General features: G+C 36.4%; 1 protein-coding gene across 1 annotated transcript; it reads right to left on the bottom strand.

Moving 5' to 3' along the window:
* Positions 1 to 30,165: 30,165 nt before the first annotated feature.
* UFL1 (UFM1 specific ligase 1) lies at positions 30,166 to 58,349 on the bottom strand. Its single transcript, XM_063097017.1, has 19 exons — positions 58,230 to 58,349; positions 56,892 to 57,037; positions 55,796 to 55,824; positions 55,003 to 55,100; positions 54,352 to 54,466; positions 52,005 to 52,135; positions 46,729 to 46,787; positions 44,620 to 44,766; positions 43,123 to 43,298; positions 41,845 to 42,024; positions 39,919 to 40,042; positions 37,516 to 37,638; positions 34,351 to 34,468; positions 33,089 to 33,255; positions 32,882 to 33,012; positions 32,568 to 32,648; positions 32,157 to 32,242; positions 31,271 to 31,451; positions 30,166 to 30,613 (listed from the first exon to the last, which is right to left on the bottom strand). The coding sequence occupies exons 1-19, from the start codon at positions 58,304 to 58,306 to the stop codon at positions 30,392 to 30,394; spliced, it is 2,391 nt and encodes a 796-aa protein (XP_062953087.1). The 5' UTR covers positions 58,307 to 58,349; the 3' UTR covers positions 30,166 to 30,391.
* Between the last annotated feature and the right edge of the window lie 13,740 nt (positions 58,350 to 72,089).

The raw sequence follows: 72,089 nt of genomic DNA, 5'->3' as shown, positions 1-72,089 counted from the left end.
GCCTGGCCATGAGGTAAAAAGCGGAGAGCAAGAGAAAAATGCAAGAGTGAAGCAGATAAACTGTTTGCTAAAGACATTATCTTGGCAGTGAGGCAGCTAGATGCTAAGAAGCAGGACAATGGGAAAAAATCCCTAAAGGCACTTGAGAAGTCTGGATGGGTGCCTCACACATCACAGACCCCGAGGCCTAAGAGGACTGAGCTGTCCCGGAGGACAGACCTGGGGCATTGCTGCCCTCGGCAAACTGCTCCCTTTATCCCAGCCACTCTGGCTGGAGCAATCCTGCCTCGGCACCTCTGAAGAGCAAAAGCTAAAAACCTTGGTGGCCTTCACGTTGTGTTAAGTTTGTAGGCTGGCAGTATGTGAGAGCAGCGGAGGCATGACAGCCTCCACCTAGATTTTGGAAGATGTATGAAAAAGCTGGGGGACTCAGGTGGAGACCTACTGCAGGGGTGGAACCGCTGCAGAGGTCATCTATGGAGCAATTTGGAGCAGAAAAGTGGGGTCAGAGCCCCCAGAGAATCCCCACTGAAGAAATGTCTAGTGGAGCCAGGACGGTGGGACTGCCACCAGGAGCCCAGAACTGTGGGGCTGCTGGCAATGTGCAGCGCTAGCTTGGAAAAGCTGTAGGCACCAAGACAGCTCAATAGGCTGCACTTGCCGGAGCTGTAGGAGTGAGGTTGCCCAATGCTTTAGGGGTCCAGGTGCCCCAGTGTGCTTAACATTTGCCCTGTTTGGGTTTTGGATTTGCTCATGGGTCTGTTTTTCCTTTCCATTCCTCCTTTCTGGAATGGGAATGTGTACCCAATGTCTGTCTCACTGTATCTTGGAAATAGATAAACTTGTTTTTGACTCTTTACGGGTTCATGGCTGGAAGTACTTTTGCTTTTGGTCTCAGATGAGACTTTGGACTTTGGACTTTTGAGTTGGTGCTGCAACGAGCTAAAGACTTTGGGGATTGGGATGGAATGTGTAATATGTGAATGTAAGGGTTGTCTATCCTCGCTAAGGGAACATTGCAGAAGAATCTGAATGCGTAGATTGTATGGTGAGGGACCCTGAAAGGGTGTATTGTTGGGAAAATAGTATAATTTAATCAGATCCCCTTGCCTTGGGGCCAGTTGGGGGTGGTTCAGTAAATAAATTGTGTGTGTGTGTGTGGAGTTAGTGCATGTGCTGTGCCGCCACATTGACTGGCATCTGCCTCAGGTGTCTACCACTCTGCGCAGCCATGCTTTCCAACCTACAGCTTCCAAGGACCTGTTTGCCAGTTAGCTACCTCATAGACTTGTGTGAGAGGGGTCTGGTGACCCAGCCTGACATATGAAGGGTTTGTGATCCAGTCTGTGAATGGGCTTGAGGGGTCTGTGAGCTCCAGACCCAGCCCTAGCTCAACAGTAGTCAATGACTGAATTTGACAAAATTTAGGGGAATTAAAGGAGATGTATGAAAAAGATAAATCTTCCAAGTTAATAAACTAGGACAGATGGGATAAATACAAGTTCTAAAATTTATTATTATTATTATTATTTTTCTTTTTGTCTTTTTTGTGACCGGCCGCACCGCAAGCACACCGGCCATCCCTTTATAGGATCCGAACCTGTGGCGTGAGTGCTGCTGCGCTCCCAGCTCCGCACCCTCCCGAGTGCGCCACGGGCTCGGCCCATACATCAGAGAAATTTAAAATCCACATATTTTAAAACTATGAAGGCATTAGAATAACTAGTAAATAGGTTTACTTTTAGGTTTTTCTTTCTTTTTCCCCCCTGGTCCTGAGGTTGAGGTTGAGCAGATCTGTGTGTACTTATTTATTTTTTTGTACCCAAAGGTTATTTTCTTCCCCCACTCAAATGTTACTTTAAAAAAACTCAACAAACAATCTTAAAAATAACTAAAGCCATAACTTGAGGCCATCAATCAAAAATAACCTAAAACAAGCATCATAGAATTGTGGTGGAATGTTTGATATTAGTCTCTAGGGACATATCTGCAAGCCCAGTTTGTTGGAAGCTGAATGTCTTGTGTGGGGAAGTCGAACACAAATTCCCCTGAGAGCTGATGAACTACTCTCCCATGAAGCAAAGAGCTGACTAGAGCTTTCCATCTGTTTCATTTGTTCTGTTGATACTAACAACGAAAAATGTGCTTCATATGATTTTCTTGGACAAATTACATTCAGATCATATAATTTTGGCAACTACTGCTGAAAGCGAGGCACAATATAGTTCATGATCATGCATAAGTATACTCTTTAAAAATACATAGGTTTAATACCATACTTGCTTGTTTGGGTTTTTTTTCTCATTGGGGTATATATAAGAAAAATTTCAAGACAAAAAGTATTGCCTTTAAAGATGAAACTGGGCTATCTAGTTCTCTGTCTATCCAGATCCCAACTTTCTGCTTTTAAACCCATTATTAGGCTTGCCTTTACAATTTTAACCCCAGATGAACCACAATAAGTCAAGTCTGCCCTTGCAAACTTGCTCTGTTCTTCCTGTAAAAGATGTTCTGGAAGCAGTTCCTAGGTTGCCTCAGGGTTTTCTCAAAGGCTTTTTTGAGGATCAGATTTAGTGCCAAAGTTTGGTATAAACAAGGACTGAATTAAAAGATTTTTTCTGAAAACATTTAGCACAGGCTCAGCACATGGTAGGAGCAAGATAAATGTTTCTTGTATATGAATCTGCGAATCAACTCTGTTTCTGATAGCTGAAGTCTACAAGGATACTACAAATTTAATATAAATTGACAAGTATTCCCCTCCATCTCTCTATGCTCCTAGGAATATTCAACAAGTACTCTATAAAATTCCTTAAGGGTATTGATTAATCATGCCAGGTTGTTTTCTTCCCTTCATTCCTCCTTTCTATTTGGACAGTATCTTCTTCATCACGCTCATTAACTACTACCAGTTACTGTTTTCAGCAGTGGGAAGGGAGCTCCATCTACTTAACACTGTTTCTACCTGCTTCCCTTTACATCTAATGACAAAGGCAAGCTTATCTAGCAAGAAATATGATCTGCCAGTGTAGAAACTAAGTCTACTGAGGAAGGACCAAACCTGTCACCCAGGCCACATTTGTAACACACACTAATCTGCTGAGTAACCCCCACAGGGCCAGGTTTGGGGCATAAGACCACATGAAAAATTTGCCATAGTCTGGAGGGGTATCCTTTATCAGACAGGAAGGACAGTACCTTTTGTATCTTTCTTTTTCTATTATTGAATTTAATATAATGTATTATGAAGAGATTGTAAATTGGTCACTATAAAACCAAGATGGCTATTTAATTTTCCTGGATGTTTTGAAATAAACTTTAATTTCCTTCAATAGCAAGTGATGATAAAAATTAATCCTTACTCAGTTAAGTCACCTTAAATGGATGACAAATATATTCAATTTAAACAGTGGCTTGAGAGCAGGTTAGGTTAATAATCCTGGCTCCAGGAATTTAGAAGAACTGTACAGAGTACTCCAATGAGCACAATCCAGTCAATTCATCTTAACTCTACATAATATTGTAAAATTAAAAATACATGATTCTCATAATGTAGGAGAATCAAATAAAAATTATTTTCTATGATCTTCTTTAAGACAAATATGTTCTCAGATATAAGAAATAAACAGTTTCTATTCTGGTAATACATGAATAGTATTGGAAACTGTCCAATAAAATGAAGAGTGTTATTTTATTTGGGAGGTGGCCAATATGAAATGATAGATCAGGTTATATACTCATATTCTTATCTAATAGAGCCTATAAAGCAGTTTTTAAAAATTCATGATTTACCTAAATGACAACTCCAGTTAAACAATTATTCAGGAAGAACTTTCGGTTGTTCAACTAAGAGCAATAAATAAGATTTCACCGTCAATTGCATAATTCTTTCCTGAGATTACACCAAGTTTAACCATATAATATATTGGCTTTCATGTATCCTGGCATTAGTTTGTATTATAGATTCTGTTGGTTTGTAATCTTCTCACAGTTAGTAAAACATAAGGATGAAAGAAAAGCTCATTTCTGGGCCTTTCAAAGTAAGAACAGCCTACCAACATGTTCTGTTTTACCTCTAGCTCAAACCCTTTTCATTTCTAGGATTTATGAGGGCACATTTATAAATGGTATTATTATAATATGTTTAAAGAAAGCCCTTTGCCCTTTTCTAGTTATTTTTCATATTCTATCTTGTATTATAAACGTTTTAGAGCTTGTATCTCTTGTAACCAAAATATAAGCTAACTGAGAGCCAGCATTATGTCTTAATCATTCCTAAACTCTGATTGGAGACAAGCAGTACCCAACATTTATTAAGTGATTTCTAAAAATGTCAAAGATAGGGCTGGCCCGTTAGCTCTTTTGGTTAGAACATGGTGTTATAACACCAAGGTCAAGGGTTCAGATCCCTGAACCTGGTCAGCCACCAAAAAAAGTAAATAAATAAATAAAAAATAAAATAAAAGAGAGAGAGAGAGAGAAAAGCTGAAAATGTCCTGGCTAAAACTGATGGTAATTTTAATATTTAAAGGATTCTTACTTTATTGAAAGTGACAATAGCTCAAGGCCAAGAATATGTGCTGTAGTACCTCCAGTCTTGGAATTTTCTGTTGGGAGGCATCACTGTGATTCCTTGGTGACTAGAAGCCCTCTAGGTTAGAATGTGGTAAGCACTGTTTCCTTGATTTCTGGGGAGAAGTCTCCAGATACGTTATTCCTTTTCCTCTGAACTGGTAAGCCAAGTCAAAGACATAAGTATCCTTCTCTCTGAAAGTACCGGCAGTTTTGCTGATGGGTGTAGGTGCAGAGGAAAGATTTGCTGTCTCTTTAGACCTTTTAATTCTGTTTCCAAAAATAGTGTCCATTGTAGCCTTTAGACTCTCGTGGAGTCTGCAGAGGGCTGGGGAAGGGAGGGCTAGACCTTTGGAAACAGGAGCTCTCCCTGGCCATTCACAGACCTCAGGATGCCCCAACTCCAGGCATTTCTGCAAAGCCCAGCAGCCCACCACAGAGTGCATATGATAAGGGGAACATATGCTGGCCCTAAAGTATATGTGACCCTTATTATATGCATGAAGTTTCAGATCCACCTCCAAACTCTTAACTCTCAGTAAACAATTTTCATGATTTTTTGGAATAGGTCACAGAAACACTTTATAAAACCATTCCATTATCATCATCCTATTAGGCATTTTGACAGTATCTAAATACATATGTGGTAAAACCAAGACATTTATAATCGGCCTTGCAAGGTAGAATATTAGAAATCATATTCATAGACAGTGTTTTAGAGCAAATGAGATAAAACGTATTGAAATACCTTAAAAACTATTATGAGTTATATAAATACAAACATTGCTGAAGAGGAAAGTATAGGAAATGAAGTAATGAGAGATGGAAAATGACAAAAACTTAAAAATACATACTTTTTTTTTTATCCTAATGGCGCTGTAATATTTGGTACTGAGCAAAAGAAAACTTGGCTTCCCACCAACCAACATTTAACTTAGAAATACCTAGAGTCACTCTTGAAGAAACCACAAGAAACAGTGTGATGAAGATACAGGGAAAGTAGCAAGACTTTTATTTCACTGAATAGCCTTTTTTACCTTTGGAATTTTGTTCCAAATGCATGAGTTGCCTATTTCAAAAGTTAAGTAAAACCTTAACGCAAATGAAAGGACAAAGCATTTCATGTGACTCTCTTGTTCTTGACCACAGAGTGCAAGAACTAGAAGAGGTAGGTGAGTCCCAAGTTCTCATTTCACAGATGTGGAAAATGTTTAAGTCCCAAAAAAGGTATTTAAACAGCTAGTCTTTTTAGAAAAAATTTTTAAAAATTGAATAAAAGTTAATAGAAAATTCCCACATTACTAATCCAAATGAATTTTAACAAGCGTCTTTTTAGCCTGGATAACCAAGTTGTTAAACAGAAGTGAAAGAGATTTATGATCAGCCAAAATTAGATGCCAGTTTAGATGACCCACTTAAAAACGATCTTACATTTATCACCACTTAGGTCATTTTGCACAACTTGTTTCTCAGCTGTGTTCTGTATGATCCTGTGCTCTCAAGAAGAAAGAAAGAATTAACTTCTACCCTGCAATAAATTAGTTTTACAACCAACTTGCATTTTCTGTAACAGTTCACTAAAAATTAATTTCAACCATTAGAACAGGAGGAGGAGGAGAAATAAGGAGAAAGAGAAAGGAGGAGAGGAGGAAAAGAGCAGAGAGAAGAACTGTAGGGAAACTCAGGAAAAAGGAGTGTCCCATTAATACGATGTAAGATATTTAGAGATAAAGTCTCTGAGTGCCGCAGTCATTTCGTTAATTTTCCTTCCCTATAATAGCACACTTCTGATCCAAGCCTGTTTTCACAGATGAGCTAAATCTAGGAGCTGGGAGGGAATTTGAAATTCTGTTGTTTGTTCTTCTGTTAACAAGTGAAAAAACTGAATTTAGAGAGGCAAACTGACTTTTTTTTTTTTAAAGCTGAGTAAGTAGTTGGTAAGAATCTTCAACCAGAATGCATGTTTCCAGGCTCCTAAAAGAAGCTATTTGTTTTTTGTTTTGTTTTGTTTTTCCATATAGAAATGGGGAAAATGCTTGTTTGAAATGACTGGTTACTCCTGCGATTTTTCAAACATAGGAAACAATGAAAACCCTCTTCTTATCCGCATCCGTCACTCCAGGTTTTAGTTGCTGAGCAGGTAACAGCTTCATATGCATGGACAAAGAGGCTCATTCCATGCCTGAAGCCAAGCTGCCTCTAGCTGTACAAAATTAAACAATTATCTTCAAAAGGAAGTACACGTCCCCTCCTACATTCAAGGCAACTCAACTTCTTTTTGTTTACAGTTGTTACTGCATTACTATGAAGGTTGGAAAGAAAAGCCCAGAACCACATTTGGCTTTATTTTCTGGATCCTCATCTAAAAAACCAAGGTAGTGATGTGTGTACATGTGTGGCGGGGGTGTTTGTGAATATGTGAATCCTTGTGGGGGGGGGGCGGTGTGCGTGGGGAGGATATTTGGGTTGGGGTTGGGGAGTTGGGGTTGGTGTTAACTAGTTTTTCCAATATTTATGCCTGAAGCAAAATAATCTACCTCCTAGCAGAATATGATTTTAAAAGACACAAGGTAGCACTTTGGTGATAACACTAAGTAATTACAAGCTACTCTTTGACTGTTTAAAATTTGTTGATGATAGTGATGATAGGGGGTGATCATTTGATATTTAAAGCCAGGTTTAATTTAATTTTTAGCTGCTTTTAGTCTCAGAGATTTAGGCTAAGTTGGTTCTCAGCATCTGTCAGAGGAAAGTATTTGTAGCCAAAGTACTTGCAGCCTTCACTCAGCAGTTGTATGTTTACAGCTTTGGAAACACAATATGTCGATCTCAGGTTTTTATGCTAATTCTGTGTATAAGGAAGGGGAGGGGGAATGTGTTTCCATTCCTTTGGAAACCAAATGTTCATGGTATTAGTTGATAAATATTGGTTACAATTGAGTGTTATTTTAGTTTTTATCCTAAACATCACTCCATGTGTGAATTCTTAAGACACGCCAGTGTATCCAACAGAGCAGAGACCTTTCCTGTCCCATTCAGGGCTGTGTCCCCGGCACTTAAAAGAGAGCCTGGTGCAAATATGTGTTGAATGAATGCAAGAAGAAAGAAGTCTCATGTTTGGCCATATAATCTAAAAGTTTTAAAGTTAAAAAGCCATTCCCTTCCCTTTTGATAAATAGAGTCTTTAAATGACTTGTCTTCGAAACACCCCCTTTCAGTGACCTTCGTAATCCAAGCTCCTTAGCATAGCATTGGAGACCTTTCACAGTCTGGCATCTGCCTGTCTGTCTCTTTCACTTTTAAACCCGACAGTATCAAGCAGCTCTCTGAACATATGTACCTCAGTTCTGTAGTTTCTGTGAAAACCTTTTGAGTGCCAACTCTGGGCCATCATGGTGCTTGGCAGTGAAGGTAAGACCATGTCTCTACTGGTGAAAGGCTTATGTACTGGCATGGGAGAAAGAGAAACACGTAATTTCTTTACTTTGTTACTCTTCTACCAGATTAGGACCCTGGCTGCCTGTTTTCATAGCTTTTGATACTTTACTACACACAGTACACTTCATCTCTAGTTAATTGTCTTTCTTGCTCAGTAGAAAATGCAGGGCTGATACTATGTTCTTCACCAGATTCTTGGTGTCTACTGTATTATCAGCACATACTGAGCACTCACTAAATATTTATGGATGGAAGGAAGTGAGAGAAGGAGGGAGAGGGGTCATGTGGAAATACTTGGAAGTGTGCATAGGGTGCTCTTGGAATTTCAGGAAATTTCTAGAAAACTTTAGGTACAGCTTCTTCTGGAGCTGTGCCTTGAAGGTTGAATAAAAGGTAGTCTCGAAGGAAAAGTGGGGTAAGTTCCTAAGCAGAGGGCTGTCCACACAGGTGTGAAGTAGTATTGCAAGGGGTGTGGACTCCAGCCAGGAAGTACTGCTGGAATTGCTTCAGGGGCCACAGCGGAGGGCAGCATTCGTCCACACTTGGATAATAGAGGGTCATATATAAAACTATTTTTATATGTCAGAGCTTTGAAAACTCAACTACACATTGCTGTGAATATATTTATTCCACTGTTTTCTTTTTGGCCAATTGAAGACCACTCTGTGAAGGCAGATTTATGACATATTCATAAAAATCTCTCTTACTTTTTATGACAACAATTTTCATTGATTATTTAAATTTAAAACAGACCAAGAATGAGTTTTTGAATGAACGATCATTTGAGAAAACCTCTCATTCCCACAGGTTTCTGTGGTTGCCTTTTAAAGGGATTTCTCTTTGAAAGTGTTGGGAATAAAATTTCCTTTCCTTGGCTCATTCATTCTATTCCACTTGAGTGACTTAGCTGATAAGTAACAGGGCAAAGAAGCACTGCCAAATGGATCCCATGTTCTCTCCCTTTGCTGGGAATTGCCAATGCACAGGCCAAACTCTCTCTCTCTCTCTCTCCTCTCTCTCTCTCTCTCTCTCTCTCTGTGTGTGTGTGTGTGTGTGTGTGTGTGTGTGTGTGTGTGTGTGTGTGCGTGTGTGCTTGTTAGGTATTTCCTTTCCAGTAAGTTCACAATTCAATCCAGAGGCAGCATTTGCAGAAAAGCTCATCCTTTTATAATCAGTATTTCTCTTTTCTCAAACTAGATCTTAAAGCTTTCTGTTTCCTGTCTCTGTTTCTCATTTTAAAGGTCTTTGGAAATGTGTCTATAAAATGCATTCATTTTTTTACTGATTACCTGCAACCTACAAAGGAGTATGTAGGAGTATGCTAGAAATTCAGTGGTGATTGCCACAGACCCTTGCTCTAATGGAGCATATAGTCTTATAGGAGGTCCAGATAAATACATGAGATTATAATGTGCCCAATTAGGGTGCATTGGTAGTATGAGAATACACATAAGTGGAACCAGATGTAGACGTGGATGGAGGGTGGTCAGTCATTACTTCCCAGGGGATGAGGCACCTGAGCTGAGACCTGAAAGATGAGAGTGGTTGAGGTGTTATGTGGTTGAGGCAGGGTGCTTTGCAGAAGAGTACCTAGGGATGCCTGTCAGAAGAGAGGCATTTGCCTTTTTCTTAATATGCTGAAGGTCATTCAGTGTGGCTGAGCAGTAGAGCATGTGTGTGTCAGTGCATAGTAAAAATTGATTTGGAGGAGAATGTAGAGCTAAATTATTCAGCCTTCACTTGTAATAACAGTAACTAGCACTTAAATAACACCGTCCCAGGCATTGCTGCAAGTAATTTTAATATATCAACACATTTATTTCCCACATCGAACCTACGAAAAAAGTCACCATTATTGATAGAGTTTGGATGTGTTGTCCCAACCAAAACTCATGTGAAAATCTGATCCCCAATGTGGCAGTGTTGGAAACTGATTGAGTCATAGGGGTGGATCCCTCCTGAGTGGATTAATGCTCTCCCTAGGTGGGGGAATTAATGAGTGAAATCTCACTCTATTAGCTCCCGTGAGAGCTGGTTGTTTAAAAAGGCCCTGGTACTTCCCCTCTCTCTCTCTCGCTTGCTTCCTCTCACCATGTGATCTGCTTGTACCCGCCGGCAGCCTGCCACTTTCCACCATGAGTAGAAGCAGAAGGAGGCCCATGCCAGACGCAGCTATCCCAGAATTGTAAGCTAAATAAACCTCTGTTCTTTATACATTACCCAGTCTCAGGTATTTCTGTTATAGCAACATAAAACGGACTAATACAATTATGATCTCCATTTACAGACAAAAGAAATGAGACACCTAGAGACTACGTGACTTCTCTAAGTTCACAGAAGGAGCCAGTGGCATAAGTAGGGTTGATGCTCTAGTCAGCTTGGCACGAAGAAGCACATTCAGATCCTGGCTCCTCAGGGTGGTCCATGGACCAGTAGTATCAGCATCACCTGGGAGCTTGCTAGAAATGCAATAACTCAAGCATCAACCCACACTTACAGAACCAGAATCTTCACTTTAACACAAATCCTGGGGTGGTTCTGAGCACCTTTGAGTTTGAGGAGATTTGCTGTAATCTATACTGCTTCTCTGAGAAGAAATTCCCTGAGAAGGAAGTTGGGCATTATCTTAAGGCAAGTGGAATCAGGGAAAGGTTTGGAGTAAAGAATTGGCAAAGTCAAATTTGTTTTTCAGCTAATTGGTTTAGTTCAATCACTCTTGCTTCAGTGGAAGAGGATGACTCTAGAGGCAGGCGGGCCAGTTAAAGAGCTATTGTTAGCCAAGTGAAAGAAGGTGACGGAGTGAAATAGGTGGTGGTAGTAGTAAAGGAAGGAAGTAGGTGAATCTAAGAGGTACCATTGACAGAACTTGGAGATTCTTTGAGGATATGAACTGAGAGATGGGTAGGAGTTGGTTCATCCCCAGTTTCTGGCACGAGCAACTGGTTGGATCGTGGTGTCATTTATTGGATGACAGCAATGTATGGTGTTTGGATATTGAACTAATCACAACAGGAAGTAAGGTGGAGAGCAGGAGAGGGAAATGGTGAATTTACTTTTAGATCACAATGATAAAGTCTGCGATGGCTGCGGAACAGCCAGCCAGAGCTGTTCAGGCAGGGCCAAAGAGATGGGGGAGGGAATCCGTGTAAATTACTTGGGCATTTTGGAAGGGCTCACAAGGCAAAGCCTATGTCAAAATTTTTAACTGGCTTGCCCTTGATTTCCCATCACTGGTTTGGTTTGTTTCATTTGCTGAAAAAAGGGTCCATTGATCCTATCAGATTCTTAAGGGCTTCTGTGATCACAAAGCAGTCTGATGTAGAGATAGATAAATGCTTAAGTTGATCATTTTGTGGGTATCTGTGGTGTTTTGGCAGAGAGAAGTCCTCCTCCTCTTCTTATAACCCCTTCCAGGGTACCGAAAGGTAACCAAGAAAAACGATGACAGTCAGAGAGGAAATAGACAATTACAAGAACACAGAAATGCAAGTTTGTTTAACTGACATCTGATTCAGAACTTCCTGTGTGAACTCAAGCATTTGGTTTTTGTTTCTAAAGAGATCATGTTTTCTAGATTGAAAAATATTTTTAAAAAATCAAAGCTTCTCTAAAATGTTCTAGATAAACACTTTTCAGTACTGTAGTAGAAAAGCTTCTAGGCTTGCCGTAGAAACCCAAATTAATCCAGTTTTACTCAAAATGTTGTTGGCAAGTATAATAAAAGTAAGAGGTAAGCTTGTCAGTGAGGTGGTGTTACATTAAAACACAAATCTGCTACTCTTGTTTAGGTAGAACAGTCCCAGAATTGGCAACTAATGGTGACATGGGAATAAATAGAACAAGTGTAGAAAACAGACATCAGAGTTTACCTTTTCCATCAAGCAATTTGGATTATAGCTTTAGGCATATATCACAACACATATGTTAAAAAATATCTTCTATGATACATATGTTTGTAATAATTGTGTTAAATTTTAATCCATATACTTTGCTAATAAAAATGCTAGCCTTTACACACGACAGTATTGTGGATGTGAAATGATGGCAACAATGAATTCAGGATTTTCTTACATTTTATGTATAAGAATCACACACTTTGTTAACTATTCTTTTTTAGTTCCCACATTTCTGAAGTCCAAAATGACAGCTGAGGAGGTGTATTTGGTTTTCAAATGGATAACAGACACCAAAGATAGTATGAGAAAAATAGTGAGAGAAAATAGCATTTGCACATATGTAATACATGCTTTTTGCTTCAATAAGTAGCGCTTTAGATTGCTGTAGTATATTATATATCTATGTAGGCTGGACACACAGATATTTTAATTCAATTTTAGGAAACCTAGATTATGAATTATTGTACGGCTGCTTCTGGAAAGTAGCCAGATTTTTTCTGAAAATAGCAGACATCTCATTGACTCCTTTTACTTAAAATCTGTCATAAAATACTCTAAGTGATAACGTAATTCATTCAAATAAATTAAACCAAATAAAATTCCAAAATTCCTTTTTCCATCTTTTTTACAACAATGAAGCTGTGCCCTGTGTCTTAAGACTATTACAAAATCTCAGGAGGCAATTCTAAAGCGTTATCTGGCCATTATGTTGCCTCCACACACGTCATCAAAATGAGAAATCAGAAAAGCTTAAGATATAAAATTCAATAACAGTTAGCTTAAATGGTTTTTAAAACCATCAGCTCAAATGGCTAAGAAATTTCAAGCTATCAACTTACTTGCCAAGCAAAAGTTCTCTTTCAAGCAGTCACTAGAAAGAACCTCTTGTCCTTAAAAAAAAAAATCAAAGGCATCAAAATACCGTAAAACACATATTATAAAACATAAAGGAAACATTAGCAAGGAAAAAACTCACTTTTTCTTAAAGCCTCTTCTTCCTGTGATTTATACAGTATGAAAGAATATGTGATTATTTTTCTTCCAACATATGCGTATGTCAACTCCAAAGAGAATGAAATGGTCCACCAGCACTACCTGAGGATCCCTCCCAACAGCAGCTTTTTCAACTTTGTAGAAGAAAATAGTTGGGTCCCCGTGTTTCCTCTAAGTCTTGTAATGTGCACACAGCTGACTTCTACTGGTCTGAAAAAGCACTCCTTGTCCATTTTTACTTAAAATTATGAATAACAAATTCTCTGCAGGACATCCTTAAAGGGAAATTGTGCTAGGATTAGTATTTGAAATATCTGGATAAGCGCCAAAAAGTTTAAAATACACTGTGTTCATACAGACACATACACACTTCAGAAATTTCCACTGACTAGGCTAAACTAAGGGTGTATTTATGAAAAAAAAATTCTCTGAAAGGATGATGTATTTTCTGTTTCCTTGATCAATCTGTTTTTGGTTTTGTTTTCTTTGTTTTCTGATGGCTGTCAGAAACCCTACTTTTAGATCAGAAATGGATGAACTGCAGAGTGTTTCTGTTGAACTCTCTGGAAGAGATGAGACCCCACATTCTCACCTGCAGAGTTCTTGGTAGTTTGAGAGATGAGCCCTGGGTTGTGGTCTCTATGACTGCCTTCTTGGGAAGTCCGGGAACTTTGAATCTTGGATCTGAATAGAATAACTCAAGATAGTCCCCTGCTTTCTGCACCTTCAATGTTAACTTTTGTGCTTTTGCCTGTTTCCCTATGAGTTGGCAACAATTGTTATGTCACATCCACTGCTATATGACTTCATTTAAACACAGACTCATCTGGTCTTTTGAAAATTTTCCTTCAAATGTGAAAAGTGGCCAGAGATGCCAAGAGTTGAATCTGAAGAAATGTTTGGATATTGAACTAATTCACAACAGGAATTCTCAGTGCGTCACACTGATCCACAAAGCAAGTGACATTGGCTCCTAGAATCTCCATTTGAGGCCATTTCTTCAGTTTGGAAGGTGGGGTGAAAGAAAAAATATTCTGCTTTAACTTCATTTATCCCCACACAAGCCTTAAACTGTCCTTAGAACAAATGCTGATATGTACATAATAATATATTAATAATTTCTGAGGTCAAACAACTCAATAAATAGTCAAGGGACTTAAGTGCCGGAGACCAGCTCCAGTCGAGTTGTGGGTACCCGAAAAGGGAGAGGGAGGGTCGGCGAAAATAACAAACACAGACAGAGACCTCAATGCATCAATATGCACGTTCTCTCTCTGCGGGCTGTCAGCGTGTTGCAGCTGGAGCCCAGTAGAGCATGAGACAATACTTTTTATTTAGATTTTTCTCTGCAGGGGGGTTTTGGGTATGATTTTTATTGTATCAGCAAGCTTAAATCAATAGTCCAAAAAGCAGGGAGGAAACTTTTTTAGAGGTCAGCACGTCTTTTTTTTTTTTTTTTTAATTTTATTTTGTCGATATACATTGTAGCTGATTATTGCTTCCCATCACCAAAACCTCCCTCCCTTCTCCCTCCCCCCCTCCCCCCCGACAATGTCCTTTCTGTTTGCTTGTTGTATCAACTTCAAATAATTGTGGTTGTTATATCTTCTTCCCCCCCCCCCCCGGTTTGTGTGTGTGTGTGTATGTATGTGTGTGAATTTATATATTAATTTTTAGCTCCCTCCAATAAGTGAGAACATGTGGTATTTCTCTTTCTGTGCCTGACTTGTTTCACTTAATATAATTCTCTCAAGGTCCATCCATGTTGTTGCAAATGGCAGTATTTCATTCGTTTTTATAGCTGAGTAGTATTCCATTGTGTAGATGTACCACATTTTCCGTATCCACTCATCTGATGATGGGCATTTGGGCTGGTTCCAACTCTTGGCTATTGTAAAGAGTGCTGCGATGAACATTGGGGAACAGGTATACCTTCGACTTGATGATTTCCATTCCTCTGGGTATATTCCCAACAGTGGGATGGCTGGGTCGTATGGTAGATCTATTTGCAATTGTTTAAGGAACCTCCATACCATTTTCCATAGAGGCTGCACCATTTTGCAGTCCCACCAACAATGTATGAGAGTTCCTTTTTCTCCGCAGCCTCGCCAGCATTTATCGTTCAGAGTCTTTTGGATTTTAGCCATCCTAACTGGGGTTAGATGGTATCTCAATGTGGTTTTGATTTGCATTTCCCGGATGCTGAGTGATGTTGAGCATTTTTTCATATGTCTGTTGGCCATTTGGATATCTTCCTTAGAGAAATGCCTACTTAGCTCTTTTGCCCATTTTTTAATTGGGTTGCTTGTTTTCTTCTTGTAAAGTTGTTTGAGTTCCTTATATATTCTGGATATTAATCCTTTGTCAGATGTATATTTTGCAAATATTTTCTCCCACTCTGTTGGTTGTCTTTTAACTCTTTTAATTGTTTCTTTTGCTGTGCAGAAGCTTTTTAGTTTGATATAATCCCATTTGTTTATTTTTCCTTTGGTTGCCCGTGCTTTTGGGGTCGTATTCATGAAGTCTGTGCCCAGTCCTATTTCCTGAAGTGTTTCTCCTATGTTTTCTTTAAGAAGTTTTATTGTCTCAGGGTGTATATTTAAATCCTTAATCCATTTTGAGTTGATTTTAGTATACGGTGAGAGGTATGGATCTAGTTTCATTCTCCTGCATATCGATATCCAGTTATCCCAGCACCACTTGCTGAAGAGGCAGTCCCTTCGCCACTGAATAGGCTTGGTGCCTTTGTCAAAGATCAGATGGCAGTAAGTGTGTGGGTTGATTTCTGGATTCTCTATTCTATTCCATTGGTCAGTGTGTCTGTTTTTATGCCAGTACCATACTGTTTTGGTTATTATAGCTTTGTAGTATAGCTTAAAGTCAGGTAGTGTTATGCCTCCAGCTTTATTTTTTTTGCTGAGCATTGCTTTGGCTATTCGTGGTCTTTTATTGTTCCATATAAATGTCTGAATAGTTTTTTCCATTTCTGAGAAAAATGTCTTTGGAATTTTGATGGGGATTGCATTGAATTTGTATATCACTTTGGGTAGTATGGACATTTTCACTATGTTGATTCTTCCAATCCAAGAGCATGGAATATCTTTCCATCTTCTTGTATCCTCTCTAATTTCTCTCAGCAGTGGTTTGTAGTTCTCATTATAGAGATTTTTCACATCCTTGGTTAACTCAATTCCTAAGTATTTTATTGTTTTGGTGGCTATTGTAAATGGGCAGGCTTTCTTGATTTCTCCTTCTGCATGTTCACTATTGGAGAAAAGAAATGCTACTGATTTTTGTGTGTTGATTTTGTATCCTGCTACTGTGCTGAAATCATTTATCAATTCCAACAGTTTTTTTGTAGAGGTTTTAGGCTGTCCGATATATAGGATCATGTCATCTGCAAACAGGGACAGTTTGACTTCATCTTTCCCAATCTGGATGCCCTTTATTTCCTTCTCTTCTCTGATTGCTCTGGCTAGTACTTCCAACACTATGTTGAATAGAAGTGGTGAGAGTGGGCATCCTTGTCTAGTGCCTGTTCTTAAAGGAAAAGCTTTCAGCTTTTCCCCATTCAGGATGATATTGGCAGTGGGTTTGTCATATATGGCTTTAATTATGTTGAGATACTTTCCCTCTATACCTAACTTATAGAGGGTCTTTGTCATGAATGAGTGCGAGGTCAGCACGTCTTAGGTGATCAACTCGTGCTTCTATTTCCTGGAATATCAGATCAGCCATCCCTTCATTGTCTTGATGTTATCTTGTGACCTTTTTCTGTTAGCAAGCTGTGGTTAATATCCACCCTGTTAACAGGGGCAGAGCCAAATGTAAAAAGAACAGTGGATATTTGAGCAGCATTATCATGCACATTTTGAGATTATGCATTGGCTGTGGCACTGGAATCTTGATCTAAATGTTAAAGTGTCCTTGTGCACAGCACCATCCCTCACAAAACTAGGTGTACTCTCTTATTCTTCTAAGATCTAACTTTGTAGGTTTAATAATTTTACAGCATATATTTTTATCCCAATATCTAATTCTTAATGATTTATTTAAAACTGGACACCACCAAGTAAAGGGGGTTCTACAGTTTCGTTCCCATATACTTAATTTATCCCAGTCATATAATTTCTCATTAATACCAACCATTCTCTTGCCATTAATATAATCTCCAGCAAACGATGTTTGCCAACTTACATTAGGCTGCAGCTCATATTTAGTCATGAGCGGTGCTTTTGGAACATATGTTGGTGTGGTCAATTTATCATAAGGGGATAATTTTAAATTGTCCAATTTACTCGGATCCTCTGTGGGAATGTTTAGTTCAATGACTGCAAAGTCATTTGTGTTATTTTTATAATCTTTTGGGAATTCAGAGAACTGCCACGCTAACCAAAATATCAAGAAAGAGAGAAGGCAAAAGCCACGAAGCTGAGGCAGGAACCCTTATGGTTGTAGCAAGTGCTCGTAGCTGTGGCCTTGCCAGCAGCTCTCCCTCCAGCGGCCTTGCCAACTCGGAGAGGGCAGCCCCAGCTGACTCCTTTAGGATCCTGCCATGGCGTGGACCACGCCACTTAAGCTATGGAAATGTAGAGCCAATGAACTCTATGCTTCATTACTCACCTGACTTTGGTGATTAAGACATTATGAAAATGAAATCACGGTGACTAGCAACAACCAATTCTGATGCAGTGCAAGGACACAAGTACATTTCATTAATGATAGATTGTAATCCTCATGATACCACTGCTAAACAGGCATCATTTCTCCCCTTTTTTAATAGGCATGGAAGCAGAATCCTGGAGATGTAAAAGTGCCCATATGCCCATCTAGTTATGGTTCCTGAGAGAGTAATCCACATTCACTGATTCAACTTCCAAAACTCCTTGTCCCTCCTCAAGTTATTGTCATCTGTCTTTCACTTGAACTACTCTACCAAAAATGCTTCATTAAGATCATAGAAGATCTTAATTAGTAGCAACCCAAAAAGCACTGTCTTTAATCTCACCAGAAATTTGTCATCTCTGGCAATGTCTGTTTTTGAAATTCTCTTCCCTTGGTTACCCTAAGTTAATTCTCCTGTTTCCTCCTTGCTCTTAGCATCTTTAGTCACCTCCCCCTTTATTCACCTCACTCTTCCCTAGAGCTCCCTCCTCTGTTCTCTGTACTCCCTCCATGGTGTTCCTTATCAACACAATTAAATTATGTGCTATGACTCCTGAATTTGTACTCTCAACTGACATCACTCTTCAAAGTTCCAGACCTGTATCCATTTATCTACTGGATATTTTTGCCTAAGGTCCCCAGGCACCTCAAACCCAACAGACCCAAGTGTAGCTCTTTGTCTCACTCCAAATCCATTGGTTTGCTGTATTTTCTACCTCAGGCCATGACACAATCACCCACTCATCTTAGACTCTTCCCTTTCCTCATTTATTCTCTACCATCCCCCTCATTGTCCAACTTGGTGTTGGCTCTACTTTGTTAAATGATATCTCAGACTGTCATCATCTCTGCATTCCAGTTAGATTATCTCAGATTATTATCAGCCATAAAACAATCAGCATCTGCCTCAGTCTGGTCCCCTTCTATCCTTTCTCTACAGCACTCTACAGTGATAAATAACAATATTATTCTTAAAATATCAGTTTGTCGGGCTGGCCAATTAGTTCAGTTGGTTAGAGAATGGTTCTAATGCTGCCAAAAACCACACACACACAAAAAAAATCAGTTTATTGAATTATAAAATACATGCTTCTTACAGAAAATCTGGAACAAAAATTGAAAAATATATAAAGAAAACTTAGAATGACTTGCAATCCAATGGACAGCCACAGCCTAAATCTTTGTGTACCTGCTTAGAATTTGATGTACGCATGCATACGTTAGCTATATAAGGAAATGTTTACGTAAATGTTTATATATAGTTATATAGTTATACAATATATTAGAAAACCAAGACCACATTGTATACAGTTGTAGCGGATGAAAATATCTTCCTTTCCCATTGCTAGGTTTATGGCTGAAGTCCCTAAAAGATTATTAAGAGAAAAGCATACAAGTTTATAAATTTTACATGACATGGGAGCCTTCAGAAATGGCCTAGAGAAACAAGTAAGCTTGTGTAATTTTATGCTTGGGTTTGATGAAGAGTAGATAGTTGTGAAGAAGTATGATCAAACAAAGTGGGAGTGTAATCTCATGGTACTGGGGGGAACTTAGTAAGGTCTGTTGGTTCAGACTCTTCTCTGTGTCCCTCTGTGTTCACAGGTAAGGATGTTCCTTTCCTCCAGGTATAGGGTGGGCACCTCTTGAGTAAGGGTCTTATGACTCACTTCAGGAAAGAGGGGAAGGAGAGTGTCAGAGAATGACCTTCCTAGGTTTTATGACCTGCTTTAGGGGAGAAGAGCGAGGGCAAGGTGAGAAAGAACTTTTGCTTCTGCAGTTTTCTCAAATGTCAAGGTGCCCTATTTTGGGGTAGCATGTTCTAAACCCCATCAGCAGGTTCTATATCCTTTTTTTCACTTAAAATACTGTAATTTTCCAAATCAATAAAATATAATTTTCAAAGTACCTGTGAATAATGGTTGCAGTATAATGAAATATATAATGGACTAGTCCCATCTTTTTCTCTCTCTCTTTTCCTCAACACCAACAGTTACACTGAGTATTTATGTCATATGAATCACATGAACTGAGATTTAGGTTGGAAAGAGGAAAGGAGAAAAATCTGGAACACTCACTTTAAGTTTATTTACATTTATTAGGTACTATTTAAATGACCATATTTCCTGTACTAACCATGTGTCATGCCTTGAAGCACTTATCCAACATAATAAGTTAAAGAATATGTATTAGGAGAGTGAAGTCAGGCTCAGTGGGAAAACCATCTGACAAAGCGCTTTTACTTCTATACACTGAATAACAAGAAACATAAGAGACAACCTGTGGGATTTTTGTCTTAGCTTGACTAGTCAGATAAAGGGATTTTCTTTGACTGACCAGTATCTGAATAAAAAATATTTCAGTGCCAAGAAGATTGCTTCATTTTTTGTGCAAGACACATTGTCAATGTTCCTCTTCTACTAGAGGCTGGGAAAAAAGATATGTGTACATTTTTTAGTCCACATTTTACTTCTCAGAAAAAACATTAACTTCACAAATAATATGTACATTTTAAAGTATCTGGTAAATTGTCAAATTGCCTTCCAGAGTGGAAGTTATCTTTTCAAAAGACAAATCTAATCACATTATTTCCCTGGTCAATTTAATCTTTTAAAGGTGTTTCATGTTTTCAGGATGATGGTTAAACATTAGCTTAGTGCATAAAGCATCTCACGACCCCTCTGGTCTCTCCACTCATCTTACACTTCTCCAGATTACTTCTCATATTTCCCATACTTTAGGGCCCCCAAATGTCTCATTATTTCACATTAATTCATGTCATAGTACTTCTGCACCTTCTTTTCTGTGCTCAAAAATGCCCTCCTTCCCTTCTCTCATTTTCACCAGCCTAATCCTACTTTTTCTTTCAGGACTCAGTTCAGGTGGTCATGTCCAGCTGTGCAAGACCATCTGAATTTCATTTCTTCTCCCAAAGTGCCCTCTGTCTACTTCTAGTATGTATTGATCTATAATTGTTGATTCTTGCCCTCTTCTTGAAAATAAGGCGTTTTAAAAATTTACATTTGTGTTCTTTGTATTTAGTTGTCATACACGCAAAAAAAAAAAAAAAAAAAAACCAAAAAAAACCACGTTTTTAGTCTCATCTCCCACATACACCAGGGTAAAGGCTTCATTGGCCTTAGCAAAAAAGAAAAAAAAAAAAAAATCTTCCATCCTTCCACTCTCAGCTAACTCCCAGATGTTAGAAAAAAATCCCATTTGGCCCCAGGTTCAGTGGTATTTCTGAGGGAATAAACTCAGTCTACAGGCTGTAGGCTACTCCAGATCACTGCTGCACCTGGACCTTATCCTTGGTGTTTTTGGTCTGACTAAAGCATATTCTCTAAAAAATTAAAGATTGCTCTACATTCGGGTTAAGCAGCTCTATATTCGTTGTTCTAATTTAGCATATTTTCTCAAAATACACTATTATTTTGATACTGTATGCCATTCTTCTCCGGATCTTCCTAATACCCAGAATTCGGTTTCCTTTGACACTTTAAAATACACAGGGTGTCTGAGCATGTTTTCTAATAGTTCTATTATAACTGCAATAATAGGAATAGGCAGATACGAGAATCTTTAGCTAACTGAGAAATGACTTACTAAGGTCAAACGGTTCAAGAGTGTCAAACTTGCAAGGAATAAAAGACATGAGAACTAATGCACCTATTTTTCTGTAAAAAAAATTAAAAATTTAATGATGTTCAGAATGAGAATTCCAAATATAAACACATTACATATAATATATGCATAAGATAATCTCAGTATGATCTAAAATAAAGGAAGCTTCAAAGTACCATAAAATTTAATAAGCAACTATATTTTAAGTAACATTCTTAACCCTGCCCATTAAGATTACAGTAAACATTTAACAATTTTTATTTTATTAATGAAATTAGATCTTTACATACAAAATCAGCTACATAATTGTATTTGCAATAATAATAAAAACTTCTTTATTAAGGAAATATAAGAACTGTTTCAATAAAAATCTAATGCAAATAAAGACAATAGTTTTATTTGCCCCATATCTCTTCTTTTTTTATATTTTTTATTTTAATGTCTCAATATATATTGTAGTTGATTTTCATGACTCTTTACCCTTTCCTCTTTCCCCCCTCCCTCTCTCCCCTTCCATCATCTGTTCACTTGTCTCAACAAGTTCAGGGAATTGTGATTGTTGTATATTCTCCCCCCCACTTTGTGTGTTTACTTATCTTTAGCTCCCACAAATAAGTGAGAACATGTGGTATTTCTCTTTCTGTGCCTGACTTGTTTCACTTAATATAATTTTCTGTAAGTACATCCTTGTTGTTGCGAATGGTAGTATTTCATTCTTTTTTATAGCAGAGTAGAATCCCATTGTGTAGATATATTCTATTTATTTTCTAAGATCTAGTTTGATACAAACATGAATTAGTTTGGTATCTGCTGAAACATACATGATTAGGTTCTTAAACAAAGGTTGAATAAAAGAGGTTGGGTGTTCAATATTTTGGAAGCTAAATATAGCTAAATTGAAGTTTGTGATCACAGAAGATTTGTCATTTGTCTTCCTTTGCCCATATAAAAGTATATTGTTAGAAAAATTTAGAATTAATTCTTTCAATAGCCTATTTTGCCTTTGAAATAGCACCTGCTTATCGCATCAGCCTCACTGTTAATCAACTGCTCACACTCTCGCTTCTTAACAGTGCTTGCTTATGGCATTAGCTACTACACTAGCCACATCAATGCTGAGAAAACGAAACTTAAAAAACCCAGCAGAGTCTGCCTATATAAACTCTGTAAAATCTAAACTCAGGGTTCAGGTCTTAGAGCACTAGCTCATCTGGGCCCACTGGTATAATAAAAATACCTGACTCTCTAACCCTCTGAGTGCTGACTGCTTCTCTTTTGCGTCCATTCCATAACATTTTCTGGTGCATTGGTTGGGAAGCGATTCAGACTGGCCCCTTGAGCCACTGGACTGGGCAGGGTGACCCAGCAGATCGGCTATGCCACAGAGGACTGAGAAGGCACCGCCTGGCCATTTTGTCAGGACCTCGGACAAAGCAACCTCGCTGATCCTAGGGAGTGCCTGTCCAACTGGACTGAATGGAGGGAAGGACCAGCCAGACCCTCGCCACCTGCAGGACAGGTAGTAACCCCCCTGTCAGGTCAGTTCAGGTCTGCCTCCGGGCAGAAGGGGAGCTTGATCACCTCCTGAAAGGGTCTTCCTAAGGGACCGTCTGGTCTAAGGACTTTGTGGCGAGGTCCATCTGGTCAGGACCTTCTAGCAAGGCCCATCTGTGTGGGACCTTGTAGCAAGGCCCATCTGGTCAGGACCTTGTCACAAGGTCCTTCTGTTTAGCTCAGGTCAGGATTGGGGAAGAAAAAAGTATTTTAACCTCAGTGTGAGTGTGGACCAAATGTTTGTGTGTGGAACCGAGGCTAAGCTGCGGTTTCTGAGTGGGTCCTAACCTGCAGTTCTGTGGTCGCATCACACAACATAACAGTGACTTCTGTCTTCATGAAAGATGGGACCAATCCCAGGATTTATATGGGTACAACTTAGCCAAGGCGGACCTTCCAGTCCTGTGAGGGATAAAGCCAGGTGGACGCCAGATTGTTTCCCCTTCCACAGGGAAGAGGGGATCCCCACCGTCTCTTTGCGTCTTTGTTGTAGGGACGGATATGGGAGGGGTCCCACATGCAGCAGAGGGAAAGCCCTTGTCCATGTCCAGGTGCCCCTGGCATCCCCAAAAGAGAGGTGGGCACTTCTTTTCAGACCTAGGTGACGTTTATTTGACTCCTGAGGAGTGACATGTCCTTTCATGTTGTTTACTCCAGGAGATCCATTGCCTATTCTGCCATAGAGTTCCCCTCCCCACACAAGTTCCATACATACCTGGGGTGAAGCCCCCACTCAGCCACTTAGAAGGGAACCCAGATTGGAGCCATATTCTAGTACACCTTTTCTGTCACTGTCCAACTTTCCCCCGTCACCTTTATTCCCCTAGAATTTGGTCATTTGCCTGTGGCAAAGAGGCCCTAGTCTACGGGCTGTTGATCTTTGTGCATACCCTTCAAATTCACCTGGCCTGCCAGGTGATAAAAGATTTAGGCTGCCATTTCCTTTACACCTGGAAATCTTGCCATCTGGCATGTAAAATTGGGACTGTCTCCCCCGCTTGCAGTCCCTAGCCACCTGCAGACTCTACACCAGTGCATGAGAGGGCCATTTGGGAACTCTGGACCTTTGTTGAGTGGCAGCACCGATGCTATTTGGGATATAAACACCTGAGACAGAGATGGGAGGCTAAAAGTAAATATGCGGACAAGTGATTCAAAACCTACCATCCTTAAATGTATGTTAAAGAACTTTCATAAGGGCTACGCCGGGGAGTACAGAATTAAAATGACCCCTGAGAAACTCGAGACTGTGTGTGAATTGGAATGGCCCACCTTTGGTGTTGGATTGCCTTCAGAAGGAACCCTAGACCTCCCAAAGGTTCAAGCAGTTTATGAGGTCATAACAAGGGAACCAGTGCACTAGGACCAATTTCCATACATAGACTCCTAGTTGGCAATAGCTCTGACCCTGCTGCCCTGGGTCTGATTCTGGTTCCATAAGGGAAAGTGTAAGGCTCTCACTGCACAGGCAGTTCAAACGCCAGAATGTAGCCAGAAAGAAACAAAAAGGTGTAGATATCAAGGAGATCCAGATGAAAAACACTTGCCCCCACCATACCTTGCTTTTTCAGAGATGCCTGGCCCCAGGCACCCTCTGCCAGATAGCCCACCAGCTTCAATTCCATCGGCCCCACTGGCATCGTCGCCAGAGAGTCCTGAACCAATGGAAAGGCAACTCCGCTCCGCCCAACAGGTCCCAGTCCTCCAGATGCCTCTATGGGAGACCCGAGGCCCACAGCAGATCAAACCAGATGGCAGCATATAGCCAAGGGCACTTCTACTATCAACCTCCTGAATTGGAAACACCATACTTTGTCATATTCAGAAAAACCTCAGGCTCTCATCAGTCTCGTGGAGTAGATTTTCCTCACCCATCAACCCACCTGGGAAGACTGTCATCAGCTACTCCTTACCCTCTTCAGCACTGAGGAACGGCGATGCATCCTGGCAGGAGCCAGGCAATGGTTGAAAAAGCAGGCGCCTGCAACAACCCTGGATCCCAAGAACTGGGCAAGAGATGCTGCACCAGATGCTGTGCCAAACTGGGACTTCAACAAAAAATAAGGGAGAAATTGGCCCCGCCGATATAGGGAGGCCCTTGTCCAAGGGCTGAGAACAGGGGCCAGAAAACCCACTAACATGTCCAAAACAACCATTGTGACCCTGAAACTGGACGAGCCACCCAAAGAGTTCTATGAAAGGCTATGTGAGGCCTTCCTGGTCTACACATTGTTTGATCCCAAGGCAGCTGAGAATCAACAGATGGTCAATGCGGACTTTGTGATCCAGTCCTGTACCGACATCTGTTGCAAACTTCAAAAGCTGGAAGGTTTTGCTGGAATGAATGCCACACAGCTCCTCAAGGTGGCCAACAAGATATCTGTCAATCAGGACCAGAAGGCCCAATAGGAGGCAGATAAATGCCTAAGGCAAAAAGTGGCACTCTTGGCAGCAGTACTCAATCCACACCAAAAACTCTACACCTAAAAAGAAGAACTCCCGCTGAGAAGGATAAACACCCTCACAGTCCAACCAGTGCGCTTACTATCGGGAGCTTGGCCACTGGAAAAATGAATGTCCAAAAGGGGGGAAAAACCCTAACCAATGCCCCAAGGCAAGACACACTTCAGAGAGAAAATATGAGCCTGAACAGCCAAGCCAAGAGTTTCAGGACCTCACTGGCATCACAGGGATGGACTCAGACTAGGGGAGACCAGGCTCTCTGTTCCTAGACCCCCAGGAGCCCATGGTCAAAATTACGGTAGGGGGCCAATTTATGACTGTCATGGTGGGCACTGGGGAAGAACTCTCTGTAGTCACCAGCCCAGTGGCTCCATTCTCAGGCCAAAAAGCCACCGTTATTGTGCTACAGGGATATAAGCAGACCAGTCATTCTGCAGGGCCTGGACTTGTCACCTCAGAGGTCACAGGGTGACTCATGAATTCCTACATTTGCCAGACTGTCCAGATCCCTACTAAAAAGAGATTTGCTGAGAAAACTAGGGGCACAAGTAACCTTCACAACCAGGGAGGCAACCTATTTGACCTTAAATAAACAGAAGACCTTAGTAATGGCTATAACGGTGCTCAGGAAAGACGAATGGCACCTATACACCAAGGCTGAAGAAGACCCAGACCAAAGTACCCTGTCAGAAGCCAGCAGCATATTTATGCAAACAACTGGATACTGTGGCAGCTGGCTGGCCACCCTGCCTGTGAGCCCTGACAGCCACCATCGCCCCAATTCAAGCAGACAAGCTCACTTTGGGACAAAATCTCAATGTAAAGGTCCCACATGTGGTAACCACCCTAATAAACAGTCGGGTATACAAATGGTTGACCAACTCTAGGATGACTCAGTCTCAAGGACTCCTCTGTGAAAACCCCCGGGTATTCCTTGAAACAGTATGGACTCTGAAACAAGCCACATTCCTACCTGCCAAGTCTGGCTCCCTGGACCATGACTGTGAAGAACTGACGAAATATACTCCAGCAGGCCTGATTTGATGGACTTGCCCTTGACTGACCCAGACATGGAACTGTTCACAGACGGTAGCAGTTATGTTCAGGAAGGACAACGAAGAGCCAAACATGCGGTAACAACTCATAAAGAGGTGATGGAAATTACCCATGGGAAAACATTTTTAAATTTAATGTTGTATTTTTATTAATTTTAATAATAATGCGCTCTCAGCTCCACCATCTACAATGTGATATCCACTATGATGTCTGTGGTTAGAGAATATCAACTACAACAAAACTGCTTTTACACAAGCAGATATTGAAGCAAGAAACAAGGGAGAGCTCACACCACTTTTACTTGCTGTAAAAGAAAACAGCCAATGGTGGAATTTGTATTACAGACAGGAGCAAATATTCATGCATTTGATAAGGTGAAAAGAACAGCCCTACTGCTTCTGTAAATTTCGAATCAATAAATACAGTCAGGCTTCTTATTGAGCAAAGTATTGATGCCTTTTCTGAAAAGGTATAACTTTGGATGGACTGCAGAAGAATAGGCTGTTGCTAGCGGTTTTAATATCAATTGCCAACAAACTTCTAAATGTAAAGAACAGAGACTTAAAGAATCTTCTCAAAATAGCAATCCAGGGAATGAGAGTTCTGAAGACAACTCTTTAAAAGCAGGTTTTCCGCCAAACCTGGCCCTGATGACTCACACCCTTCATGAATTTATGATTTAGATTTTAATACCAAGTTACAAAACTACCTTTGAGAATAGGAACAAGAGAAGGATGTCCAGTCTAACCACTCCTATTCAACATAGTATTAGAAGTACTAGCCAGAGCAATCAAGCAATAGAAAGAAATAAAGGGCAACCAAATGGGAAAAGACAAAGTCAAATTGTCCCTGTTTGCAGATGACACGATCTATGGAAAAAACTAAAAACTCTACGAAAAAACTCTTGGAGCTAATAAATTAATTCAGTAAAGTTCCAGGATACAAAGTCAATACACAAAAATCAGTAGTATTTTTATACACCAACAACAAACTGGAAGAAAACCAAGAAGAAAAGCCCATTTACAACAGGTAACAAAAGAATAAAATACATATGAAGAAATTTAACCAAGGAGGCGAAAAATCTCTACAATGAGAACTACAAAACACTGCTGAAAGAAATTAAGGAGGACACCAAATGATGGAAAGACATTCCATGTTCATGGATTGGAAGAATTAACATTGTGAAAATGTCCATACTATCCAGAGAGATCTACAGATGCAATGCAATCTCCATCGAAATACCAATGACATTCTTCACAAAAAACAAGCCTAACATTCATATGGAACAACAAAAGACCCTGAATGGCCAAAGCAATCCCAAACGGATACTACACTACCTGACTTCGAATCATAGTACATAGCTACAGAGACCAAAACACATAGTATTGGCATAAAAATAGACACATGGACCAATGGAACAGAATAGAGAACCCAGAAATCAACCCATATGCTAAAGCCAACTGATCTTTGACAAAGGCACCAAGAACATACATTGGGGAAAGGACAGCCTCTTCACAAACTGTGCTGGGAAAACTGGATATCCATGTGCAGAAGAATGAAACTAGACCCCTACATGTCACCATATACCAAAATTAGCTCAAAATGGATTAAAGCCTTAATTTTAAGATCTGAAACTATAAAACTCCTACAACAAAACATAGGGGAAACACTTTATGATATAGTACTGAGCAAAGACTTTATGAATAAGACCTCAAAAGCATAAGCAACAAAAGAAAAAATAAACAAATGGAATTATATCAAACTAAAAAGCTTCCGCACAGCAAAGGAAACAGAGTGAAAAGACAATCTACAGAATGAGAGAAAATATCTGCAAACTATACATCCGAAAAGGGATTATTATCCAGATTATACAAGTGACTCAAACAATTTAACAGTAATAAAAAACCAGATTAAAAAATAGGAAAAGGAGCTGAATAGACATTTCTCAAAAGAAGATATACAAATGGCTAACAAGTATATAAGTAAATGCTCTACATCACTAATCATCAGGAAAATGCAAATCAAAACCACATTTAGATTTCATATCACCCCAGTTAGATTGGCTATTACCAGAAAGACAGCTAACGAATGTTGGTGAGGATGCAGAGAAAGCAAAGCCATTCCTGCACTGTTGGTTTGACTGTAAATTAATACAGCCATGACAGAAAATAGCATGGAGGTTTCTAAACAACTACAGATAGAACTACCATATAACCCAGATATCCCACTGCTGGGTACATACCCAAAGGAATGGAAAACATCATGTAGAAGGGAAACTTGCGCTCCCATGTTTATTTCAACTCCATTTACAATAGCCAACATATGGAACCAATGTAAATGTTCATCATTGGATGACTGGATAAGGACAATGGGGATATATACACAATGGACTACTACTCAGCCATAAAAAAATAAAATTCAGCCATTTGCAACAGAACAGGTGAGCTTGGAGAAAATGTGAAACAAGCCAGACACAGATATATCACATGTCCTCACTTATAAGTGGGAGCTAAAAAATAAATAAATAAAAGAGAGAAAGGAAGGAAGGGAGGGAGGGAACAAAGGAGAGAAGGAAGGAAGGACAATTATAACAATGTGTTGAACTTTCATAAGGAGAGAACAGAACTGTGGTTACAAGAGGTGGGAAAGGGGGAGAGAAGGGACTGGTGAGAAATTGGTTAATGGACACAAAGAATGATTATGTTTTGTAATGATAAGCATGCTAATTATCCTTATTTGATAATTACACATTGTACACAGGTACTGATATTCTACTCTGTACACCACAAATACATATAATCAATTATGTTTCAATAAAAAACTTATATTATTAACTATAATTATTTTCACTCATGATTAATACTTTGTCTAGAACAGAGTAGAGGTAGCCTGATCTTTGTATTCAAACATTTTAAAATATAAAGTTTTAAATGCCATATAACAATTCATATAAAATGGTATTTTTTAATAATTGGGATTTAACTTACTATATTCAAAATAACTAAATTCCTTTTTGATAAGTTGTTGATTAAGATTTATTTGGTTGAAATAATTTCTCCAAGAAACTATTTTAGAAACTTTTAACTAATAATCTTTAGAAAACAAGAATACCTATTTTTTAATAAGGGTTTCTACTTTTAGAAAAAAAGACTCCAATTATTTAAATGCACTTAGATCCTCTACTCTACCACTAGAAAAAGCAGCCTATCTGTTTATCACACTGGTATTTACAAAGTATTAGGTGCTAGAACAACTACTGAAATAAAACATGAAATTCAGAAATGTAAACTGAGTCAAAGAAAAATCTCTATTAAATTTTTAGTTATTCCAATGTTAAATGTGATATATGTACTAGTAATACATTTCATGTTTCTCTCACTCTCATTAGCAGCTTGTTTTAGAACAGAGCACAGCACTGCATGGGCCTCTCTTATGGTTCTTTTGCACCTACAGGCATTCCTGAAGCCCCAACTACATAAATGTTCATTCTTCAAAAAATAAGAGCATGGGCTTAGTTAAAAAAAAAAAATTAAAAAAAATATATATATATACATATATATATTGCATATTTCTGTATTTTAGTTTTGAAGCATTCTCTATTAATTCTAAAATAAAATACAAGATTTTCATTTCTAACACCAAAAGTATTTTTTTAAAATATTTTTTAAAAAAATGATCACATTTTAAGTTGCTGCCTCAATGTGTGTAAATACAATGTCACGATATCTAACAGCACAAAAAATGAGTCCTTTCCTAAAGATGAAGATGTCAGAAAATATATTTTTTATTCATCATCTGGAATGAAAATAAACAAAATGTATAATTTTTAGAATTATGTGAAAATAATTTTTATGTGAAAAATTTCACATAGATATTACGTGAAAATTTTTACACAGATGTTATATGAAAATAATGTGAAAAAGAAAAGTTCCATGGAGAACCCATTTAAAAAAATTTACATCTTTGTAAGATTTTCATTTAATACAACACTATCATTTTAACTGAATTGTATGCATAGGAGGGAGTTATTGTGGGGAGTGGGGTGTTGTGAAGTGACTATTTTTTTGAAAACACTCATCTTTAACTTAGGGGCAAAACGCTTACTATATGACAAAAGTAAATTAAGATCATTACTCTTCTGTCATAGATGATTTCCTGGATTTGAGAACAAGGTCTTTAATGGATGAAGAAAGTTCTTGAAGCTCTTTACGAATAGTATTAGACAAGACATCTTCTTGTTCTTTGTCTACTTTACTATTCAAGGGATCATCTCCCTGCGCAGTCTTCTTACTTTGACTAACCAACTGTTTTACAACCAAACCTTGATACTTTACCAAAAGCGTATGCTGATCCTGTAAAAATGGAAAGAAGAAAAGTTAACAATTTAATTTTCTGTGAAACAGATAAAGTAGGATTAGTTTGACCAATACACATTGTAGGTCCTCATCTGTACAAAACACTGGCCATATAAGAAAGCCAAATCTAGCAAGGTCTCTCCCCTCAAAGAGTTTATAGTTTAAGGGAGATAAAACATAAATGCAGATCACTATACCATAAGTTGAATTTACTAGGTTCTATTACCAAAGATACAGCCAAAGTGACAGAAAAGTTTGAAGAAGCCAAATTACTTTTAGTGTGTGTGTGTGGCGGGGGAGGGGGGGTATGCAGAAGAAGTTGTGCAGGACAAGACTTTTGAGCTGGTCATTAAAGGATAAATTAAACCTAGAAAAGCTGAAATAGAAAATTTGACATTCTTATATCTTTTCTGAAAACTTAATTTTCAAATTCAGAATATTCTTTACCATGGATCTTACAGGATCCTAAAAGTTTCTTGAGCTATTCCACATTTTTAAAACCAATTCTCTAATTCACTGTTCACATTCTTGGAAGCAGGCAGATGATGTTAACATATTTTGTACCTGAGTATTAACAATGATTCACATCTCTCCACTCAAACTATTCAGAATTTAAAAGCTTGAAAAGTTTCAAGTGTACTGAAAAAGTAATACCTCTGGAATTTTACTATTAAGAAAAGCAATGATCTGTGGGACACATCTTCCAGGTGCATGGAGCATGGTGTGAGTTGAGAACTGAAACAATAGGACTGATGTGAGGTGCAGAATAAGAGCAGGGTCTTCCGTGACTTTTAACTGTTCAGCCAGTGCTTGGCGATGCTGGAACAGTATCTGCCTACACAAAAATAAAATCATATAAATGTATTATCATAATTTAACAAGTTCTCACCAATTCCAATTCATCCCTTCTGTATTCATTTTTGGCTTTTCTAATTTAATTATCTGATTCCATAAACATTTTAAGGCAACTTAAAAATATGGAATATATACACATATCCCTAAACAGCATGGGTAGAGTAATATGCTAGAAAATTAAAGAAAAAGCTATAGAGCAGGGATATTCAAAGTATGCTTTTTGTTTTGAGTTGCTGGGATCAAAGAGAACTGCACTGATTTAGATGAAGTTTTCTGTAAGGAAGGTCCCAAAGCTAGTAAAAAGTCCCCTGGTCTTGATTTACTATGGGATTAAGGAACTCTGCTACCTTATCAAGAGAGTCAGAGAGGAATATCAAGCTATAGTAAGACTCTGAATATGCCACTTAGATACAGTTCTCTGTGCAAGATTAAGAGAGTAAAATTCAAATTCCAAATACAAAATATCCCACATTTAAAAATATTAATAAAGGGGCCGGCCCCATGGCTCACTCGGGAGAGTGCAGCTCTGGTAGCGCTGAGGCTGCAGGGTTTGGATCCTATATAGGGATGGCGGGTGCGCTCACTGGCTGAGCGTGGTGCACACCACACCATGCCGAGGACTGCGATCCCCTTACCGGTCAGGGAAAAAAAAAAAGATTATTATTAAAGATTCATTCAATGTTACCTTTCCCTTTTTTTGTCTCCCCTTTTCACCATAATATCACAAGCTTCTGCTGCACAATCCAGACAAGAAAGAAAGTCTTCTACACTCTGAAAAGGTATTAAATATCATAATTTACTTTTATATAAAGGTGCCTAAAGAAATGTAGCCACTTAATATTGTTTTATACTTTTACACCCTTAATACAATTTTTTAAAGGCTCACTTTGTCTTTAAATTAGAAATTGCAATTTAGAACTAAAAAAGGTAAAATGCTCCTCAGTTTGGTCTCCCCCTTTACCTCCCAAAGAGGTATCTGAATGCAGAATACTAGTTTTAGATTGGGTTTAAAATTATTCTGATAAAAATCTACTCAAAGATCTTTATAACACAAATCTCTAGGCCTGATATTGGAATAAAATTAAACTTTACTTACCTTTTCATTCAGAGAGTTATGGAGTTTTGTGAGAGCTACTTTGGTATCTTCTGACAATTTACTTAAAATCTTTTTTCTTACCTGCAAGGGAAAAAAAATTCTTTCAGCATTGTGCTTTTGACATGCAGTACATATAAGATCAAGCAAAAAAATATATACATATATTTATTACTACAGCAGAAAAAAAAATCTTTTAGATTTTTTTCCTAAAAACTCTTTATTTTCCTTTTAAACTATTTCAAATGAAAGAAAATAAAATGTGCTCAGACTCAACACAAAATACATTAAAAGTGGCAAGCAAATCACTAACATACTTCACTTGTAATGGCTGCAGGATCATCTACTGCCATCATTAAATCCGAAGCTAAGAAGTTGAAAATGAGGTTAGTGATATCTGTACACACTGTCTTCAGCAAATGCTTGTTAAGAGCAGCCTGTGTATCATCTGGAAAATAAGGGTGCTTTATTAAAACTAATTTCATCTCCAAATAAAAATCAATGAAAAACAGTATTAAGTATACCTGCAAAAAACTTCATCCCTTTTTCAAATAATCTAATATTATTGTATAGGTTTGAAACCTCTTCTTGCAAGTCCTTAATGGTGCGTTTTCTGCCAGTTCCAGAAGCAGTAGAAGTTGAAGACATGAATACTGAACGTACCACCTCAAGATAAGTTTTATTAAGAGGCCTGTACACAAGATAAATATATTTTTTAAATGTACTGAATTTACGTTGAAAAAAAAATTTTGCTTCTATGGAAATAAAGCTGAAGAAAATATCTCTATTTTTTAAACAAATAAAATTAATTTGGAGAATACTGTCCACTAGGAATCTGTCTCTCAAACCCAGGAATTACAATTTATATGGATTATTTTTCTCAATTTTCAAGTATTCAAAGTTCTTGCACTAACGACAACAAGAACAACCACAATTCAAAAAAAAAAAAAAAAAAAGGTAACGGCAAATTATTAGTAGTAACTATTTCATTTTTTACACGTGAAAAATACGGATATATGATTTGTTTACATACAAAAATATTTATTTAAATTTAAAAAAAAATTCTTACTTCAAAAGCTATCGTAGTTGTAAAATCAAAGTTAGATGCACTGGGCTCCTGGATTGTACACAAGGGTACTTCAAAGAGTTCATGGAAAGATTTTTAGTATAACTTCATTCTATTTTCACTAACTTTTTGAAGTACCCTTGTATCTACAGAAATTTACATAGTGGGATTAACTTGAGGGATGGTCAGGTTAGATAGCAATGGTCATGTTATACACAATTTCCTTTATTTTTGTATAAAAATAAATTTAGCTTGGCTCCGTCAGAAGGTAGAAGTGTCTAAATTTATACTTCTTGAAGTCAGTTTGTTACTTTATTTTCTCCCTACAAGTAAACACTATTTACTTTCGGTCAAATCAAAACAAGATAATCTTTTCTTCCTTCTGAATGTTGTCTTTCAGGCTATGGAAGAGACCAGCCAGTGATTAGTGCTGGTTTTTTTTTCCCCTACTAAGACTTAAGACTGTATGATCAGTGAACAAGAATACTTCCTGGCGCTCATCTTTTATTTCCCATACTGCCTTTCCCAAAGCACTAAATAAATGTATGCTGAACTGCACTGCCTCTGTAGGCAAATAAAATCTGGAATTTCGTGGCTAGATTAAATTCTAAGCTTTGTACAGAAAATACCTAACATACATATTTTCTATGACCTGGTGAAATCTTCACTTAATGACCCACTGAATTTCTATCATAAAACAAAAAATTGTTTTATACTTGCTTTACTAAGTATTCAGCAAGTTCAGAAATAAACTCCTCAGGGGCATCTTTTACGTGTTTTCTTAAAAAATCTTCAATCTCATCCTGGAACATAAAAGTGATCTCTGGCTTCTTTTTCCCTATAATAGATACAATGGGGAAAAAAACAACAACAAAAAATAAACAAGCAACCAAAAAGCAAATAAGATTCCATTAACATGTTTAATAAAATGGTAATTCATTCACTGCCTACCATAGACTCTGATATTAATTTTTGTCAACAAAATTGTTAATGTCAAGTAACAATAACCAATGAAAAGAATTTTAAAATAGGATACATAGTGGAATTTCTTTTAAGTGATCATTTTCTGGCTTTCAAAATGACTGTTTTCTACAGGTCAATCAGAAAATAATAAAGATGATTTTTCCCCTCATCAAACTTACACGATGCAAATAGCTGGAAATCAAAACTATCGAGTAGAAAAAAAGTATTTTAGGATAGGATAATTTCTCTTTGTTGAACAATGAATACTGAGCAGAATTTCCTTCTTTATAAAAATAAATATTTATTAAAAATTAAATCATCCTTGTAATTTACATAAAATCCTCAGAAAGTCACTATAAAAATAATGTGAACCACAACAACTTGAGTAGAATTGTTTAAGCCAAAACTTGTCTTTTTGAAAAAGCAAAGATGAAAAAAAAATACCTCATAATTGTACACCCATAATTTATTTTTGTTCTCACAAAAGTAATTATATACTATGGAAAATTTGTATACAGCTACTATGATAGAAATAATCATTAACTGTGGAAATGTCGTGCCTACCCACTTACTTGGAAAAGCACAGGTTACAGATAAAGAAAGCTAACAATATTTTCATTAGAAATTTTAAAGGTATAAAAGTGATTATTTCCAGCTAAATTAGGTTATTTATTCTACATATGAAACCTTAGAAATAAAAATAAAATAGCTTAAAAATCAATTTTCACTATGAATGAAGATCTAAGGAGTTGAGATTATAGCTTTAGACAAATAGTATCCTTTTTTGAAATCTGCTGTCCATTCCAGATGTTCACACTAATCTATAATTTCTGTTTGCTTCCTGAATGCATTTTATGTTACTAAATTATTTTTCCTTCTAGTAATCTTTCATACTGAATTCATCCTATATTTTAGCTAAGAACCTAATTTCATCCTCCATTTCAGAGATTACATCACAACCCTCTTTCAAAAGCACTGAAATTACTTTTTTTAGGTAGAATGATTTTACTACTTTTATAACTCTTTTCAATAATCTATGCAAAAAAGAAATATCACATGCCTCACTTAACAATTATTTAAGATTACAGATATTAGAGAAGCATTTTTTTAAATGTCTCTTTACCCTCATTGCTAGTACATGTGGGAATAGGTAAATTCATTTATCAGTGAAAAGTTAAAACCAACATAGGATCATCTTAATACTACTTAAAATAAGGGTAGAGCTAGTAGTTTCTATGAAGATACTTTTCCTTTAATTAACATTGTTTTATGCACATCAAAATATTAGTTATTTTTACCTATCTTAGAATACTTTAAAGACAGCTCTTAAGCAAGTGTGAACAAATAGTAAGTAGCATATTAATAGCTGCAGCCATGTCACTTAATATCTGCATCTCTCAGCTATAGCCCATTGGGAACAAACTGTGGAAGAGGGGAAATATAAATCTCAAATTATCATTATTTGAAGTTTGGTTTTTTATTTTCTTTTTGCTGGGGATAGGGAAGAGGGCAGTATAATGGTTTCATTAAATTAACTTTTCTTAAAAAGGAAAATAAAAAATCATAATCTTATTTAGAAAAACAAAACAAGATGTCTTTTACAGACTTAACCTTACCAAGCACTAACAAGTCTAGGAAAAGAAAGATGCATATAATTAATTTTCCCCCTTAGATATAAGTAAACAACAGGTTAGGTGTTACTGTAAAAATTAAACATGCATAAAATTAGTATTTCCTACTTAAATTTGCAGAAGTTCAGTTTTCGAAAATATCATAATTCTTGTTTTGTACAGCAGTGGGAGACCATGAAAATGACCATGCAAGCTGAAACTGGTGCAAAGTGTTCTTAATAATCAATGGGAAAAATAACAATTGCTCTATGGCCTTTTAAAAAATCTTTGTGAAAACATTAGAAGTTCCATTAGTTATAAAGGTACAGGGAAATGAAAAATAAAACTTTGTATTTATAATTTAGCACACTGTACTTTAATACACTAGAAACGCAAAGAATGAAAGTGTTTTCTTTGTAAAAAATTTATCAAGGATAGTTTGAACTACTTGCCTTTTTCTTCTCATCATATAAGTTACGGTATGGAGCAAGCGTCTTTCCTATGCCTTATATGTGTCACATTCCCTTCTAACTCTAGGTTTGCTTTCAACATTCTGTCCTTTGCCCTTTCGATGTCTTGGAATATCTTCCAGAGTTCCTTTAAAGTGAAGTTTTTTGCTGACTTCACATCCTCTGAGATATTTTCGTCCTTTTTGTCACAACCACTTCCTTCACTATGTCAATAAGTGTGCCTTAACTAAGTTCCTCTGGCTGCATACCTAGAGTCTCTTGAGCAATGGCAGTGTCAACATTCCCACAGTCAGCCATTCCTTCTATAATGCCATTTATGCTTGATTTCAATTTTATTTCGTGTTATCACTTTTAATTTCTTTGCTGCACTTTCATCTTTGTTGGCCAATTCTCTCTTTTGATTATCCATTTTTGTAAAGTGTCACATTGGTTTATCACTGGGAGACATGGAGATAACACAACTCAGGCTTTGTTGTTGGTGTATGAAGAATAACTGATGCGTAGGGATCACTGACAAACTTTAAACTTTAAAATAAGTGATGTGATTGTCATAGATCATGATACGCATCTGTTATTCATGTACTGATTTGTGTACTGAAGAGCTGGCAGTGAAGTCTGTACTCAGTTAATATACCAGGGAAACTTGTTAACTGAAATTTGAACCATCTTGTTGGTAGACTGATGTCATTTAACTCAACTGTGATTAACTGAAATTTGTGGCCACTGAAACTATGCAAAATTGTGCAAGAACTTCCTGTATAAGCATATATACCTAAAATACATCTTAAGAAAATATCTTAAAAAACACACACATAAAGGAAAGATAAAATAAATCTACACACCAGTGTGAGATGACTGAGATTCATCATCACTATCATCATCTTTTCTTCCTTTCTTCTTAATTTTCTTAATTTTGTATTCTCTGGCATTGCCCCCACCTCCTCCTCTCACACTTCCGCTGCCCTCTGTTGGAAAATGACATTTGTTAGTTTTATCTAAGTAAATCACCATTTTTAGAAAACAATACCATATTATATTTAACTTTACAGAAGAAGAAAGATAAAAGGCAAAATAAAGCAACTTTTAGAGTCTTTCTAATCTTGGAATTTCCTTACTAAAATAAGTTTAGTAAATTCAACCAATAAAAATTAATAAATAATAAATATGAAATCTCTTGAATTTAAGCAATCTACTTAGATAGCTTGCCAATTTCACCTCTTTTCTGTAGGTCTGTCTGATGTTTTCTTAGCCAAACCCATCCCTTTACCTCCTCTTATACCTTCCCCAAAATAAATGTGTCCTCATTTGCTCATCTCTATTACCACAGCCTCACTGATAACCCCCTATTATAATACTTCATAAATTTAATTATACTTGGTTTTGCATTCTTCGTTGAAAGATTATTATCCATGTTCTGAGGAGAGGAGACACCCTGACCACTACCACTCAACCAGATCACAAACTTCAATAAACTTAGTTGGATATTAGCAGTTAAATGAGAGCAAGAAGTAAGTCTCATTAATGTTTGTGTTCTTGGGGCTACGGCAATGCTTAAAACATAACAGATACTCAATAAATGTTGATCAAGAATATTAAATTGGTTAAGTAGAAAAATAATGTTATAAATCACCTATTGGCTAAATAAAGATTAAAAGAAGTACAAATTATGAAACAAACTTAAACACTGTAAATAAAAGTAAAAAATGTTATTAAGGTATTTCCCTGCCATTAGATATTTACATTTAAAATATATATTCTACAAAGTAGAACACTTATAATGGGTTTTAAACACTGAAAAATATTGAAACTATATTTCTTCATAAAAGTTTTTTTCAATAAAATAAAGCAATTTATAAAAACTAAAGATATTTAAATTCTGAGTAGAATTCCCTTAGAGTTCATCATATCTAAAATTAAAACTTCTATTAATTTATCTTTCCCTTGCTATTATGATAGAAAAATACTATTTTCAAAAACACAAGTCTAAAGTGAATGTGCTTTTTACATTTGGTAATAAATTTCTCATGGGGAGGACATTGGTGCTTGACATTCCGTGCACTGTAATTAAACTATTACAATACTATAGCACTATCACTGAGAACAAAACACCAGATGACCCTTAACTTGTATAAAGAAATAAAATAGATTAGTTATACTAACATAAATGACCAATTGATTAAAGCAAATTTATAGTAATATATTCAAATAATATAAAATATGCATAGCAGTGAGTTACTATGATTAGAGTAATTTACTAGTTTTCCTAGAAAAATAGAAATTTCAAAATACCACTCAAATGTTTTACAGAAAAAGATTTTGGAAGAGTAAAGAAATTACCTCAAAGAAACAGGAGTGAACTCCCATAGTAAAAATTAAGTTTTTATAATACATGTTCAATGTGGCTGTATTTATTAATGAAAAATGTTGAATGAATACTGAATTCCATTAATCCTGTTAAAGCACTAATAACACTGTTTGTACTATAAAAAGTATGGGATATACATGTTACTTTACTTATCTAAAGTAAGTTACTAGTATACCAGTGCTACCTGGAATAATTTCCAGCAATTTTAAATTTAAAAAAGAAATTAAAAAAAGAACTCATCAGGAAATTCATTCATTTAACATATATTTATAGGGCACCTAAAGTGTGCTAAGTGGTGCTCTAGGTACCAGCAGTAAAACAATAAATGAGATAGGCAAAGTTCCCAAACAACGAAACACATCACAGTGATAAATTGATACAAAAAAACTGGCAAGATAATGAGATAGAGAGTGATTGTGGCTACTATTCCCAGGGGTTAGAGAGGCCTCTTTGAGCAAGTGACATTTAAAGTTGAGCACTGAATGAAAAGAAGAAACGAGTTACTTGAAGTTGGGGAGGGGGCATTCCAGTGGAAGTCCAAAGCTAATGCAAAGGGCTTGAGGTGAACATGAACTTGGCAAGTTTGGGAATCTAAAAAAAGGGTTACTGGGGTGGAACACAGAGGGTGAGGGGGAAAACAGGAGATGGGCATGATCATGAAATTAGTTTTCACAAAAGAAAACACAGAATACATCATTACCAGTATTTTCATTTTCATAATTAAAATTTAATTAATTAGAAAAAAATTTGGTGATCTTAGCAGTTAAAGTTAAAGATGAACCAGTCAGATAAAAGGCCCTTCAAAGGGCCAAATAACTGTAAAGTTCACTATAACAAAAAATTCATCTTTGAATATTCCTTTTTCATAACAATTTATTACCTGTTGCTTTCCTCCTTCGCTCATCTTTTTTATCCTTTTTACTTGTGTTAATGCTTTCTAGAATGGAGGAGACTTGTTTCAGATCTTCTTCAGTGATTAACTGCACAGGATTATTTTTCATTTCCTAAAATAAAATATGTGGGGTTTTTTGGTAGGAAAAATATATAGCACTTCAAAAAGTATAAAATAAAACTTGTTTATATACTCATGTATATCCTAGTTATTCTTGTTTGGTTTCATTGCTAAGAAGACTATAGAGCTCTAAGGTAGTTTCTCCTTGCCAAAAATTAGTCCCTTCCTTTGCTGTTCTTGGCTTTTTGTACCTATTATCAGCTAATTAGAAATCCTATCTGGTCACTGAACAACTGATCACACAGCACCAGATGCAATCCTTTTCTGCTGTTATAGGCTGGTTTTACCCCTGCTTAATAGGTGCCCCATGCCCTCCTTTTTGAGGCTCCCAAGTCCAAAAATACTTGAGATTACAAGAAAGGTAATAAAACCTCCATCCCTGGCCCTACCCAAATGACCATACATGAGCTGCATACTAAGTCATATAAACTTTTTTTCCTCTGGACTTATTCTTGATGATATCTGCTTTTTAAACATTTATGTTAACAGCAATGAATTATTTCCAAATTCAGAGACTATTTCTCATGGGAAAGAATCCTATAATTTCTAGTGACAAAAGTACATTTTTTCATGGTAAAAATGCTTTTATTTCCTTTTTGCTTTTCTAAAGAAAACTGGTTAGAATGCTGATAGTTCAAGTAGTAGAACCACCTTTTCTTGAACTTATTTTTGTGGTTAAAGGGAGGAGACCAAGGAAAGAAGAAAAGATCATATTAAGATTTTACTATAGTAAAAGATTGCAAATAAAAATAATAAGGTAGTCATTTAATAATTGGCAGTTAACATGTACCAGACATTTTATATACATCCCTTATTTATTTATATTTATCCTTTCCACAGTAGATACCACCATCCTTTGTTTGAAGATAAGGAAACTGGAAGCCTACTTGTCCAAAGTCATACAGAGAATAAACATGTTTAAACTCAGGTTTACTGATATCGAATATGTATACTTTTTGCTCTTCTCTGCTGTTTATCAAGCCAAATGCAGAAAATTATCTCATTTTTTAGACTGTTGAAAAAGCTTAAAAGGAGTATAGCTAAATAAAAATTATTTACATAAGCCTTCATGAATTTATTAACAGTTTAACAAGGATAAATGGGCTTGTTTTATCTACTTCAGAGCAGACTTTATAAGGAGATGGTGCTGCTAACTAGAAACACAAATTGAATAGTTATTAAAGCAGACCTGGTATAACATCTATTTCAAAATATTTGGACAGCAGTTGCTCTGAGGAACAAATTAATTTTGATAGTAACAAAATTTCTTTCACCCATAAGTTATCCTGTTTGTGCACCATAAACTGGTAAAATTAGTGAGGTTCTGCTAGATTTAGTAAATATGAGGGGTGATCAAAAAGTTCACGGAAAGATTCGTATTATCTTTTCTTTCCATTTTTCCACCAATTTTTGGAGTACTTTTGTATATTGTGTACTGACTGAAAATTCACTGTATATTTATATATACCCACAGACATTGTTTTTGTTCATTTTAATGTTTTAAAGTTGGGCCAATACCCTAAGGTGATATAACTGTGAATTGTTTAATCTATGTAATTTCAATTTACAAAATCAGCTCCCCAAGTTTTAACTTACATGCTCTGATGGGAATGAAGAAGGGGAAAAACATATCTGGGAGAGGAAATAGAAAGGAATAATGCAGTAAAGGAAGTGATATATGATACAAACTATTCACTTCTGGGTGGACTGACTTACCCCATTTTTCAAAAGACATCAGATGATTCTAATGTGAAATTCTGTTAAGATTAGCAGATGAAAAGAAACGTGGCATACCTTTTCAGCTTTCTGGTGCATCAGGTCACTAAACAGTTCTGTACAGTCATTTATAAATTTTTCACTGACTACAACAGTGTCACTAAAGACTACAGCTGAAGCCTGTTTGCTGAATGCTCTCATCACCTGTTGAAGCAACATGGCAGCATCTTCAACTGATAATGAACTGGGCAGCAGAGGCTAGATTACAAACAGAAGGGAAATGAAGTATAAATGCAATATAATGCAGATAAACCATTGCTCTCCCTACATGATCTCATTAAGTCCCACAGCTTTTAGAACCATATTTATGCCGATAACCTCCCAAATTATATTTCTGATTTCCTCACCACTCTGAACTCTGGAATTATCCTATTGCCTACCTTCCCCACCTGTACGCCTACTAGGTATCTCAAATTGTCCAAAACAACACCAAAACATACAAGTTATACTCAGTTCCTCTTTCTCAGAAACCCACAAACCATCCACCAGCAAGTCCTGATAACTTTACCTCCAAAATATATTTCTTCTTAGCTCTTTTTACTATCTGAAATTATCAATTTCATTAACTATCTCTCCCCAGTGAAAGTGCCCCTTCTAGGGGCAGAAGACTTGTATGGCTACCACATCCTCAAGAAGTAGAACGGTGCCTGGCACACAGAAGGTACTTAATAAAATTTGTTGAATGAATAAAAAACACATTTAAATCTGTAATCTTTGGGAACCTCTTTATCTGAACCAGGGAATTTTCTGTTTTATGAAAAAGGTCTGAGCCCTGTCTAGAAAATAACGGATTGGCCTCTTGTTTATTTATCTTCACCTACACTTATCTTTTTGGCAAAATGAAAGGCAGGTCAACACTGAACACTGAAGTAAAATATTATCAGTGCTAAAGCAGCTTGTGATAATACATTAGCAGGGATTAATGGATAAGGGATAAACAAATGCTACATGATGCTTAATGCCAGTACAGTTGTTAGTGCCTGGATAAAATGGTAAGACGTCTCATCAATTTCTGTATCAGCTTTGATATCAGTGTTATACTGTTTGCTTGTTTGTTTTGAGATTTATAGAATTCTGGATGTTGCCTCCATGTGAAGAAGGTCACTCTCTTCTTCCAAAGGTAGAAACACTTTAAGCATAAAATAATTAAGTTTATTTTTATTGTAACAATGACTGCTAGAATTTGCATCTAAAGCCAAGATAGCTTTATTTATCCTAATTTCTTAAATGGCCATATACTAGTGAAATATCAGTTGTCATTGGTTTAAAGAAAAATCGAGAAAGATAAAAACATACTGCAATATCAACCCATGTTCCAGAGCTGATGGCTTCCTCTACTGATGCTTCCACCTGATCCACAAGTCCTTGACCAACACAAGCTGCTTTCAAAAACAAGAGTTGTGTAGTCTTATATCTTTTCCTTATGTAGCTTACAGCATCTGGGATTCCAAGTCTGGACAAAGCATCAAATTCTAAAAATACACCACAGAGAGGGATTAGAATTGTCAATCACTCATACCTTTTAGAAATCTTAGAAAAAGTTAAGTTCTATCAAAACCTATTCTTTGATGGTGAATGCACTGTATTCTAATATATTTTAGGAAAAGAAATGTATCACAGCCTATTCCCTAGTTATATTACCTTTCAAATTTTTATTACTAAAGATATTTGTAGAAACATTAGCTCAAGTACTTCCTCAATACTAGCTATCTCACTCCCTCTTCAACTGACGGGTCAAAGGGAAACATGAAGACTACAGAGCAATAAAATCAGAAATAAAAGTAAAGGAGAAGGTAATGGTTTACGTGAAGAAACAAAAACTGGAATTTTGCTTACTATAGTTAATTAAAGAAAAGGAATTTATTTTTCAAAATGTTTCATCAGACAACTTATGACAAAGAATTTCTCTAGTCTAATTTAAACAAGAAAAAGATTTAGCATACAAAACAGAAGAAAAAAATAAAGACAAATATACAGCCATTAAAGTTACTGGAGATTATCTACTTACTCCTATGATCCCACCCCAAATAATCATACTTAAGAAAACTATAACAAAATCCTAATCCAAGCCTATGACTGAAGAAACTTAAAAGTGCATCACAGGAAGTCAAAAAACATAAGCGAAGCCCAGTATCCCAGCACATGTTTAAATTGTTTAAATACTAGTGACTTACAGGTTTATTACTGAGAAAGTAATCTGTTATGTGGTTTGACTTGGGTTATAAAATTGATTAAAATAAGTGAGCTATATATATACATTTTTGCTAATTGTTTTAATGACTGAATTTAGTCAATCTACTTTAACTAAATGACATAAGAACCTCAGAAAGAGAATTTAGAATAACTTCAATGTTTCCAAAGTACTGTATAACTAAATAAAAATGAACACTGGGAAGTTGATAGCCAATAAAATATTTCTAAGATGATGCAACTGAAAAACTGGGCAACTTTATAAAATATAAGATATAATAAGTAAAAGTACTTTTATGAATTAAAAAATCAATCAAAAAATCAAGTTTAGTAATATCATCTTAATGTAACCGGGAGGTTGGTTATCAGTACCAGCTTGTGGCCTTTCCACATTATAATTCCTCAGTAACTAAGGAATTAAACTCAGCTCCAAGACCCACAGAAACCTGTAGTGTGACTACTTTTACACTCAAAAGGAACCATTATAGCCTCTGGTCAACAACAGGAAAGTACACATAGACTCCAGGGTTAGAAAAATACTTCCTAAAAACGTGTTTAGTATTAGAAAGAAATTTTATTTTCAAAGAAAAAAAAAATAGTTACCTAGATAGCCATTCTGCCTGAAAAAGGAATCCACCCAAGTACTCTGTGTCCTGGAGTAGATGTCAGGGACAAACACTGCTTTATCCTGTCTCCCACCAACCACAGTGCCTCGTAAGCGTCCACTATTAACAAGTTCCTCAAGAACAGCTTAAAATAAACCCATACAAATACAAACAAATCAGAGCAGGTATAAATATTAAAAGGTAAAATAACTTATTTCACAATTTACCTATTCTTACCCTTTTAAAAACCAATAAAAGTTTAAATAGCGTAAGAGAAGGTATTATATTTACATAACTTTCCCTTCATTTGTGAGAATACTTAGGCCATAAACTTAGAGAAATTCTGGCAAGTAGCTAAAGGTAATAAACTTGTAACTCAAACTAGTAAACATTAACATATTGAATTTTTTAGTTTGAGTAACCTTAGAAAAAAATCAGCATGCTATTATTTATCTCATGATTTGTTTAAAAGTGGATAATTAAACACTTTGAGAATAGATAATATGCAATCACTAGTGTTAACAAGTTCAATTTTCTAATACTTAAAAAATTAAGATACTTGAACCATATTAAAATCAGCAGTGTAAAATAAAGCTATGAACATTTTTATATTATTACATTTCTACTGTTTAAATCGAAGCAACACCTTTCAACTCTACCTATAAGAGAATGCCGTGATTAAGAGGATGGATTCTGGAACAAGACTGTCTAAGTCTAAACCTCAACTCTGCCACCTACTAGCTGCAAAACACTGGGCAAGTCATTTTCCTTATGCCTCCATTTTCTTATCTGTGAAATGGGGATGATGACAATATCTATCTCACAGGGTTGTTGTATTCAAGTAAAGTGCCTGGAACAGTAGCTGCCATATAATAAGCACTCAACTATTAACTAAATATCTACCATCATTACTTATCACCACTACCACCACCACCACCATTATCATCATAAGATAGTTTTAAAACTGGATAAGGCTGCCATTAATACCAAATTTATGCTTTTTAATTAAACCATAAAATTTAAGTAAACATTTTGTTGTTTCAGCTATGAAAATCCCCTAAAAAAAGACAAAGCAGATAGAAAGGAGCTATTTATAAGTGAATCAGCAAGTACATTCAAAAGATGCCTGGCATAAAGAAAGGTTTATGAAAATTAGCCTTTAACAGAAATAAAAATTAGTTTACATACTAATTTGAGAATTTCAATGCAAATTAGGATACATCAGAAAAGTACAGATTTCTCAACAGACTGCAACACATGATTCTCAATTTAGTATGACTGTACAACACAAATTCATTCTAAATTCTGACCAAAGTTGTCAAGTTATCAATTACTACTTGAAGAACTTTACATTATAACAAAATCATACCAACTGCTAATTATATTGATTCCCAAAACATCACAGCTTAATTTTAAATCTGCCTTAAACAAAAATTTAAAATTTAAAGTTCATATTCTGAAAAATATAGTGAATAAAAATTAACTTGTGGTTCAATAATTGGATTTCTTCTCCATTCATTTTAGTCTTATATTTGGCCAGATATCTGACTTCAGAGATTAAGTCATTGCTTTTTAAAATATTCCAGCAAAGCATTAAAAAAAGAAAAAGCTCAAAACCTCATAAGAGTTTCACAAGCATACAAACAATGAATCAATATTATTTTGGAGATAATACTATGTTGCTTAAGTGCTAAGAATATATTTTCATTGCTGTAAACTCTTTGCAAAAATTTTGTTGGAGAAACACTATTTACTTTTATATTAGAAAAATGTAGTAAAAAATCGTTAAGAAACAAAAACTTATTCTTAGTCCTACAATTTTAAATGTCTCCAAATGTATATGCATGAGTGTGTGTATCATATATGTTTTCATTATATTATTTTTTTTTTCATTCCACTCTTCTGTGCGTAGCCAATACTAAATGTTTGGTTGGTATAACAGACAGACACATATATAAAAATTGGTATATAGCGACTTTTTCAAAGCAGAAAATATTTTAGTCACATCAGGTTTTAAGATTAAAAGAGGGAAAAACATTTAAATTAATAAGTTTTACATTAATAGTCTATTCAGCAGCTAATGACAAATAATTTAAACCCAACTCACAGTAAAGAAGCTGCTCCTGAAATCCATATTTTGAAATTAAAGAATTCACTGCTGTAGGCCTTTATGGAGAGTAAAAAACAAAAACAAACTTCTTACTCATTACAGTTATACAGATTTATGAATTAAAAAGAAAAACTACAGCTTATGAAAAATACCAATAAATATTTTTTAAAATGAAGCCAAATATCACACCAAATTTTAAATCCTCAATCAGAATTATACTACCACCAGGGAACTCAATCTGTTTTCTCAATCTAGGATCAATTTACATTCCCATTCCACCAAATTTTCACCTCAGATTTCTGTGATACTTGACTTATCTGCCTGCCCTTTGTTTTTCTTCATTCGGTTCTTTCTGTCTGAGAGGCTCTTTCCTTATTTGGGAATATTTAAGTGAGTGTTATATGATTCCACTTTTGAAGAAAAATAAGATATGATACGCACGGAAAGGACTTTGGAATGATATAGTCCTAGATTAGGGTGAATGACTGGGAGGGATCCATTTAAAATGCTCTGTTTTGCTTATCAGTGTTTCTCTGTAATGACTATACTTTTCTTTTTTAAAACCACTTTACTGAGGGATAATTAACATATCATGAAATCTACCCAATTAGAAGTATGCAATCTAATGATCTTAATAAATTTATAGAGTTCTACAATCATCACTACAATCCAGTTTTAGAACATTTCCACCACCCAAAAGTTCCTTGACAGCTGTTTGCCGTTGATTCCTGCTGCTACCTTTAGATCTACACAACCATCTGTTTTTGTTGTCTATAAATTTGCCTTTCCAGACATTTAATATAAATGAAATGAACATGTGGTTTCTTGGTCTGTATTCTTCCACTTATTGTAGTGTTCCTTTGGTTCACCCATAATGAAGCATGCATCAGCAGTTTGTTGATTTTTATTGTTGAATAGCATTCCATTGTATGGATTTATCACATTTTGTTTATACATTCATCAGTTGATAGACATTTGCATTGTTTCCAGTTTGGGGCTATTAGGAATAACGGCTCCTGTGAACATTTGTGTTCAAGTCTTTGCATGGACATATGTTTTCATTCCTTTGGGTAGATTCCAATGAGTGTATTTACTTTATAATAACTTTGACTTTTTTTAAAAGTAAAAAAAATATATAAAGAAAAGGATCTAGATTTCTTATTGTGACTACATTTTTCTTTTCTGTTCTATTCTATTTCTTTTCTTTTCTATTTTATTCATAAGCCAGTATTGCCTATTCTCTAGTTAAGGGTAGTCTATGTTTTTATTTTTTATGCATATTATTAGAAGACTTTTTTAAGTAATCCCAACTTTCTAATCCCCTATTGTTGATTATTTAGGATGTTGGAAATTTCTTCTGTAACAAATGAGAAAGCAAAAACAATTGTCTAAAAATGAATATTTAAAACTCCTGTGTTTGGGATTTTTAATTAAATTAATCTTCTTAAAAAATTCTTGTGTGGATCAGTATGATTTTATTAAATTGTTTTACCCCAAATTTTCAGCTAAGTTATCTGGAACCCTTAAATCAAGTAGGTATATGTGCTCTGTGAATTTTGCTTTCCTTTGTTTATCTTATAATAATTACAACCTTGTTATGTTTTGTTTTTTATACGTTTTTTCTACTCCCTTCTGCCTGAACACATCCTTACAAAAATGTAGAGGGCTCCTTGAAGGACTTTATATTAAAATTTCTGGGTGCATAACTTATTGTGACTGTTCAATAAATGTTGTGTTGTACAAAATTCCTAGATTTTTCTTGGTATGATGAAACTTAAGCTCAATTTTTATTTTAATATGAAATGGTATGCCTACATACCTACATTAGTATACCGACATACAAGGGTACTTCAAAAAGTTCATGGAAAGACTTGTAGTATAATTTAATTCTTTTCTTCCACAAACTTTTTAAGTACTCTTTTATCTCATTCTAATTGCTTACTGATCTTCTTTTTGGATACCTATAATAACAATAACTATAAATCTGTTTTAAATCAAAGATGCAGGTGTTTTCTTTGAAGTTACACTAGAAAAGTAGGGTGGTTCCTTAAGAGCGAAATATGAAGATATAGTGCATGCATGAAGTGGAACTATCTGGAAATCACAGAGCCTAGCAATATCTTCCGAAGCTCAGAACTTGGTTTCTTCTCATGGTTTGATAGTATCTCCATATAGAAAAACTGAGGGCTACTATGAGTGAGATAAACATTATTTAGCTTGATAAAAATTACATTCACTGCAATAATTAGTTAAAGAGAAAAGATATTAATAGGAAAAATATATTTTTAATCTTTTCACTAAGTAAGAAATGCACAGGGTACAAAAAAAGTTACAAAACTGAATGCCCCTCTATTCTATCACTCAGCTACCCAATTCCTTTCCCTAGGAAACAACTACAAGTTTCTTGTGTTAGGAGAGTGATCTGATGCAAGCCGTCTAAGCCTACATGCAGTAAGGAGGGAGTTTCTCTCCACACGGAGAAGGCTGCGGCAGCAGCAATGGGAAATCAGTCACGTAAGGGGAATTAAATGCGTAAATACATTAAGAATAACAGGAACTAGGTTTCTCATGGTCAAAGAAGAAAGTTATAAATATGGGAAAGGAGAAAACTAGAGTGAAATGAAACTGATGGTGTTGGACTGGAACTGGAGGTATCAGTATGAACTTATGGTTTTCGATACACAAAGTTAGTATGAACTGAGCCTGGAACATTTTGTGCCAGAAGGAAAGGAAGTGCTCCAAGAATGAAGGGGACAGGCCAAAAGGACACAAAAGCCAGCATGAAGAGCTAACCACTAGCTAAATCAGGGCGAATATGAAAATGCAAATAATGATAATACTAGATTATAATCTAATGAACAAATTAGGAAACCTTGAGTCCATAGTGATTTAAAAAAATGAATAAATTTAAAGTTTGATGAACAAAAAACCTTGCATAGTCCCAAACTGCCCTCCCCACAAATACTTATCAACTTACAAAGGAAAACAGGTAGCTTTATGAGAAGCATAACCAATACCTCGATCATTTGATTACAATGCAATCAGTAATTGGAATAATCTAAATTGTATGCCACCTGACAGGATTCAATAAAAAGAACACAGTGTCACATCTGTGTTATTTCTGCCAAAGATGAATATTCTGAATATCCACATGAAAATCTGAATAACCACATAAACATAGACAAGCAAAACTGAACATTCTACAAAATAACTGGTCTGTTGTCTTCAAGCGTCAAGGTCATGAAAGTCAAGGAAAGACCAAATAAATGCTCCAGATTGAAGGTGACTAAGGAGACATGACAATTAAATGCAATATGTGATTCTGAACTGGATCCTTTTTCTATAAAGGACAATATTAGAACAAATGGTAAAACATATATAGGATCCAAGGACTAGACAGCAGTAATGTACTGATGTTAATTTTCTGATTTTCATGATTGTTATTATAGTTATAGAGGATAATGCCCTTTTTTGTAGGAGATATAGACTAAAGTATTTGTGGTAATAAAACATCATATCAGCAACTTCCTCTCAAAAGGATCAGGGAAAAAAAGTTCTCTTGCAACATTTCTGTAAGTTTCAGATTATTTTTTAAAAAAAAGAATGAAAGAAAGAAGAAAACTGTTGCAAGCTGTCTGCTAATCTTCTAGTCTTCTGTACTTCCAGTGCCTTGCATGTATTAGGTGCTCAAAAAATGCTGCTTGATCTATTGAACAACTAAAAGAAATCACTATGTCTGCCATGTAAAAAAAAGTCTCGAAAGGTGGTAAGAGTAGAAAAAGGGAGACTGGTTAGAAGCTACTAAAACAGGTGACAAATGGACTAGTGTCATGGAAAAGGTGATGTCAGAGAAGTAAAGATTACAGAAATATTTAGAACACAGAACTCAAAAGGCTTCATGTCCTAGAAAAGGCAGTAAGGGAGAGTATGATAGAAAGGTCAACTCTCAGGTTTCTGGCAAAACCAACTAGATAATAACATTTAGTAGTAGTGGAAACACAAGTGGAAAAGAAAATTCAGCTGGGACAGGAGGGTGGGAACGGGATGCTCAGGGATGGCGAGTTATTTTAAATATGTTGAATTTTAAGCACTTGGAAAACATTTCAGTAGAGATGCTGTGTAGGTGTATGGGTCTGAAATTTAAAAGATAGGTGAAATCGCCTAGGAAGACAATGCGGGACTGAAAAGAAAAGATGGCCTGAAACAAAACTTCAAAGGCTAGGGAAAAGAGGAGAGCCAGAAAAGGTGACTTAGAAGGTGCTGCCAAAAGTGGTAAGAAGAAACCAGTAAAGCATGGTGTAAAAAAAAAAAAAAAAAAAAAAAAAAGGATGAGAACATTTCAAGAAGGAAGATGTAACTGGAATTAAATGATACTGCAAAGTTAAGGAAAAGATAGAAAGTATACTTTAGATTTAACCACAGTGAGATCATAGCTCTGTAAGTGGTAGAAGCCAGATAGATGAATTGAGAAGTGACGGAAGGTAAGAAAACTAAGACAGTGAATGTAGACATCAACTCTTGAAAAGGTTCACTTTAAGAAAAGGAACAAACAGGATGGTAGATGGAATGGAATATGAGATTCATAGAGGTCTGTTTTAAAATGGGAGAAATTTGGACATATTTAAAAGCTGGTGGGACACAAAGCCACTGAGATGAAGTTGATGACATAGGGCAAAAGAAATAATTGAGAAGGTAGTTTTCTGAAAACTAGAGTTTGTCACACGGATCCAAACATTTCAGAAATTCTTATTTTAGAAAAATTAGTGATTTTGAAAGTAACATTGTTATTTATTAGAATTATAAACTGTTATTTGGTAAAAAGGATACTAAAATCCTCTAGCCTCATCTGAGGCCCAAAGAAGTTAGGTGACTGACTCATCTGCTCAAGGTTACATGGTTACTACTGTGTGATAGAGCTGTGACCCAAATTCTTCTGAGTTTAAATTGCATACTCTTTCCATGATTCTGGGGTGACTTTGATATACTGATCTGGGCAGCAGTTCTTAAACTGCGTTCTGCAGAAGTCCATCTGGGGTTATGAGGGTGGTGAAGGTAGGGAAAAGGAGAACTGGATTGGAGAGACATAAGCTGCATTCTAGGACTCTGGAATCCCCACTCCCTTTTCACAAAGCTCCCCCACTTCTATCTGTTTAACAGACTGGAGACCTAAATGAGATTTTGTTTAAAAAAGAAAAAAATAGATTCAGCTGCTAGGGAAAAAAATGCAAACCATGATCAAAAAAACAAACACACATACTTTAAAACATGCTTACCGGGTAATAGCACTGAATAGTCCACGGATGCGTGCTTTATGTCGAGCTACAAAAGCTTCAGTAAAAATTACTCCTCTGTTATCAAGATCAATATGTCCACTGATAATTCTACCAAGTCGCTGAGTTAGTGCCTGGGGGTAAAGATATAAATTTTTATTAATTTGAAAAAACAAAATTATACATATGAATTTGTAGAGTCATACTCAACTCATGCTGCAAGCTGATTTTGTATCAATCATGTGATTGAGAAATTTCAACAAGCATACAAGATATATAAATTAAAATGAAGATTCAGGTTCTAGGAAACTTCATTATCTCATAGCAGAGCCAAGAAATGAGTCAAATTGCTAATAAGGTCTACTTCTAATGTAAAATAAAAATGACTGTTTAACTAACTTTCTAGATATAGGCAGCTTCCAACATATAGACAACCAATACATACAGATACAGACTGTACTCTAGCTTTTAACACTAGCAGGAATACGAGGGTGCTTCAAAAAGTTCATGGAAAAAAAATTAAAAGATAACACACATCTTTTCATAAACCGGTAAGGGGATCGTAACCCTTGGCTTGGTGTCGCCCGCACTGCACTCATTGAACCCGCGGCCGCAGCGCTCCCAGCACAGCTGCACTCCCAGTGCCGCACTCTCCCGAGTGAGCCACGGGGTCGGCCCCTTCATAAACATTTTGAAGTACCCTTATAAATGTTATTCTCAGATTCCACAGCCTAGGGAAATAGACCTAAAAAGTAATCTCTGATGTCAATATTTAACAAGTTATCTCTGTCCAGAAGATCTAAACAGGCAGATGATCTAGATTCTTGGTAACCTGCTTTCCAACTGAAGAAAGTATTTTCCCACAGCTATACTGTGATTGAGGCCAGGTTTGTCTGAAATAAGTCTGGACATATTTCACATCGCATGATAAGTTAAATATACTTAAGTAAGCTCAGCTGATTATGTTTATGACATAGAAAAATGTTTCTCAAACAAGTTAATGACCTTTTAGAATACTGCTTATGATATTATAATACTGCCAGATATATTTCAGTTCTAACAAAACAGAACTAAAAAATACCAACAAACTGTATGTATTTCCAAAATGTATTTAGAAGCATAGTTTTATAAATCATTTGAATCTGAGCCTGATACTTTAAAAAAGTGTTTTGAAAATATACTTGAACTTCTGTGATTGCCATACATTTGCTCATGTAAAATAGAATTTAGGCTTACGAAATGCTATATAAAACAAATCTATACTCTAGAGGAGATTTTAAATGCAATTAAGGAAGCTCATTCTCTAAATATGGGTGAGTAAATCTACTTGTATTATAAACTGATCTCATGCAATTACGGCTTGGTAAATTTTGTAAGTTGGATTTTCTTAAAGTGATATATACCTAAAAAGAGATTTGGCTTTTCTCTTGTTTCAGTAAATACAAAACAAAACTACCATTTATTGAGTACCTCTACTGTGTCACACATTTCACTAGACATACCTTACTGAAGTCTATGAAAAAGACATAATTATTCCCATTTTAGAGATATGTAACTTGAAGCACAAAACAGAAAAAATAATTTTCTTAATATTGAATACATAAGTGGAACACACAGGATTCAAATCAAGGCGTGTTTAACTCCAAGGCCTATGTGCTTTCCACTGTACCAAATGGTTTTCTACTACTCCAAAATGTCAAACAACTTTAAAAAAAAAGAAAACAACCAAAGGAAATAGCCTCTATTTTCAGGTAGCACTGTTGTTATACTATAAATTAAGATATTTAATTTGAACATTGGCACAAGTACCTAAAAAGAATAAGTGATATTCCTTGGTTCTTCTTCCTATCATACCAACATTTTAGAGGAGCAAAAGAGGTGACATCAAAAGATGCTGGCACTATTGATATTTTGGTCAAGAAAATTCTTTGTTGAGCTATCTTGTGGGATGTTTAGCAGCATCAGTTATTTCTTAAAATATAACTGGACAATCAGAACTGTAGATATCCTGGTTAAAGATTCTGTACAGCTGATACAAGAAGCATTAAATAAATACATGCACTTATGGTATACTTTGTACTGCATGAAGACAGCAGTAGAGCTTAGTCATTATATTAATTGTCTTTAGAGTGTCTCTTTGTTCAGGAAGATTGTAATCATTTTTAAACTGTCTCTTTAGAGTCATCAACATTCAAGAAGTATCCCCAAAATGTAATACTACAACATATATCAAGTCACACACTTGCAATAAATTAATTGATGGTAAGAAAGTGAAGATTGTTCCTTCCCATTAAAATTCTTTGTTTAAAATTCTTTGTTAAAAAGACACATTATTATTAAGAAAAAATACCTGCGTCAGAAAGTTTCCAGGAAGATCATAGGTTTTGCACAGTTCTGATATGGATACCTGACCACTTTCTTGCAATTTATCATTTACCTCTTCAGCTAACTGATCCAAATAGTTCCTAATAATGAAGAAAAGAAAAGGAAAAAAAAAATTAGAAGTAATGGTTTTTCTCAATTTTCTCTTTTATATTTATTTTTTGTTGAAATAAGTTTGCTCCAAAAGTAATAAATAGAATATGTGTACATAAGCACCATTCATTACTCATATTCTAAAAATTATTTTTTTCTCATCTATGTAGCTAAATGTAAGGTTAATCAAATGATAAATGTTGGGATCTTTTTTTTTAACACTGGAAATTTTGCAGTGATTTTTCGTTAATATTCTTGTAACAAATTTCACAGTTACGATCATATAGGAAAGATTGTAATAAGTTATGTTTTGTATTGCTTTAAGATAAAAGCAAATAAATAAATAAATAAATAAAAGTTTATATTATTTCCTAGTATTCCACACAATTAAGCACTTACTTTAAGTAGAATGATCCTTATAATGAAAATCAGCAGTATAAGAATTTTAAATGATAAGCCTAAATTTAAACACTACTTTAAAAAAGAAAGAGAAAAACAACAAAGTGGTCCTAAATATTGTACTTACTCATCTATCAGTTGTCCCAACACTAGCTGAACATGCTTTTCTGATTTAATAATGTCACTAATTCTACTTTCAATATGAGTCAGGTCTACATTAATTACCTGGAAAATAAATACAAATTCTATTAGTGATAAATTCATATTGATTCGTAAGTTTTAAATTACACATTTAGAACTACATTTTTTAAGAAATTACTTATTTTTAGATAAATTTTGAATTGATTTGAAATATTATAAAAAGCCTCAGTCAAATTAAGAAACTAGAGGCTTACTGCTTAATTAGTTTCAGTTATGAAGAACTATACTTTCACTTGCTAGGAAAGTTTAGATTAAATAGTAAATTACATTTTCATACAAAAGACACCATTTCACACAAGATTTGCCAGCTTGTATATAGTACACCTTGGTGATGCCATGTGTGCTTATATTTTTGGAAAATATCTCTTATTTTTTTTATATTTCTCTACTCCACGTACTAAAAACATGTAAACATGAAACTAGTGATTTTTCTCCCAAAATTACATAAACCCTGTAATTTCATAAGATGATAAGTATGAGTTTATTTGGTAAAGAATAAGCAAGTCAATTGAGAAAGAAGAACTTACTAAATCATTTCTATATATCAGAACTTATTAGACTGAATCAACATATCAATGAGGGTTATGTAACTATTTCTTCACAAACATTACACAAAATATAATACCAGTGTTAGTGACTACTTTTTAAAGCACTGAATAAAATCACAGAATCAAAATATTGAGAAATCAGGGCAAAAATTTTATTAATTCAAAATTTACCTGTTGTAGATCAACAATGTTTACTCGACCTTTAAAGAAAAGACATTCATTTGTTTGAAATACATGTCAGTACACATCAGTCAAAAATTATAAATTCTTACAGATTTTAAGTTTTGAAAAAAGTCCTTCTACAAAGGACAAAGAGCCACAATAATTAATGTCTTCAAATACAAACTATTAGCTGAGTAAGTCTTCATGGCTGAAGCCACAGCCAATAATTTATTTTGAAAGTTTTTTTTTTTTTTAAATCACATCAGACCAGTTATGAGCATCAACTGGTAAACAAGTCAGCTAGATCTATGGAAGTTATTTAGCTCCCTTCACAACTCAGAATTTATCTACTGTGACCAAAGAGATACTGACAACTGGATACTCTTCAATTATTTGAAATTGAAAGGTAGATTTCTACTATCAGCAAAAGAAAATCTGTTAGGTATTCAAATTACACCTCATATTTTATTGGCACTATGCAGGAAAATAAGAAATAAAACAAATACAGGGTTATACTCTGATAACACCCAATGAATGAGGAGTTGCTTTCATAGTTGCTTCTATTTTAATCAAGCAGCTTTCAAATTTGCTCAGTAATCTGTCCATATTTTAAAAAGGCAAAGGAAAACATCTTTGGGGGATGCTGGTAGTAGCATTTCATACAATATGATGGGTGTAACACCATATTGAATTGAGTTACCTAATTTGTACCTACTTACAAGTGGGTGTCTAAAAAAAGGAAACATGCTAATACAGCCTTGATTTTCAAGAATCTATAATCCTTTATAATCTCTGTTTCCCCCTTCACAATTACCACCTGATAACAGGCAGCCAAGTACCCTCTCCCGAGTCACACAATAAATTAATGAACTGTGAAAAGAAACTATCAATTCACATACAGTACACATAACTCAAAATAATTTTTAAAAAAATATTTTGTAAAGTGATAATATTTGAGTTCATTTAAATTATATGACCATGTTTGCATCAATCTGGTAAAAATATTAAGGCTGATTATCAACAATGGAAAAGTATTATAGTTTTAAGGATTTTTTTTTTTTCCTTCCAAAGATCCAGAAGAAAAACACACTAAGGAATTACTTACCACCTCGGACATGTAGCTCATCTCTCATTTCTTTACTAATCTGGGCTGGAGTAACATATTCCTTTCCATCAAGTGTGTGAACTACTTCTAACTGTTTCTGAGCAATCAGTTTATTCACAATCTCAATACAGTTCCGCTCTGACAATCTGAGGGGTTAAAAAGTTAAGTTTTAAAAGTGCACTTGATACATTGGTGCTAATAAAATTAACACAACATATGAAAATAGGCTTTAAAAAAGTTTGAGTAAAGAGTCACTAACTTCTACGTTACCAAATCTGTATCTTTCATTAGCATAACAATGCTGGTTCAACGAGTTGAAAAAAATCTCTTAAGAGTAAGCAGGTTTACATACACTTAAATCATTTACTTAATCGGTACACATCATTCTATTACAGATTTCAAGTTTGCTGCCTCTTTTAGGCCTGCTTCCACTCTCCAAATCTGAATAGAAAATTGAGAACATAGAATTTAGATACCGGGAAAAAACCTGCCCTACTTTTACTTCAATTTCCAGTTTAACCAGCATTTTCTTTTAAATGAAGTGCATAACTGCTTCACTCATACATTTGGTCTGCAGGCAGGGCATCTGGCCTAGTAAAACCATAACTGCTACTGTTAGTTACCCACCCACTTACTGTGCCCTAGTTTGCTCTCAGTACTGCAAAATCCAGCATCAAGGGACTGATCTTCAAGCCCATAAGGAATAAAACGTAGCAGGTAATAGTTAATGGATAAAAAGGATTCCCTTAATATTGTATACATACATATATATCACAATGTTCTGTAACATGAAAAAGCAAGAGTTAGGGTGCCTCGGATACATTTCCCAAAGGTTAGTGGGTTTGTAGAAAATGTCAGTGCTCTGGAGTCCCTAAAAATGACAGCTGGGGTCAGAGGTCTGGTAGACAAAAAGGCAAAAGTTTTTAAAAGGCCAACATATTATTTGCAAAGTACTGTATTTTGGGGTCTCTGTCTCATTCTAGGTCAGTGTGTAATAGGCAACGATGCCTCAATGACACGGCGGCAGGTGGGTGAGGAAAGGTCAGAGGGACTTCAATAAGGACAGCCTGTAGCTACCAGCCTCGGCCATCGTGGGGGCGGGCCGCGCCAGCACCTGGCTAGGGCGGATATGGGGGGACTCCCTGGCGTCGCAGGTTGCGAGCTTCCCCGCCGAGACCAAGACTCGGAACTTCGATTCGGGATTGGGACGGAGGGAGAAGGCTGGAACGGTTACAGGGAGTAAAAAAGTCCGCGGGCCAGGGATGTAAGGGCCCAGATCCAGGCGTGTCTGCGCAGGGCCTGATTTGGGCCCCACGATGGAAAGGGAGGGTCGAGCACCTCTGCGTGGCCTCGGCGAACTGTGCCCGCTGGAAGTCAGCAGCCAACCGCCTAATCTCTTCCCAGGCGTCCGCCATATCGCCTCGACTCTCCGAGATACTAAGGAACTGTGGACACGTCAGCCCAACGACGACGAAAGGAGAGGCGAGGCAGAACGGGCCGCGAGGAGGGACAAGAGACTCCGCCCCCGGCTCAGATACCGAACGCGCGCCTCGAGCCGGCGGGGGCCGGCAAAGAGCCGAAGCCCCGCCCACCTCGCGCGAGAGGCGCGTCCCACGGAAGGCGAACGGGGTGGGGCGGCTTGGAGGGCTGCGTGAGGGACTCCGGGGGGCTGCGAGCTGATACGGTGGGAGGCCGAATAAGTAGAGTGTTGTTTCAGAAATTTGCTTGCATTATCCCGTGTTTCGGCGGAGTAATAATCTAATTAGCAACTTTTTCTTTTGTCCTCTTTGTTTTGGGTTGGAGGGTGCAGAGAGACGTGTCTGTGCCTGTAGTTAGTACCTTTTCTTTAGCTGTTAACTTTGAGCAGTGCTCTTTGTATAGGGAATCGTGTTAATTTTTACATGCTCCCAGAGCGATGTACCTTTTGGGGGACACGTGGGTGACATTACTGAACGTAATTACTCTTAAAAAAATTTTTTTTTGCACAAAATGAATAAATTCGGATATCATAAAGGTTAAGGAATTGCTTTCATTTATCCTAGAGCCTTTCCTATTTCTGTTACGGAGATTAGGTCTATCAAATAATGAAGAAATACGAACTTAAAGAAATAGGTGTACATGGCTACGAATAAAATGAGGGAAGTAAGGGGAACATTTATTCTTCCCTATGTTGAGATCATTGAAGAGTAGATACTTACTCTGTAGTACTTTTCTCTTTCTCTTTTACAACTCACTCTTCCTTTTTTAAAAAAATACATATTCCCTTTAATTTAAAATCCTTTTGATAGATTTGATTAAGGAGAATTATTTCAGTTCCTTTCCCATCTAAGTATATTATTCTGGATGACTCAAATCTAATGCCACAAATGTATTTGTCTATGAATGTTCCCAGCTTTATTTGAAATGCAGGGAACTCAGTTATAAAACCTCAGTGCCACCAAATGGCGACACTGTCTGGCAACCTGAAGGTGGACCAAGAGGTGTAAAACCAGAAGTCAGATAGGTAGCTGGGAAATGGTAAGCAACGTGGTTCCAAAGGGTATCAAGCTTCAAACTAGCAGAAGCATTCATTCATAAAACTAATATTTATTAATTCTTTATCAGATAACAAGGAGTACAGTGACAGATAAGGCAGACGTGATTTCACCATAACAACTTATAATTGAGCAGATTTTTTTTTTTTTTAGGTACCTGTATTTATAACGAACGGTAAAAATTCTAACAGTAGGGTACTACTGTTTAGGGTACTATTTGACCACTTGGTATCCAAACCTCTTGCTTACCATATGACTCTCACAATCAACCTGGAGCATTCTTTCGGCAGCATTCTCTGCTGCTGCACGCTATCTGTGGACTAGTCTTTTATGTGCTACACACACCAAGACTTTTCAGTATCCATGTCTTTTCTGTATTGCCTGTCCACTTCCTCACACTCCTTTCCCCCCGTATTATTTTGTAACTTATTCTTCCAAGGTGTCCCAGCTTAATAAAACTCTTCAATTAAATCTTTTTAACTTCTACAGTTATTCTACATGCTGTGTCCCCATTTTTTATTCAGATTTCTCTAATAGCAAGTAAAATTATATTATAATTTATTTACTTATGGCATTTCTCAATAGTCTCTGAACTCCTGAAGGAGCTCCTAAAAGCTCCTCAGCATTTAGCATGACAACTGGTACCTAATGTCTAGTATATTCTATAAATGTTTGTGATATGTATACTAAGTCAGGGTAAATGTTTTGGTGCAGTATTATGCTTTGGTACAATAGTACTATGTTAATGCTATTAACATTTACCCCTATTCCTAAAAAAGGAGACCATAGGAATAATCATGGTTATATTTTCTAGAGACTAGACTTGTTCTGTCCAATATGTTTGTCACTAGCCATATGGGGCTATTTAAATTTAAGTTAATTAAAATTAGATAAAATTGAAAATTTAGTTCTTCAGCTGCACTAGCCACATTTCAAGTACCCAGTAGTCACATGTGGCTTATGGCTGTCATATGGAACAGTAGAGAAATAACATTTTCATCTTCACAGAAACTTTTATTTTACAGCTCTGGTGTAGGCTTTTGGTAAGGACACACATTTGTTCAGACTCTGAGACCATGTGACTTAAATCAGTCTCCATGTAGCAACCACATACTTTTAACTGTACTTTCAGTTACTTTGAATGGGCAATAAGCATTTGGATGAGGAATATTTCAGTGTTGGCTAATATCTGATATACAGATGAGGGGTGTTAACAATAAATATATAGTGTATGACTCGAATAATTGTAAAAAGCCCAAAGTGGCTATTTAAAGAGATGGGAGATTCCTTTGAGGTACAAGCATAGTGTAGACTCGGGAAATAGAGCTTCCATTTGCTACAAAATTTTCTAACAGCTATGGCTGTATCTACAAACTAAGTTTAATTTTGATATGTGGCTGAAGTGGGAAGGACCGATGGTTTCTTCAGCTATTCCATGTACATGATTTGTCACACTGTCCTCAGACTCATTTTTAAATGCAAAAGTTCATAAAATATTCTAACATCTGTAATGAGGATTGATACGATAGCAAATGTGATCTCGTAAAATTCCTCAAGATAAACATTCTTTAAAATAAAAGTTGAAGCATTTTCCCCCTGTTTACTATGAAAATAAAACAGTAAAATCTGAAGTATTTTTTGCAACTAAACTAGGAAAATAAAACTGAACAACTACAAATAAATATTGTCAAACAAATCAGTATTTACTATTTGTCATATAGAGAAATTAGAAAGATGTAGACAGTATTAATTATATTGCCAACATTATCCTATTGTAATTAAGGATTTAAAAATTATCCTAATCCCACAATCAAAAATGGTAGTAAAAGCTTATACGTGGAAAGCATTGGTGCCTTAGGAAAAGGAGGGGAAAAAAGGCCATCGAAAAAAGATGAAAGTAATTGGAGAAGCAAGAAAATATAGAGGAAGCAATAGTTAAGAATACCTCTGCAGAGACAAGGAGAGTGAAAACAAATGCAAGAGCATTGACTATAACAGCAAAGAAGGTATGACTTTTAAGAGGGAATTTTTTTTTCCTGCCATAGTTGGAATAGAAGTCAGATTGTAAGGGTATGAAGTCAGAGTTCTCCAGAGAAACAGACCAATATAAACAGACGCCTTGTGTGTGTGTGTGTGTGTGTAGATACACATACATACCTAAATACACACACACACACACACACACACACACACACACACACACACACACACACACACACACACACACACACACACACACACACACACACATACCCATATACACAGGGTCTTCAAAAAGTTTACAGAAAGATTTGTATAATCTTTTAATTCCATTTTCCCACTGACTTTTGAAGTACCTTTGTGTGTGTGTGTGTGTATATAGATATAAATATAGATATATAGTGAGAGATTATAGAAATTGGTGCATGTGATTATGGAGGGTGAGAAGTTCCACTACCTGCAAGCTGGAGAAACAGGAAAGCTGGTGGTGTAATTCAGTCCAAGTTGGAAGGCCTGAGAACCATGAATGCTGATGTCCAAGGACAGGAGAAGTTGGATGTCCCAGCTCAAGCAGAGAACGAATTCACCCTTCCTCTGCCTTTTTGTTCCATGAAGGCCCTCAGGCATTGGATGATGCCCACCTTCACTGGAGAGGGCATTTTCTTTACTCAGTCTACTGATTTAAATGCTAATCTCTTCTGGAAACACCCTCACAGATATACCCAGAAATAATGTTTTACCAGCTATCTGGGCATCCCTTAGCCCAGTAAAACTGACATATAAAATTAACCATTGCAGGAGGACTACGGCATGAGCCAGTAAGAATAATGGGACGTAGAACAAAGATTAACCTGATCAGGTATTAAGTTTGAAGAATATAAGTCAATGAAAAGAAAGATTTATGATAGTGTTGAAGAGGGAGGCAACAAGACACTCAGGGGTCATAGAATCATAGAATATTAGGCCAGGAAAAGTTTTTCAAATCATTGATGATAACGTTCTACTTGATAGAAGAATAATTTATCTGCAAAGCCCCTGGCAGATTATTCAGATTTGCTTGAACCTTTAAAGTAATGAAGTATTCCCTTCTTTACAAGGTGGACTGGTCTGTTTTTGGACAGATCTAATTTAAAAATCCCTTCTTTGTACTAAAGCAAGATGTTTCCCTATGGCTTCCGTATGCTTTCCTTGTTTCAAACACAGAATGACTCTAATATATCTTTTCCATGACAGCCCTCCACATATTTGCAGCATGTCCCTCCTAACTGTTCTCTTTTTCCAAGTTGAACATCCTAGATACTTTAGTTATATCTCCTGACAAGCTTTCCAGACCTCTTAATATCCTGCTACCCAATCAGGATACAGTTGTTGAACTTTAGGTTGCCAGTGTCAGTTTTAGAAAGTGATGCTCAGAAGGAATTCAGTATTTTACACATAGTCTGACCAGAACAAATGACAGATAATTTCACTAGATATTTACCTCTGTTAATTGGATTCAGCTTAAATTGAGCTTGTAGTGAACCGTATCTGGCTTATATTTATCTAAATTACTGTCAAACCAGGTTTAGTCTATTCTGTACCTGAATAAATTAATTTTATTTGATAAATTTCACGTTGTTAATTTTGGCCCGTACATTCATTTATTCATTCATTCTTTCAACACATAATTTTTGAGGTCTATGTGTGGGCAGTCTTTGTGCTATGCTGTAAGGATACCACAAGGAACAAGTTGTTTTAACCAGTTGAGATTATTTCAAAAATTAAATCTGACATTCAACATTGTTATTTCTGCCATCACCTGTCATCTATAGATTTGATAAATATGATCATATTTTTATTCAAGTTAATAACAAGGTTTGATTAAGAGAATTAAGGACATATTTCTGTGATAAGCCTGTGACCATCATTCACTAGTATCCTAGATTTAAAAATTTTGAAGACTTCTGATCAAGAGGGCAGAATAGACGGCTCCAGCATCACTGTCTCCCACAATCAACCAATTTACAACTATTAAAAAGCAACAACTGCCAAGCTGGGGCCACTAGAGCTCATGGGAAGAGGAGGAGAGACCTACAGAGTGCATGAAGGCAAAGAAAGGACTACTTGGACTGTTTCGAGCCCTGACCATTTCAAGGCTGGCCCTGGAGCAAGAGCTGGCAAAAGCCACTGCTGTGCCCTTTATATGAAGTTGCTTGGAGACTGCAGAGGAGAAGAGAGCCTTGGTGGCCCCCAGGTGTTCCCATGGACCCACATAGGAGTAAGAGACCATGGAAAGGAGCCACTCAGAGGCCATTGAGTCATCGTAAGGGACCTGCGCAAGACCCACCCAATGGGAAGTGTTTGGAGTGTGGGGGTGGGGGAGAGATGGGCCCACTGGGGGAGCACTGGGGCACAACATGGACAGCCGATCTGCCCTCCAATTAGTGCAGGACCACTCAGTGGAGACTAGTCAGTAATATAGAACTGCAGGGGGTGCAGTTTGCTGAAAAGACTCGAGCCTAGACCAGAGTTTCCACACAACCCGGGTGGACCAGACCTCACAAAACCCAGAAGTGCTTACAAGGTCAACAATTAAAACCTGAGCTGCACAAAAAACCTTCTCCAGAGAATCAGCAGCAAAGCAGCAATTTAGCTCAACCACAGGGCTCAAGCACAGTAACCAAAGGACAAAAAATTAGTTCCAGTGTAGAGTTTAAGTGGTGGGAACAGCAGATAATCCAACATAGAACTGAAAGAAAAAACAAAAACCTACAGATCGGAAGCAAAGTTCTAATAGTAACCAGTAAAGGTCTAACACCACCAAAGACCACCTATAAAACCTAGAAGGACTGGAAGCCCCCCAGGCTCCCAAGCCCAGGTGGGGAGTTGCTGAGGGCCTCAGCCATCCTCCTCTGACATCAGCATGCAGCCTGGTTATGACAACCACATCACCACCAGAAGTGCCCTAGTCCCCCAAGCCAGGGCAGTGGGGGACTAAGGGTCTCAGCCATGCCCCCAATGTCAGCATCCAGCCCAGTGATGATCACCAGGCTGTCACTGGAAGTGCCCTGAGCTTCTGAGATGGAGTGGTGGGGGGCCGAGGGCCTCAGCCACGACCCCTGACATCTGCATCCAGTCCAGTGACACCCACCAAGCCGCTGACAGAAGCCCCGTGGGCTCTCCTGCTGGAATGAGAGGAGTGCCATGGGCCTTGACCATGCCCCATCCTCCCTCCTTCCTCCTCCTTCCACCCTATCTCCCTCCCCTTTCCTTTTCTCTCTCTCCTCTCCCCTGCAACTCCTCCACAACACCATCTTAGAATGTTAAAATAAATTAATTAATTAATTAAAAAATAATTGGCGTTAAAGGACATCTAACAGCCCAATTCATTTATTTTGTAGAAACGAGTTAATACATACTTTGAGTATCATTGTCTGACATACCATATTTCTCCTTTTGTTCAGGGGGAAGATCAGAGTGTGCCGCCTTGTTCGTGGAATTACAAAATCAAATTTATCAGTCTTAAAAGGAGTAACATTTTCAAGACGTACTCTTAAGGAACTCATCATGGTTCCTAGTAATCGCCATTTTCTTAATCTAAATCCTTAAAGTCATCCATTTAATACATAATTTTTTAAAGAATGTTTCCTGATTTCCTATATTTTTCTTTTACTTCTTATCCCAAAACAAGGTTTAAAAATTCCTTCTGGTATTTTTAGGTTTTGTTGGAGGGTGGGGAGCCAGGTTCTGCTCTTTGTGACACTTAACCTTCATCAGTTAAGCAATATCTAGTATCACTTCTGGTTCACTTCATCTTATCATTTGTACATAAACTTTGCAGTTTGAGCTATGGAGTCAAATGCATGTAAATGCTTTGTAAACTATAAAAGTCTGTCTCTATATTTCTGCCCCCCACTTATTTCTTACTAGTGTTATTTGTGATTACATAGTCAGAATTTCATTTTAGAGCCACATTTTGTGAAAATTCTGCTGCAAATATATTTATTTATTTTTCCAAAAGCACTAAGTATTTTGTTTGTTTCCAAGGGAACAAATTCTCTATTAATCTTTTCTGGTTTTACTTTTTTTCTGGCTGTATTTAGAGCCAGATTTATTAGTTCCAGGCATCACTTGCTTTCCTGTGTATACTTCTCCTCAGTATAACTCTCAGGCAAAATGACAAAAAAACAAATTTGCAAAGGAACAAGTTAGTGTTCTTGTCAGTGCTTGGATCCCATTCTCAGAGGAGCTGCAATTTCTTCTATTTCTTCCACAAAATGTGATTTAAAAAAATATGTTGCCAGCTTGTATCACTGCTAAGGCAGTGGGGTGTCACTAGAACTAATAGTCAGAGGAACACATTCTAAAGAAATATATAATGTCTATGCTTCCTGCCAAGCAAGGAAAAACCCAGACTACTTCAAAGCTCCAGGAACAACTTGTGTCCTTCTCCTTTCTCCACTTTCTCTTCCTCTTCTTCCTCCTCCTCCTCCACCTCTTCCACCTGCTTCATCTCTTCCACCTTTTCCTCTTCTTCCTCTATGGATATTAGTAATTAATTATTAATTATACCAACAAGATGAAATGTTGTAAAGAAATTGAGTACTTGTAGCAGATGCCATACTGTAACGGCAGCAGTGACAACATCTGGAAGTTGTCAAGAGCCACAGTTGGCATCCCTATAATTCACCTTCCTAGATTTCATTCTCAGAAGATTATTTCTGAAAGAAAGGTCTGGCCAAGCTCCTGAAAGTGCCCAAATCAAGAGTAGTTGACATCTGTCTTAAGTCATGTGAAAGTTAAAGGGTTTTTCAGATATATAGACACACAGGCTATGTTATTGCAAAGGTAGCTCTTATGTTCTTATGCGTGTCTTTGTTTCTTTAATTCCCAAAACCTATTATTATATTTCAAGCAGATTGAGTTTATTTATGAGAGATATTATTGCTGGTACTTGTTATTATTTATCATAGTAATTATATTTCTGGGTAATTTTTTTATAGGCATTTACTGTCTTGTTGTACCTCTGTTTGACCATAATGATTCCAGTTGATTTCATAGGGTCAGCAAATACACAGTACATGAGCCAACACTCTTCCTTCTAGCAGTCAGGGTACACCGCTAGTCAATTATGGCTTTCATCTTTGTAGGCCAGGAAATGCCTCGGAATGCTTCTCAATGTTCCAGCTAGCTGCTAACAATGTATCGGAGTTGTCACTTGCTATGAAATATATTTACCATTCCAGACCAAGGTTATACCTCTGAGAAATAGCCTTGTGTAAAGAGATCTCTGGGCAGTGGCATCCAAAATATAAGAATCACCAGTCAAGTATGTCAGGAAATTCTCTGAATGGGGAATAGTTTCAGAAAACTCAGACAGGGAAAGTTCCTAATTTCTCAGCAGCCAGGAATTGAAAGAAGATAACTCTGGTTTCAACTTGGGGGTAGATGTAGGATGGAAATTGAAAAAGAAAATATACTCTGAGGCTATGTCCATAGACCCATAGATTGTCTATTTGGGTAGCTGTCACTCAAATTCACCTCACTTTATTGAGCGGTTTTTTGTTTTTTTTTTCAGTTCTGAGGTGGTGCCTAATTATGACGTCATGGGTGTTTCCTATGATGAGTGGCCCAATGGAATAATGAAAGGGAAAATGTTTGTTTTTGTTTTCCTACAGTATAAAGGAAGGAATCCCTTCTTTCAACCAAGCGGTTCTCACTTTTTGGTCTTAAGAAACTTGCAATCTTAAACATTCTGAGGACCATCCAAAGAGCTTTTGTTTATATGGGTTATTTCTATCAATATTTACAATGTTAAAAATTAAAACTGAAAAAATTAAAATAATTATTTAAAATGACAGTAGTAAATGCCTGTCAACATAATTAATATGTTTTTTGTGAAAATTATCTAGAATAAAAATTGTTATTCTAGAATAAAAAATTTAGTGAGAAGAGTGACATTGTTTTGCATTTTTGCTAATTTTTTTAACGTTTTGCTTCATAGAAGACAAGTAGCTTCTTCATTCAGTTTGTGATAATCACGCATCATGTAGCCTCTGGAAAACTTCACTACATACTAATAAGACAATTAGTGTACAAAAGACAAATAATGTCTTAACACTATTTTGAAGATAATTTTGATCTCACAGACCCCAGAAAGATTTTGTGGATACTGGGGGTTTCTGACTGACATTTTGGAATGCTGCTTTAACCCGTCTGTGGTGACCGCTGACTTGACGTAAGATGAAGGCAGAAAGTCTCTTGCTAAGGTTGTTCCAGGCATTGCATCATTCAAAAAGTATCCAAAACAATATACATCAACTGAGATAATTTATTCAATGAAATGTTTATTAAGACATTTTCAGAGCTTTATTTAATATATACATTCATAATTTAGAGAAAATACATTCTAAAATTATTGATATGAGACTAATTATTCCATCAAGGACAAATATAATCAGGTGAAGAGAAATAAAAGTAAGAAAAGAAACTCAAGATTAGAGAAAAAAATAACAATGCGGATTTTCAGGCCATATATTCCTGTAAAGTTGGCTCATTCACTTATTTAATATATATTTATTGTGCACCTGTTCTAGGCACAGGAGTTGCATGAATGACTAAGAGCAGCAGTGGTTACCCTTGTGGACATAACATTATAGCTGTAAAACTTGCATCCCCAATAAGGCTTTAGGCAAAACAAATAAACAAAAACCCAAACCACAAAAACAAATATGTCAGTTACAAGATTATCATTGGCCAAGAGTTTAAAAGGAATACTCAAGGGAAGCAAAGACTTTTGGATATGTACTAAATTATTTTTCTACGGTAAATACCATAATTGACTTTGTAAAGCTGCTTCCTATACCCTCCACTGATGAAGGTTTTTGAGGGTGTGAGATCAAAATGCAGCTGAGAATATCACATAAATTGCTTTCTGTGAAAAGAATAGTATAATCCATTTGTATAATCCAGTATGATGGGACTCTGATCCTAAAATGAAATTACCTTCCTTTTTTCATATCCAGATTTTCATAGTACAAGCCCTGACTGGCCTATTAAAATGGAGTACTGCCCAACCCAAAATTAGTCCCAAGGCTCCACCTTATAGCAAGAGAGCCAAGAAATGTGGAGGAGCACAGGACATTGAGTGAGAAGTAAATGTCTGATACAGACAGCGGTTTGAAGTAGTTCTTTACATAGAAGGTTATTTTTCTTTCTTTCTTTTTTTTCCCTCAAAATGGGAAAGAATGGTATGTGTTATGGGCTGACTTCTGTCCTTCCAAAATTTATTTGTTGAAGTTCTGGACCCTCGTACCTCAGAATATGACTGTATTTGGAGATAGGGTCTTTAAAGAAGTTATTAAGTTAAAATGAGGTTATTAGGGTGGGCCCTAACCCAATACACCTGGTGTCCTTGTAAAAAGGAGATTGGGATACGTACATTCCCAGAGGGAAGACCACATGAAGACACTGAGAGAAGATGGCTATCTACAAGCCAAGAAGAGAGGCCTCAGGAGAAACCAAGCCTGCCGACACCTGGATCTAGAACTTCTAGCCTCAGATTCATAACAAAATAAATTTCTGTTGCATAAGCCACCCAGTCTGTGGTACTTTGTTATGGCAGCCCTAGCAAACTAATGCAGTATGATTTCATGGTCAGAGGAAAGAAGGGCGAGCAATCAAAGACATAAAGGAAAGGGAGAAGAGGGGAGGCAGAGGGGTGGGAATCAGAAGGAGAAAATCTCAGAAGTGGCAGATAACTATGGGATACAATCACAGATGTGAATGTTACCTGATACAATAAAGGATGTGATACAGGTAAGTCTCTTCAGAGGAAAAGTTTATCCTAGAGTATCTGGTTGGGCCCTTAAAGTAATCCCATGTATCCTTTTAAGAGAGAAGCAGAGAGAGTTTTGAGACATAAATAGAAGAGAGACATAAAGAAGAGGAGAAGGTGATGGAATGTGGCCTCAGCCGAGGAGCGCTTGGAGCCATCAGAAGCTGGAAGAGGCAAGGAGAGAACACATTTCTGTTGTTTTAAGCCACTGAGTTTGTGGTAATTTGTTGCAGCAGCCACAGAGAACTAATCTTGGATATCAAGATGAACTAATCTTGGGTATCAGAAAAGAAATTTCTTCCTTTCAGACATGGGGTAGTACAAAAGTAAGGGTGTTATAGGTTGATTTTATCTTGGAGGAGGTGGTGATGCAGTAGTTTAAGTAATTAGAGACTATTCATTTTGTGAATAATAATGCCTCAAGAATATTTCTGATTTTTTATTTGGTAGGGAACCCAGAGTTTAGACCAAACACCAAATACAGTAGAAAGCATTGAGGTTTTTCTTTTTTAATTTTTGAACATTTACACCAAAAAACAATAAAGACTCTTATTTTACATCTTTAAGTATTTAGTTATAAATAATGAATCAGACAGTAAACAAAGGGTCAGTAATAACATTCCCAGCGCTTCTGAGGTACACATAATATTTCATAAGTTTCCAATTGCCTTTCCTGAGGTCAAAACAACTTTCATAACAAGATTGCTTCTTTGAAGTACTGTAACAGTACAATGTTCTAGATTGTGATATAGTGCAACATATCAAAATCTAATGGATTTTTTTTTCTCATAAAGTTTGTAACTTTGCTATGATTGAACATTGCTTCAGAACTTGGTAAATACATTGTTTTTCTAAAATCTTGTATTTGTCATCATACTTATTCTGGCAGGTGGGGGGGACGTTTGGGTAATGTTTGTTGTTAACAGAAAGATAAATTAGTTTTGCAGCATGAATTGGCATTCCATAAAATTCATTCACAAAATAATTGCTTACTGGAGTTTTTCATCATTATAACTGAGAAAGAGAGGCACATCTGTGCTCCTTGCAATTTGAGACATTCATCTTTCAAGCAAATGATACACACTAGAATAGATAAGTATATGGGAGAAAAAAAGATTCAGTGATTCTACTTGAACCTGTGATTTCAGCACTAGATGCAGGATTGAGACTCAAGTCTATAACTATACCACAAAATGTCATAATAACCATATGGGGACATGGCACATTTTACTTCTGTCTATATTAGCTTTCTTTTGGATAATTTGGTTAAAAAAAAAAAAAAAAAAAAAGGAAGAAAACCCCACATGTTTAGAAATCCTTAAAGTGTTACTAATCATTTATGGGATTGGTTTCAGAGACTGATACGTTGACATCTTAAACAAAAAAGAAATGCTCTCAATAGGCAGCATAAAATCATGTTCTAAACTCCAAACCCCGAAACTGTTTGTTTTTTGTTTTGTTTTGTTTTGTTTTTCCTGATGACATTTGTTCAACAACGCACAAGCCAAATAATGGAAAGGGACATCAGACATTGTGTGTGTGTGTGTGTGTGTGTGTGTGTGTGTGTGTGTGTGTGTGTGTGTGTGTGTGTGTGTGTGTGTGTGTTGAGGAAAGGCTAGGTAGTGCAGGAGAACCAGTCACCAGGGTCATCACCTAGCACTTCTTGAATCCCATGACTTCTATGCCTCTGATACCTGACATCCTTCACTTCCTTTCCCTTTTCTCTACAGTAAGTTGCCTTATAAGTCACTTGGGTTGTGCAACAATGTCATTAATCTTTGTATTGATAGATGTACATAGCACAGTGCCTTGAGGTGAAATATTAAGTTGCCACTTTATACACTGATTATTACAATAGCTACTTAACTGTTTTGATGATTGCAGTTTACATTTCTGCAAGACATCTATATTAAAAACATAATTGTATTAAAAGCATAAATCAAGTTATGCCAGTTGGGCTTTTAAAACCATTTAAAATGTTTTATGTTTTAAAACGTTAATGGCTCTTCATTGGTCAGACTCCTAAAAATCTCCTGAAATAGCCCTACACAATTTATCCCCAAATTACTGCCCCAGCTGTAGCCTAATCTTCCTCATGAAGGCTAGGATTCACTTGCCACATTGTTGCCCTTCTAGAAATGTGTCAGATTCCTTCACGCCTCTGCATATTTGCATAGGGTGGTCAACCTTTCTGAAATACTCTTTCCCTCTTTTTCTCTCCTTGCAAAGTAAGTTTCTCCCCTCTCTTTTCTCTAATAGCTTTTATCTGCTTTCCTCCTGAACAACATAAGGACCTTAGAAAACTTTAACTTTTCCTCTTACATGATGTTTAAACTTTATTCCACAATTTTTACTCTTCAAATTAGTCATAAATGTATCAAAGTTTTAATGTTTTCTTTCCTGTGAGTTTCATCTTTCACCTACTATTTCTTTCTTGCTTCTATTTCCTTCATTATAAAGTGGACTCTTTAGTACCTCTTTCTGCAAAGGGTTATTAGCAGTACAACTATTGTAGTCTTTATTTGTCCACCATAAAATCCACCAGAATGGGTAAAATTAAGAAGATTGATAGTACCATGTGTTGAAGAGTATGTGAAACACTGCTGGTGGAAATATAAATAGGTACAACAATTTGGAAACATTGTTGGGCATTGTCAATTAATGTTAAATGTAATGAATATCTTATACCTGAATTATTTTACTCCAAGGTAAAATACAACAGAAACACATACCTGTTGTAGTAGGCTGAGTACTGGCTCCCCACCGATGTCCACGTCCTAACCCTCAGACCCTGTGAATGTTATCTTTTATGACAAAAGCAATGTTGCAGTTGTGACTAAGTTAAGAATACTGAGATGGAGGGATTAT

The sequence above is a fragment of the Cynocephalus volans genome, chromosome 5 (assembly GCF_027409185.1).
Source record: "Cynocephalus volans isolate mCynVol1 chromosome 5, mCynVol1.pri, whole genome shotgun sequence".
NCBI lineage: Eukaryota > Metazoa > Chordata > Mammalia > Dermoptera > Cynocephalidae > Cynocephalus > Cynocephalus volans.
This window is presented reverse-complemented; position numbering and strand designations above follow the sequence as displayed.

Bases quoted from the DNA above. Each gene is read 5' to 3' on its own strand.
- UFL1 (XM_063097017.1), bottom strand. From the start codon at position 58,306: ATGGCGGACGCCTGGGAAGAGATTAGGCGGTTGGCTGCTGACTTCCAG. The intron at 57,038-58,229 runs GTGCTCGACCCT...TTAACCCCTCAG, and splicing joins TTCGCCGAGGCCACGCAGAG to ATTGTCAGAGCGGAACTGTA. The intron at 42,025-43,122 runs GTATGTTTTTAT...TTTGTAATCTAG, and splicing joins GAACATGGGTTGATATTGCA to CCTCTGCTGCCCAGTTCATT.